The sequence below is a fragment of the Erinaceus europaeus genome, chromosome 10 (genome assembly GCF_950295315.1).
Source record: "Erinaceus europaeus chromosome 10, mEriEur2.1, whole genome shotgun sequence".
NCBI classification, from domain to species: Eukaryota; Metazoa; Chordata; class Mammalia; order Eulipotyphla; family Erinaceidae; genus Erinaceus; species Erinaceus europaeus.
Window position 1 is genome coordinate 121555085 of NC_080171.1, and position 72089 is coordinate 121627173.

The following is a 72089-nucleotide window of genomic DNA, read 5'->3' on the forward strand; positions in this document are numbered from 1 at the left end:
GGAGGGCTTCCTAAGTCCTGGCCTGCTGCCAAGTAAGGATATAAGAAATCTGGTCCAGGTGTCCTGGATTTCCTGAGATGACGTCTTTGATGGCACGGATAGTTGGCAGGTCCCAGGTTCCTTCTGGGGCCAATTGGTAGAGAAGCCTGGCCACTCATTTTGGCAATAAGTGATCATCCGGTCTTGTTTGACCTCTAGACCCAATTTATGAGCTCTGTATTTAAATTTTCTAACATGATTCAGGACCATAGTCAGAGGAGTCAAACTAGCCTGACTCCTGACTTTGGACTTAAACACAAAACTGATAGAGACAGCACACACAAAGAAAATACAGAGACAACATACTCAAAGAGAACTCCAGCGGTCCAGCCCCCAACACTCTGAACCAACAGATGGGAGGGTGGCCTCTCTCGCTGCCGCTTCCCTACAGATGGGAGAACAGCCTTTCGCTGCTTCATGGGTGCAACCCACGCTCCCCTTCCAAATTTGTGAGGGGGATCCGATCCCCTACAGCAGGGCCTGAGACATCTCCCAAGACCCTGAACCCGGAGCCGCCCAGCGTGTCCACCTTCGACTCCATGAGTCTCGCGCTACAGATAAGTGAAATTTGACCAGTCCTGAAGGCTCAGTGAGGCTGGCATTCTTTTAGTGAGATGGGGATCCAGGGCGAGGCCCCATATGTTCTGCCCAGAAGTTCGAGTCCCGATCTCACGCAAAGAAGACCAGAATCACTTGCAATAGCAAGAGCCTTTATTATCAAGCTTAAACTTGGGCCGCCTACACCCTTCCAAGCAAGGGGAGAGTCTGCGACCCAGATCACTTCTCATTCCACCTTTTTAGTTATCACAGGATGGGCACAGGTGGAAACATCCACACGGAACAAGAAAAATTGGCTTCAAGCCAACAGCTGCTCTCAATATTTGAGGCCCCCCTCCAACCCCACAAGAGTATGTTTCAGAAAATGGGCCGGGCAGATAGAAGAGCCCTGCGTCAACCAGTATGTCTTAGAAAGAGAGGAAGCGGGGGCTCCGTGGGAGCATTGGGAGGTAGCAAAGCCACAGATACTGGAATTAGTTGCATGTTTTTGCTTTCATACCGGTGGCCAATTCCTCTTTCAAAGAAATATTCGAAAAGGAAAGAAAAATCAGTGGCACCCACAAACAGAGCTTTCACAACTGTAGTGCAGTGTCAAGGTGCTCACCAACCCACAGTGCTACGGTGTTTGAATGTTTTGCAGACTGGGGCATTGGTATCCTAGTGACCACCCACATTTGTGTGATAATGTACAAGTACTTCCTCTCCGAACCTCAGAATTCTCACCATAATTGTCCAGATCTGTGGACCTTTATTGCTAATGACTGTCTTCCTCTGAGTCTTCTTACACTCCTACGGGCTTCTTAGTGACATTATAGGTCTGTTGGAAAGTCCTTCACCTCTACATCACTGCTGCTGGGATCAAAAATCAATGATGAACAGACCTTTACCCTATGCTAATGGGTTGATGGGTTGTATTTTACTTTTGACCTTCTGACAAACAAGGTCCCACATGTGTGAGTGAGTGGTCCATCAGTCTTGTTAATGGAGGCCCATACCTTAGGTAGGGACTGTGATAACATAGGAAGCCATAACTCCACCCCTGCCTCTTTATAAGTAAACATTACAAGATAGTACATGTATGTCATTTCCAAGAACTGGTAAGGGCTGATTCTGTTGCTGCAGGTTATCCAAAACCATTTCAAGAGAAGGGAATCCTTGACTTGGTTTTCTCAGGATGACAGACAGAATCATTGAAATCTTTAGAAAGTAGGCCTTTGCATTCTTTCCTGACCTTTTCTACAAGAAAGCAAGTCATCCCAAACTGTTTTTTTTTTTTTTAAGGAAGTCACACTGGAAGTCTTCAAACTCCTGGATTCCTCTGTGTTGAGTGTCTGCTTCTGAGTGTCAGGAGTTGCCTGAGACCCTTCAGTCATCTGAAATCCCTACTCCCCCTTCAGAATGAATCTGGAACCATACTGTGGGAGCTTGCTTTCCCTCTCAATTTGCAACTGTCATTCATTCTTAATATGTTTTTATTTTTATTTTCCCTTTTGTTGCCCTTTTATTGTTGTTGTTGTAGTTATTATTGTTGTTGTTACTGTGTCATCATTGTTGGATAGAACAGAGAGAAATGGAGAGAGGAGGGGAAGACAGAGAGGGGGAAAGAAAGGTAGACACCTGCAGACCTGCTTCATCACCTGTGAAGCGACTCCCCTGGGGAGCCAGAGGCTCGAACCAGGATCGTTATACCGGTCCTTGTGCTTTGTGCCAAGTGCGCTTAACCCGCTACACTACCACCTGACTCTCCCCTCTTAATATGTTTTAACTGTTCTTAATTTGAATTACTGTGTCCAGATACTTTGTGTCACAGAAGTGCATAGTTACAGATGTGATTTTTTGAGAAAGACACATAGTGGGGGCTGAGCAGTGGCATACATAATACTAAGTGCATGAACCCACACAAGGATCCAGGTTTCAACCCCCAGCTCCCTACCTGCATCAGGGGACATTTCACAAGCTGTGAAGCAGGTCTGCAGGTGTCTATCTTTTTCTGTCCTTCTCTATCTCCCTTCCTCTCTCAATTTCTCTCTGTCTTATCTAATAAAATGGTAGAAATAGCCTCCAGGAGCAATGGATTCATAGTGCAGGCACCAAGCCCTAGCAATCCCAGAAGCAATGAAAGAGAGAGAAAGAGAATGTGACAGGTGCCTGAAAATCACTCTGGCCCCTAAGTTTGCATCATGCATAAAGAAGGAAGTGGAGTGACATTCACAGTAATTAAAAAATAAGAATTTCCAGCCATAAATACCCTGTCCTGCCAAATTATTCTTCAAGTATGAAGGAGAAATTAAAATCTTCCCAACATACAGAAACTGAAGGGATTCACTACCACCAACCCTGCCTTGCAAGAATTACCAAAAAAGAGTCCCACATGACAAGAATCAAAGGAACTCCAGCTCTAAATAAGGTGATCTACTTATAATCTTCTGAGATTTCCCTTACATTTTACTCTTTGCTTTTTTCTCTCACTGCCTTTAATATTCTCTCTTTATCTTTGATCATTTACCAGTTCTAACAGTTCATGTTTGAAAATCACATGCATGTTACCAGATGTGTAATCTGGTGAACAATGTTTCAGTTCGTGACGATGTAGGTACAGTTGAAGTACAGTGTCCTAAGATTAAAGTTTACTAGCTCTGGAGGTATGGTAAGTAAAATTGAGCCTATTTTTGATGAAAATATTTTTTTACTATAACTGTTTTTTCAGTTTGAATTGATATCCTTAAGAAACTACATTTCAGAAATGACCCTTTCTCTTATTTCTGGGAACATGGATCTAACTAAAGTGAAATGTGCACATATACACACAAAAGACCAAAACGGTGATGGTATTCAATCTTAATTAAATTGATATTAAGTCTTAAAATAAATTTAAGAACTACTACAGGGCGGTTGTATAAATGCATAGGAACTAAATAGAATGGTTTGTAGAGGCAGTGGCACACATGGTTACGTGCACATGTTACCATGTATAAGGATCTAGGTAAAGCATCCAGTCTCCATGTAGCAGGGAGTAGCATCACAAGTTGTGGAGCAGTGCTGCAGGTCTCTGTCTCTCTGTCTCTCTCTCTTTTTCTGTAAATATTTTATTCATGAAGAAAATAGAAGGAAAGATAAAGAACAAGACATCTCTCTGGCATATGTGCTGTCAGAGATTGAACTCAGGACCTTACGCTTAAGAGTCCCGTGCTTTATCCACTGCACCACCTCCTAGACCACTCTATTTCTCTCTATCTCCCCCTCCTCTCTCAACATGTTTCTCTCCCAACAACAACAACAAAAAGTTCATAGAAGTCCAAAGAATGAAGGAATCGATTTTTGTAGAAGTCTTTTTGCTTTCTATATAGATAGTGGGAAAGGACCTAGGCTGAGGGTGAGAGTATTTTACAAATACATATCACTGGACAATGAGAAATTGTATCCATCTGTCAGAATTGTACTGTAAGCCACTAACTGCCCCCCCAACAAGGTAACTTAAAAAAGAGATGATATGTTAATCATAAATAGAATGTGGCAATCAGAAAAAAAGGGGAAAATGAACATTACAGACCACTTGTGTTTGCTGAGAATGAACCATTCTGAATGCTTAAATGTGACAAGATATTAAGTGGCGAAATAAGAAAAATTTCATGCGAAGCAGAGAACAGGGAAAGTAAAGGCTCAGGAAAGAATGTTATGTGGCTGAGAAAGGAACATGGCGATCTGACTGGAGCAGAAGTGGGTTTTTCTGTCTGCCTCGTTCGTCCCAATGACTGTGAATTCATACAGAATTTAGACAGGATCCCAGAGGAGTGCATTGGAACAACTCATTCAAAATCTGGTTATCAGAGCACACCTGGCAGGCAGTGGGTCTAGAGTGTTCGTGATAAGTTCCTTCCCTGGACCCAGTTTATTCAGCCATCAGAATTAAGAGTAGAATATTCCCTGAAGAGATATGGTCTGCAGCACAGTGCATGAGGCCAAGTCTATTTCATTGAGCAGCTCCTGGTTTAAACTGATCCAGTCACTGAATCCAGGTTTTAATCTAATCACATGCCTCCCATTATTCTTCCATAGTTGATGCAAATTGAATACAATCTGCCCATAGGAGATATGAGGCAATATGTATTTTTTATTATTCCCCCCGGGCATCATTATTCCAGGCTGATTTTACAAATAGAAAGGGAGAGACAGACACACAGAGAAAAAGAGATATCACAGTGCCAAAGCATTTCTAAATGTCCTGGAGGCCAAGAGCTCAAAGCTGGGTCATGAAAACACAGCAAAGCTTTCCAGGTGAGCCATCTCACTGCTCCACCTTAAATCTCCTATCCTGGGACATTTATGGGTATTTCTGAAATCTACTAAGTAACCATGACTGCTTAAAGAAACTTATTAATTTAATACAAAATAAAAACTTCTTTTGTGTCCTATCCAACTCAACCATCATAATATAAAGGAGCCCTTATCTTTAAATGACATCCAAGAGGTCATTTAAAATTATCTGGAGACCTAGAATATTTTATAATCTATAAGTAAGATAAGCAGTCAAAAAAAAAAAACCCTAGAAATATAGTAGCAAGTCTTCCAAGTAAGTTACACTGAAACTACTACATAACAGTGAGAAGCCTTCACACTGTGCTTTAAGAAGATACAGCTAGGGAGTCAGGTGGTAGCACAGTGGGTTAAGCACATGTGGCAAAAAGCGCAAGGACTGGCTGAAGGGTCCCGGTTCAAGGCCCCAACTCCCCACCTACCGGGGGATCACTTCACAGGCAGTGAAGCAGGTCTGAAGGTGTCTTTCTTTCTTTCTTTCTGTTTAAATTTTCTTATATTTATTTATTTTCCCTTTTGTTGCCCTTGTTTTTCATAGCTGTTGTAGCTATTATTGTTATTGATGTCGTCAATAGTATTTCTGCATTTCTGACACAGATTTATACATTCTGCTAAAAGAATCCTGTTAGGAGCTGGGTGGTGGCGTACCTGGTTGAGCGCACATGTTACAGTGCACAAGGTCCTGGGTTCAAGCACCCAGCCCCCACCTGCAGGGGGAAAGTTTCACAAGTGGTGAAGCAGTGCTGCAGGTGTCTCTCTGTTTCTCTCCCTCTCTATCACCCCTTCCCTCTCAACTTCTGGCTATCTCTATCCAAATAAATAAATAAAAATTTTAAAAAGAATATATGTCCAATATGTATTTAAAAAAAGATTAAAAAAATAAAGAATACTATGTTATTCTCGGCAAGCATATAGCAATTCCAAGTGAAATAGTGGTCAATACTTAATAGTAAAAATTGTAGTCACACGATAATACAACATTGTCTTTTCCAGAGGTCAAGAATATTCAGATGAGGACTGGATAATGACTCATTGACTTGAGCACACATATTACCATGCACAAGGATTGGGGTTCAAACCTCTATCCTGCAGGAGGGAGCTTCACAAGTGGTAAACAGAGCTGCAGGTGTTTCTCTCTGCTCTCAATTTCTGTCTGTCCTATCAAATTAGAAATAATAAATGAAAGGGTTTTTTTTTAAGATTTTATTTATTTATTAATGAGAAATGTAGGAGGAGAGAGAAAGAGCCAGACATCACTCGGGTACATGTGCTTCCGAGGATCGAACTCAGGACCTCATGCTTGAGAGTCCGATGCTTTATCCACTGTGCCACCTCCCAGACCACAATATAGAAGGTTTTAAAAGAATATTTTCAGGCAGTCGGGTGGTAGACCAGTGGGTTGAGCACAGGTGGTGCAAAGTGCAATGACCAGTGTAAGGATCCTGGTTCCCCTGGCTCCCCACCTGCAGGGGAGTCGCTTCACAGGTGGTGAAGCAGGTCTGCAGGTGTCTGTCTTTATCTCCCCTTCTCTGTCTTCCCCTCCTCTCTCCATTTCTCTCTGTCCTATCTAACAACAATAATAATAACCACAACAACAATAAAAACAAGGGCAACAAAAGAGAATAAGTATTTTCTTAAAAAATAATATTTCAAATGTCAGAGACCTCATACAGTTCAACTTATTATTTGAGGAGGTGTCTTTCTGAGAGGCTGGCATTGAGCTCATGGGGCAACAGCAACAAGATTCAGGAGGCATGAAAACACTGAGAGGAACTCTCCAAGGGAGGGAATAAGTACGAATTCACAAAGGCATTCACACATGGGCTGAGAGACATACCAGCCAAATGCTGAATCACAGAGAATCAGAGACCAAGTCAGAGGTATGGCTGAAGAGATGGACATAGGCCAAGGAAAGGAAGTTATTGTCTTGGGTAAGGAGAATGGATTTTCTTTTAGTTTCATGGGAGACCTGTGACGAGAATTCAAATGATCTAATACAAGTGAAGTTTACAAGAGTTCTCTGACTTATGTACAGGGAAATATATATATGTGTGTGTATATATATTAGGAGACAGATCAGATCACAGTACTGCTATAGTCCAGGTGAAATGGCTTAAACTAGAACAGCATGGAGGGAGGTGACCACGACTTGATTCCAGGGACACACTAAAGGTAGAGCTGACAGGCCTCATGACAGTTACAACAGTAATAGTCACAAATGAAATCTATCAATAATCAATATTTGTAGAGTATATGCTATGTGCTAAGTCTATTGCTAAGCATTTTTGCCCACATTCTTTATTTTAATCCACACAAAAATATCTAGAAAGTAAATACTGTTATTATCTGTTTGGATATTGTACAGATGTGGTTGAGTTAGGCAGGACCCACAAACCACCATATTTCCATGCAAGTATTATTTACATATCAATCTTTTGCCTTGTTTTAAAAATGACTCCTCCACCACCACATTACCCCCTCAGGGTATTGCCAATTCCCATGAGCTAAAAAACTATAGCAACCATTGCTACAGAATCTTTCTACCTTCCCAGAGTGCTTTGTTTTCTCCACCCCCTTTCCTAGCCAATTCTGTCCCGACTTGCTACTTCTGGAATTCTCCTATAAAAGTCACTCCTGTTTCTGCTCTCTCTCTTTCTCTTCTGCATCCCAACCTGGAGAAGGGCTGGTGTGCCATTTGGCTAGCTCCACTTGGCCTAAACCCACTGTGCTCACACTCGACTCTGAGGCATTCGCATCAATAAGGAATTGTGTTACCCCGCCACCATGAGTTCCTCATCTCTTCTCTCTCCAGCAACACTAGTCCAGCAATTATCCTTTCTCTGCAGATGAGAAAAACAGCTCAGAAAAATTAAGTAAATTGTCTTTGAACATATGGTCACAAAATGGTGAAACTGGGGTTCAGAATGTTTAGTTCTCACTGTCAAGACAAAGTTCTTCGCTCAGGCCTTGTACAGGGAGTCTGAAGTTCACAGAATATGAAATGGTGTAATGAACTCAGAAGTAGGGACACTGAGGTCAGAGTAACTTCCATATCAGGCTTTCCAAGAGAAAAGGGGAGAGAGAAAAGGCTAGAGGTGGGAAACAAAATAAAGCCAGAGCTTGAGTCAGTTTTATCTACACACCAAGACGTTCCTTTTCTTAACCCGCCTTTTCTCACTCTGCACAGATGTGCTAGTGAAGAAAGACTAGTTTCTCAACCCTTTTCCAACTAACCCATTTCCTAGAAGCCCAGAGAACTGAAACTTATCCAAGCATGATATTATTTTGCTTGTTTTATGAAACCTTAAGGGAAACCACATTAAAAGTAAAGTCAAGACAACAATTTCCAACAGTGACATCCTGGACTGTAATTGTCTTCTGTAACCCTCCATAACCCCAAAGGATAGAAATTAGAATCCTTCTGGGTGAGTGTGTTCCTTCTTTCAATATAAGGAATATGCGATGTCTACATGAGCTTTCAGTGAGAAGGATAGTCAGGAAGAATAGACCACCTGAAATGGGTAGTATAGCTTCAAAGCTAGTGGAACCAAGTTACCAAAATGGATAGTTTATTCTGCATCCAAAAAAGAGGAGGAGGAAAAGGAGGTGGGGGGGGCAAGCAAAGTTCTTTTTCTTTTTTTTAATGAGGACAAATTTATTGTTTATTTTATTTTACTTTTTAATTTTATTTTATTTATAAAAAGGAAACACTGACAAAACCATAGGATAAGAGGGGTACAACTCCACACAATTCCCACCACCAGAACTCCGTATCCCATCCCCTCCCCTGATAGCTTTTCTATTCCTTAACCCTTTGGGAGTATGGGCCCACGGTCATTGTGGGATGCAGAAGGTGGAAGGTCTGGCCTCTGTAATTGCTTCCCTGCTGAATATGGGTGTTGGCAGGTGGATCCATACTCCCAGCCTGTCTCTCTCTTTCCCTAGTGGGGCAGGGCTCTGGGGAATCGGAGCTCCAGGACATATTGGTGAGGTTGTCTGTCCAGGGAAGTCTGTTAGGCATCATGCTCACATCTGGAACCTGGTGGCTGAAAAGAGAGTTAGCATATAAAGCCAAACAAGTTGTTGACTAATCATCAACCATAAAGGCTGGAGTAGTACTGATGAAGAATTGGGGGCATCTCTGTTTTGTAGATAGCTAGTAGGCATATTTTAGTTATATTCCAAAGGGCCTGTGGCTATACTAGTTTTTTTTTTTTTCCCCTCAGCCTGAATTCTGATATGCAAGTGGATCCAAGTTATTGTCTGGGGAGGTGATGTCACAGCTGGCAGAAGGACCAGAAAGCTGGACCAGGGAAAATAGTAGCTTCCAAATATGGGAAAGGTGTATAAATATTGTTGACTGTAAATCCCAGCGCTTTAATGTGATCTGAAACCCATATTCAGCTTAGGAGCCCATGTGACCTCTGCATCCCTGTAGATCTGAGCTCACATTCTGTGGTCATGAGTAGGAACGTTTCAAGCTGCCCCAATATCAGGACCCATTTTCCTCAGGTATAGCATAGAGTATGTTGTCCATCCTCCCTTCAGAAAATGGAACATTCTCTACCATCATTGATCCACAATGTTCTTTTTTAATATTTAATTTACTAATCTGGTAGAGATAGAGATAAATTAAGAAGATGGGAAGGGAGAGAGAGAAGGAGAAGGAGGAGAGGGAGAGGGAGAAGGAGAGAGATAGAGAGAGAGAGAGAAATGCAGCACTACTTAATCACTCAGGAAGTTTCCGCTCTGTAAGTAGGGAGCAGGAATTGAACTCAAGTCTTTGTGCATTGCAGCTTGTGTGCTCAACCAATTGTGCCACCACCAGGCCCAACAAGGTTCTTTTTCATCAGAGATCTTAGGCCTGGGGAGAAAGGGCTATGCAGGAATTCTGCCTGCACACAGACAGGACTGGAAAGTGCGCTCTTACTGGCTTCAAAGTTGCTTTGTTGAATTCAAAAAATGGATTCAGTTTGCACTTCATAGCCCATCATTCATTTCCCCCAGTGCCGAATTTCTCAATGTCACTCAGTGTTGTCTCACTCTCAGGAGCTGAGAGTGAGACAAAGGTCAGAATGTATACTGAGTGAAAAGTTGGGTCAGTACCTGGTCATATGCACTTGGCTGTGTCTTATAGTCAATGAGATCATGTTTTAGGTGCTTTCTCTCCTTTGAAAAAGTAGTATCTTTTTCCTTCAGTTTGAATGGTACTTAAAGGTTACAGTATTCATGTATAACTAAACATAACACGTGTCAACATTTGTAAGTCTCGTGCCTGTTAGAATTTTGTTAAGCTGTTTCATTAAGTTGCTTTTCTTTTGTGGTTTCATATTTAATATTAAAAATACCGTGATTCTCAAACACTGTCTTCCTATGAAGACTCCAGGTTCCATGCTTTACATGTTCACATTAGAGAGCAAAATTAATTAACTCACAGCATTCAGAGGTCTGAGAACTTCATGAGTCGAGGGTCATAGAGAACCTAGGGAAACCTTTATTGTAATGAAATGCTAGCAGCTAATTATACATCCAAACAGGAAAGATCAATATAAGACTGCAGAGTCTCATTCTCTAATTGCCTAGAAGAGCAGTAAAATGCTTCAGAAATGGAAAAAGTGGCCCACAAATGCAGTTCTGGGATTATTGCTCAAAAGCAACCAGGAGGTAACAGCCACAGAGGCTGGTGTGTGTGTGTGTGTGTGTGTGTGTGTGTGTGTGTGTGTGTGTGTGTGTGTGTGTGTGTGTGTCTCCAACTTGAGCAGAACATCCACTCAGTGTCACCTTCCTCATTTCTGGATCCAAAGAGACATTTAGGTGGTCCACAGCTATCAATTACATCCAACAACCAGACACTCACCTTTTATTTTCTAGCTATAGGAGCTTGCTAACACACCAAGACTCCTCTTTTTCTATTTATTTACTTATTTATTTATTATTTTTATAAAAAGGAAACACTGACAAAACCATAGGAGGGGTACAACTCCACACAATTCCCGCCACCAGAACTCCATATCCCATCCCCTCCCCTGATACCTTTCCTATTCTTTATCCCTCTGGGAGTATGGACCCAAGGCAAGACTTCTCTTTTATAGTCTTTGATGTTTATGACAATTATCAAACCCAAACAAACATTTTAAGTCCGAATTTATAGAAAGACATGTCTCCCATTATTTGAGAAAGTATTAAAGAAGTTCATCTCAAATACAACCTCTTCCACAGGTATGAGGCCAACTTGCCTGATAGCTTTCAAAGACTACGCATACAAATTACAGAGAAATCTGACGCAATATTTATAACTCTTTAAGAACCATAGGCTTCAGACTTCTATCCTAAATTCTGCTCTGATGTATAGTGACAGAAATGTGTGAGTCCATGGTAAATGTCTACAATCTATAATTGAGAGTCCTTTCTTCCTTCCTTCCTTCCTTCCTTCCTTCCTTCCTTCCTTCCTTTTTTCTTTTCTTCCTTCCTTTGTTTCTTTCTTTCTTCCTTTCTTTTTTTCTTACTTACTTCTTCCTTTTTATCTTCCTTACCTCCTTCTTTCCTTCCTCCCTCCCTCCTTTCCTTCTTTCCTTCCGTTCCACAGCACAGTTTAGTGCTTGACTTAACAGTGGTAGTGGAAGGGATTGTACTAGGACTTCAAAGCTTCCAGTATGAAAGTTTGTTGCATCACCATTAAGCTACGTCTTTGAGCGTCCCGCAGTGTGTCAGGGTGCTTCAGGAGAGGCCCAGTCTCATTTAGTGGCTCCACCAGCCACTAGCACAGCTCTTCTCAAACTCAGGATGACTAGTATTTTGGTGTAGACGAATGTACTGTGCATTATGGCATGTTTGACATGCCCTGGGTTTGACCATCACCCACTATAGGCCAGCAGCAGCCTTTAGACATGACCATCTGAGCTGTCTGCAGATGTCACCGGGTGTCCCTAGAGTGACAAAGCTACTTCCTACTCCCCTAGTCCTGCCTCTTCCCAAACTTAGTTAAAAAGCACAGTCCTAGGTCATAGGAGCCCTCCACTTGACCCCCCCCCCTCTAGTTTTCTAGTTGATGAAACTCAGAACATTAATCCTTCAGAATGGCCTTATCTGAGATGACACCCATACTTGAACTGGTATTTTGCTGCTGACAAGAAATCATGTCTCCCCTGAAAATAGAAGAGGCTAGGAAATGGATTTCTGCTGAATTCTTAGGGAGAAAAAGATATCTGAAATCTACAGAGCATTAGCTCTCTCTGTAAAAAACTTTTTTTTTGGTTTTTAAAATATTTATTTATTCTTTTTTGTTGCCCTTGTTGTTTTATTGTTGTAGTTATTATTGTTGCTATTGATGTCATTGTTGTTGGATAGCACAGAGAGAAATGGAGAGAGGAGGGGAAGACAGAGAGGGGGAGAGAAAGACAGACACCTGCAGACCTGCTTCACTGTGAAGCGACTCCCCTGCAGGTGGGGAGCCGGGGGCTCAAACCGGGATCCTTATGCCAGTCCTTGTGCTTTGCACCATGTGCACTTAACCCACTTTGCTACTGCCGGACTATAAAAATCTTCTAAGGGAGAATACAGACATGGCAGGGCACATAGACCAGGAGGTGTTAAAGACAGGCTTCCCCAAGCTCTCTCAGCTCTGAGATACTTGTCCTTTCAGTTCTTTTTCCTTTCATCACCTTGAAGACATATTCCATTAAGGTCAAGAGGCTTCTTGACCTTCCTGTTGATTACATGCAAATAACAGGAGAAGAAGAAATGGACAGTCTAGGGTTGTGAGGAGAGTTTCAATTTGAGCTTTTTAGGAAGAACAAGGAGAAAGGGGTGGGAGGATTATGACGTATAAAGAGAAGAAATATCAGCCGGAGAGATGGCATAATGGTCCTGCAAAAGACTTTCATATCCTCGGCTCTGAGGTCCCAAATGCAATCCCCAGCACCATCATAAGCCAGAGTTAAGCAGTGCTCTGGTCTCTCTTTCTCACTGCATCTCTTTCATTAAAATAAAGAGAGAAAATATTAAAGTAAGAAATTGTGAGAAGGGAATTGTAAACTTCACTCTTTGTAGTATTTGAGAATTGCAGTTACTATTTCTGTTTAAATTACTCTAATTGCTCTTTGGGTGACATGTCATGAAGTACGCTTTCAATAGGGTCACACAACATTGGGGTTCAGATGTATATTGATGGTGGAGAGGTCTGTTAGTCAGATAGAGAGGAATAAAACGTGGGTGTCTGGCTTCATGATTATAAACAAATATGCATCTCATTATAGCTACTGTTTGAAAAGACAGCATGTGACCATGTGAAGATAGATTGGAGTTCATACGACCAACTCTGACTTGATCTCAGAGCACTGCGCATGCTCTCAACCAGGAGCTCGCCACGCAGCCCCAGTAAGTGTACAGAACATGAAAGGGAGCTAACGTTTCTCAAACTTCAATGCAACAAACATTGTTGAAATGGAAGATTTTAATTCAGTGTTACTGAGATGAAGCCTGAATTTCAGCTCTTTTTTCTATTTTTTCCTGTGTCTAATTTATTTTATGAAGACTAGAGCTCAGAGCTTCAGTTCACTGTTTGTGATGTTCTCCATTTGTTCTTATAATTGTTTTGTTATCAAGTTCGGGGATGGCTTGGAGGGGAGGTGGAGATCTAGGGCCTCATACGTGCTGATCATGAGTTCTGTCATTGAATCACCTTCCAGAACTGGTTCTGCATTTCAGATGAGCTCCTGATGGTACCGGGCCATGACTCCAGCTTGGGTGGCGAGAGAAGTGACAAAACAGTGCGATTATAAATATATGCGTGAGGCTGACCCTGGTGAAACACAGAATTTGCCAGGTAGACTCAGAAACTCATATGGCTTTTAAAAGTAAACGAAATCTTTGATTTGAATAGTTTTTGTCTGTGTTAGTTAGAGGTGATCCCATGGTTTATCAGCATCTCAACTAGGAAGCACTAAGGGTGAGAAGGGGAAGGAGAGAAAACACAGTTCCTAAGGTGACTCTAGGAGTGTCACATGACAGCAATTTTGTGAATGAATCCAGAGTGTTGGTTTCTCAGTTCCCTTTATCCGCAGGAGATAGGTGCCGGTGAGCTAGTGGTGCTCTGAACACGTGCACCTGCTCTCAGAATCCTTGGCTGACACTTAGTAAGCCGTGTACCATCCCAGTGCTGTAACTAGGAGCTGAGGTTGCTAGGCCTCTCGATTCAAATTCCTGCATCATTTTGAGGTGAACCTTTGAAAATGTGCCATTGGAGGGGCAAGGGTGGGGTGGGGTAGGTGTGTACTTCATTTCTGATGTCTTTAACCACTGGAAAGAATTTCAGATAGCTGGAGTTTGTAACAGTGATGACTATTTCCCTGGGTTCATCTATTTTTTATTTTTTATTATTATTGTTTTATTTTATTTTATTTTTTAATGTATCTGTTTTCTTTCTTTTTTAATATTTATTTATTATCTTTTGTTGCCTTTGTTGTTTTATTGCTGTAGTTATTACTGTTGTCATCGTTGTTGGATAGGACAGAGAGAAATGGAGAAAGGAGGGGAAGACAGAGAGGGGGAGAGAAAGACAGACACCTGCAGACCTGCTTCACCACCTGTGAAGCGACTCCCCTGCAGGTGGGGAGTCAAGGACCTGAACCAGGATCCTTCTGCCAGTCCTCGCACTTTGCACCACCTGTGCTTAACCCACTGCGCTACCGCCTGACTCCCATTTTATGTTATTTATTTATTTATTTATTACTAGATAGACACAGAGAGAAATTGAGAGGGGAGAGAGACAGAGAGACACTTACAGCACTACTTCACCACTTGTGAAGCTTTCCCCCTGCAGGTGGGGACCAGGGGCTTGAACCTGGGTCCTGGTGCCTTGTAATGTGTGTGCTTAACCAGGTGTGCCACCACCTGGCCCCAATCTATTTTTTATTAATAAAGTCCTTAACACCAAATTCAATTTAGTTCCAAAACTATTATAAAATAAATATTGATACCCCAGGGTTTTTTTTCTCTAAATGTAGATTAAAATCTCTAAATCTGAGATCTTCCATATTCAGAACGACTAAGAGAACTTAAGTCTCCTATCTTACACTTTACAATATGTGAGTCTTATTTGTTTTTCTGTATCAAGGATGGTGGTTCCTATTTTTTCATCCCATGCTAATAACTGATTCATTTGCAGCAATGATGAACTGCAATTATTTTTGCCAACCTGCCCTTCTTGTTATGCAAATTTCCCTATTTATTTTCAGACAGTGACAATTGCCTAGACTGTTTAGACGGGGTTGTATCATTGTTACTTACCTCCATTAAATAATGTTTACAATGTCTTGTGAAATCAACTGGATAATGAAAATAAAATCTTGTAAGATGCTATTAAAAATAAGAATTTAGCTCAAAAGTGCTTTAAAAAGAAAGGTGTCCACAATATCTGCAATCAGAAACTGTGACCACACATCAGTGTCTCCTTATGTTCCCACTCTGTTCCTTCCATTTGTATGACAGACAAAATGAAGTAAAGATTGACTTGTGTATATTTTAAAGACTCAGAAGGCCACAGAAGTGGCAGAGTGGCATTTATGTTCAGTCATTCAACTTCTTACTGATCTTTTGATCGTTTGAGAAATACACATTTGAGGTGGTTCCAGACCTTATACCTTGGTGTGGTAGAAAAAGTTTGGTGGAACTAGGGAAAGATAGAAGCAGGCTGGAGGAAGCAGACTAAGTTTTCACCTTCAGAAGAATCTTCCCAAATGGAGTTCTTTGCCTTTTCCTCTTTGGTCAGAAAACCACACAAACCCCCGTGGGTCTTAGCTACAGTGTCTTTGGAGCAAGGAGGGGTTATATCAGACAGCTCCTTCAGACTGACCTGAATAGCTGTGACCAAGCCAGAGACCATTTGAATGGCAAAAGCTTGGAGCGTGTGAGCCTAGACTACCCGAAAGTTCAGTTAGATGACGTTTGTGTTTATAAGCTATGACCTGGGGGTTTATTTTTAATATTCTGCAGTTTTGTAGGGAGGAAGATAATATGGCCGATCAGTGATTTGCCTCAGGGTTTTTCTAGATTAAAGTTAAAATATGTATTTTCTGAGATAGTTCAGAAAGAGAAGGATGAATATGGAATATGAATATGGAATATTTCACTCACAGGCAGAAGCTGAAAACCAAGATCAGAAGGGAAAATACTAAGCAGAAACTGGACTGGAGTTAGTGTCCTGCACCAAAGTAAAAGACTCTGGGGTCGGGGGGTGGTGAGGTTCAGGTCCTGGAACGTGATGGCAGAGGAGGACCTAGTGGGGGTTGTATTGTTATGTGGAAAACTGAGAACTATTACACATGTACAAACTATTGTATTTTACTGTCAACTGTAAATCATTAATCTTTAATAAAGAAAATTAAAAAAAAAATGAAACAGGCTGGGGGTATGGATCCACCTGTCAACGCCCATATCTAGTGGAGAAGCAATTACAGAAGCCAGAACTCCCACCCTTCTGCTCCCCATATAGAATTTTGGTCCATGCTGCCAGAGGTGTGAATGGTAGAAGTAAACCAGAAGCCTCTGTACTTCCACTGCACTAGGACCCAAAGCATTTGTCACCAGGGATTTTTTTTTTTATACCATCAATGAAAGGAAAGTGAATCTGGAAAACACCAGGAAATCCAGGCACAGGTTCGCTTATCTGAGAGCGAAGAGGAAAAATGGAAAGACACTTGGAAGTAGTAATACATGTAGGGGTAAACTAGAAAGGAAGTTAAGTCAGGTTCATGGAAATGAAAGGGAGAAAAAATATAGATAGATAGATAGATAGATAGATAGATAGATAGATAGATAGATAGATAGATAGAGAGATATAAAATATCATAGATATAAATAAATAGTTACGTGAGTCGGGCGGTAGCGCAGCGGGTTAAGCGCACGTGGCTCAAAGCGCAAGGACCAGCAAAAGGATCCTAGTTCAAGCCCCCGGCTCCCCACCTGCAGGGGAGTCGATTCACAAGTGGTGAAGCAGGTCTGCAGGTGTCTGTCTTTCTCTCCCCCTCTCTGTCTTCCCCTCCTCTCTCCATTTCTCTCTGTCCTATCCAACAACAACGACATCATCAACAACAACAATAACTGCAACAATAAAAACAATAAAAAAGGAAAATAAATAAATACAGAAAAAAAATTTTTTTTTAATAAATAAAATAAATAGTTACAGAACCAGCCCATATCAGTGACCTTGGGAGAACTACTGCAGTTTCTAATAGAGGGGATGGGACACGGAACCCTGGTGGTGGGAACTGTATGAGATTATACTTTTATTATCTTATAATTTTGTAAATTGACATTAAATCCCTAATAAAACTTTTTTAAAGTAGTAATGAAAATAAATATTCATAAGCCTAAAAAAAAAACGGTTTGGGAGAATCACAAACTCAAACTCATGTTGGCTTAACCAAAACTTAAAGAACCTTGTATTTTTTGAGGCTTTATTACATACTTTAAAATTTATTTACTTATTAACATAAGAAAGGAAGAGAGAAAAGAGACGGGGAGAAAGAAACAAAAGGAAACCAGAGCATCTCTCTGGCCTGTGTCATGCTGGCAGTCAAATTGGAGATCTCATGCGTTCAAGTCCCACTCTCCAGCTGTGGAAACACCCTCTGGACCGCTATTCAATACATCTTAATGATGGTTCCTTCTAGTGGTTACTGTGTATCACAATCCATAGTCCTACTATTATGTCCCAGAAATAATAATAACACCCAATAATCCTCAATAACAATAACTAAAAGATCTCTTAACATTTTAATGCTTTTCCTCTTTGTCTAATTCTGAGTCTGCCTTCACTATAAAGGTAGGAACTGATGATTTTTTTAAAGAATTTTTGTCTATTATCTTTATTGGATAAAGACAGACTGAAAATCATAAAGGAAAGGGAAGATAGAGAGGGAGAGACCCGGAAGGACACCTGCAGTCCTGCTTCACCACTTCCTCTCTGCAGATGGAGACTGGGGGTTTGAACCTGGGTCCTTGTGGACTGTAATGTTGCAGTCAATCAGATGCACCGCCACCCAGCTGCCCCCTGATGATCTCAACAAAGGTAAACCTTGAATGTTATGTAAGTTTGAAGCTATGGATAGGGAGGAGAAAAAAATATATAACATACCTATTTAAAATGCCTATGATTTAAAGTGCAGAATAACTTGGCCTTTCAGTGTTCTGGGAGGGAGGGCTGAAGAGAAAGACCTGCTCCTGGCTCTCTCTGATAAGCACCCAGCCTTCTTTTTATGGGGAACCGGTTTCAAGTGTTGACATCCTAATAGAGAACATTATGAAAGATTTATAGAGCACTTAGGGTGTGTTCTGGGCGGCGAGGGAGGAACCTCAAGGAGTAGACAATATGTGAAGTGTATCATCCACACATAAAATATAAAGCATTATTTTTAGAAACAACCAACATTAAGATTTTAACCATAATAGAAAAAAAATCTAATGGATTTTTTTTTTCTCTAACACCCATCTTGGCTCTCATGTCTACTGGCTGAAATCAAGTTATTTTCTCATCTTATAATTTCATGGGGTTGGGTGGTGGTGCATCCGGCTAAGCACACAGAGTTCTAAGCACAAGGACCCACACAAGGATCTGGGTTCAAGCCCCCAACTCCCCACTTGCAAGGGGGAGGATGCTTCACAAATAGTGAAGCAGATGTGCAGGTGTCTTTCTCTCTCCCTATCTCCCCTTCTCAAATTCTCTCAGACTTATCCAATAAAATGGGAAAAATTAAAAAATAAAAAAAAAAAGCCGCCAGGAGCCCTGGATTCATAGTGCAGGCAGCAAGTCCCAGTGATAACCCTGGAGGCAAAAAAAAAAAAAAAAGAAAGATAAGAAAAAGCAATTTCTTAAATGTCCATATTGTGCAGAGCTACACATGGATGTGCATTGACAGCTGGAGTTAGTTTCCATCCTGTCCAAGCCGTCCCTTCTACCTGTGGGACAAATCCTTACTCTGTTCCTAACCTTCTCTAAGAAGCCTACTTGGTAGAGCGGTGTCACTCCACCAGACCCCATTAACAGCCCAGATTCTCCCCCTGAACAACCCCGTACTGTCTTTTCTGTGTCTGAGTTCTAGTCTCAGCTCGAAAGGCTCTCTCTTCCTCCATCCGCCTTTCCTGACCACACACTCTCACTTGCAGTATCAGATGCCACCCTCTGTTCCTGGGAACTGTCAGCCTGCTTGATTGTCCTCCTCCAAGCAGGGCATCCCTCCATGGTGGTATACTGGTTGCCTCTGTGGAGTAGAGCCCTTTATCCCCAAACAGAACTGACACACAGTCTGCTCCTGGCAAGCACTTGCTGACACGCACAGAGTTCATTTTCTTGCACGTCTTCCCTCTGGTAATGGGTATTACCAGGCAGTGACAAGAGGCCCGAGGTCTGAAATCAGAAAACTGAAGTAAGGACCAACTTTTCCTGCTCACTTGTCTGTGATTAACTTACAGGCGTCAAGTTCCCTACTTTCTTTGGTTAAAATATTTTATTGATTTATTAATTAATGAGAGGGATAGGAGGAGAGAGAGAATTAGACATCACTCTGGTACACTTCTGGGGAACTGAACTCGGGACCTCATGGTTGAGAGTCCAGCACCTTGTCCTCTGCGCCACCTCCTGGACCATGCTCCCTACTTCCCATTTCCTAGTTTTTTTTTTTCCTAATCATGACAACAGGGATACTCAGAACAGAGTAAATCTGAAAACACTTTAAATTTGTGGCAGATTGTAGGTACATAATCTTCACAGAGGATAACACCATAAGGTCAAAGAATCTCTGTGCAACGTAAGTCCAGGGGGCTGTTGTGTTCAGTGTGCTGGTTCCTGATGTCAATAAGAAGGATGACGTTCTTGCATCGCTGAAATTCCTGGTAGAGCACACAAGAACAGAAGGCTAAATTGTAGTTTGTTGAAAAGGCACACGCAGTATTCGTCATCTGGAAGACAAGCACATCAGAACATCAAGTCCTAGTCATCCATCCATCCATACCTCTCGGGTCAGCAAATTGGGAGCTTTGGAGCAGAAACTCCTCTGAGTTTGGTCTAAGCAAGGCACTACTTGTACAGTGTGTTATTCCTTATTCAGACAGAAATCATATGTACCTAGCCAATAAAAAACTTACTGGCACATTAAAAAATGAGTGAACTGAGTGAATAAGGAGTCTGGCGGTAGCACAGCGGGTTAAGTTCAGGTGGCGCAAAGCGCAAGGACTGGCGTAAGGATCCCAGTTCGGGGCCCTGGCTCCCCACCTGCAGGGGAGTCGCTTCACAGGCAGTGAAGCAGGTCTGCAGGTGTCTGTCTTTCTCTCCCCCTCTCTGTCTTCCCCTCCTCTCTCCATTTCTCTCTGTCCTATCCAACAATGACAACATCAACAACAGTAATAACTACAACAATAAAACAAAAAGGGCAACAAAAAGGAATAAATAAATATTTTTTAAAATGAGTGAACTGAAAAAATAATCTTTAGCTTATGAAATTATTCGCGGTTACCAGAAAGACAGGGGAAAGAGGATAGAGTAAATTGGGGGAAAGTGATCAAAGGTTTAATGAAGACTTACAATGAACTTTTAGTAGTTTTAGGATGCAAACAAAATCACATTGTACTTCCATGTGCTTTTTCAAAAGTTAGACACATAATCAAACAGGCACCAGACAGTCTGATGAGAGAGAAATTAAGGAAGAATTTTTGTTACAAGCATATATGCCTACTGTATAAATGGGAAATATCCAGAAGAAAAGATTAGTAATTTATCCACAGACTCCAGAAGGCATTTTTAAGTCAATTTAGCTAATACAAAGAGCAGTGGGTAGGTGGAGAAAGTCTGTGAGTTTACCAAGAAGACATTGTATGCAGATTTAAATTCTGATAAGGAAGTTAGACCTTGATGATGCCCTTCAGAAGATGTTTGTGTGTAAACATCTGTCTTTCAAAGGTAATCTCCATCCTGTCTCTAGGGATGCTTTCATGAAATTAACCTTTTGCCAAGGATATGTTTTGAGTGTGGTCATTTTTTTCCCTCCTCTCTGGTGGTGGACATAACATGTTATACACATGTGTCTATAATGATGCTCACCTGCAACCAATATGGTGTTATAAGCCAAAACTATCAGAATACATTAAAAAAAACAACTTATCCTATGGTTTCTGTCAGTGTTTCCTTTTTATAAATAAAAATAAAAACCATCATGAAGGTCTGAAAGCCCTTTAAGAATGTGAGTGGGTGGTCTGGCAAAGACAGTTCACCTAGGAGGGCTTTCCCATATAGTTGACCCAGATCCAAGCTGGTCTCAAGCATACTGGGGGAATTTCAGTGCTGTGGACTTTCTCCTCTCTCTCTCTATCTGTATCTCTCTCTCTTTCCATCTGACAAAGTCAGTCCAGAATGAATGGAATTCAAAGTGAAAGAGTAAGAGATACCTTTCCTTGAATATTGTCTTTTGTTGTTGTTAATTTTATTTTCTTTATTTTCATTTTTTATTGGTGATTTAATAATGATTAACAAGATTGTAAGGTAACAGGAGTACATTTCCATACAGTTCCCAACACCAGAGTTCTGTGTCCCATCCCCTCCACTGGAAGCTTCCTTATTTTTTTCCTCTCTGAAAGTAGGGACCAAATTCTTAATGGGTTGCAGAAGGTGGGAAGTGAGGCTTCTATAATTGCTTCTCCACTGGACATTGATGTTGGCAGGTTGATTCACACCCCCAGCCTGTTTCTGTCTTTCCCTAGTGGGGCAGGGCTCTGGGGAGGTGGGATTCCAGGACACATTGGTGGGGTCGTCTGCCCAGGGAGGTCAGGATGGTGTCATGGTAGCATCTGCAACTTGGAGGCTGAAAGGCAGTAAGATACAAAGTAGGCAAGTTGTTCAATAAACAGGATCCCAAAGGTAGGAACAGAGCACATGAAACCAGGGGTCTTCGTGTGGGAAGAAGCTAGGAAGTCTGTTTCAGGCATGTTCCATGTGGCCCATGAGTTTAGTAATGTTTGCTGGAGCTCAGCCTTTGAGTATTATTTTGAAATATAAATTTGGGGAAACACACCAAAGTCATGGTCACACTATATTTCTCCAGAAGAAAACAAATTCTCAAAGACAGGGGAAAAAATATCAATAAGAAATCATCTGTCTTTGGGTGAAACTAGGAAGAAAAAAAAATCACTCCTCTCGTTCTCTACTTTGAATGAGTGTACATCATGATTAGCACAATCAGCGCGCACCACTGGGACTCTCTTGGCTGTGACCTCACAGTCAAATCAGCCAATTAAAGAAGTAAATCTACTCTTTACTAATCCAGCTTGAGTGCAGGAAGTGAGTGATCGGTTGAGTCTCAGTGGGAAAGGGGCAGCCTCCACAGACTTTGAATTTGGTGTGGGTCCCGGCAGGTCCCTCCCCGTGTTGAGAGAACAGAATGAGTCTGAAGCTGCTCCGTCTGTCCAAGGGAGTTCCCAGCGTCAGCTGACTTTGACTGTTATGCAAATCCCTTCTTCAGCAGGGACAGAACAGGCTGCAGAGCACCCATCAGCCCAAGCTTGGGGACAGATAATCCTTCTTTTTGATCCTGAAGCCCTCCTTTATGCAAATCCCTTACAAAAGGCAATCACTGTCACTCTTTAGCCTAAGGGGAAACCTTGAAGCCTCTCCCCCCCACCCCCAGTATACTTAAATCTTCACAATATCCATATGCCAAATATAATTTTTTTCCCTTCAACCTGGGTTTTGTTTGCTTTTTATGAGCTACTCTTCTGGTATTCCAGTAAGAGTTATCTCAAACCTCTTCATAAGGAGAGGCCAGTAGAGGCTCAGGACTCAGACGAGGCTGGCGTGAAGAGACTCAGAGAGAAAACCCAGAGGCCCCAATGAGAAGATTTCTGGTCCCCTTGTAAGAACCAGCCCTGTGCAGCTGACCACAGCCCAGGTGCCCATGGGATGATAATCTGGGTGTGGACGCACTTAGGAACACATGGAATAGGAGCGTTTTATCCCTCTACAAGCTGGAAAGCATAATACTTGGTAACAAATTCCGAGGGGGCAGGTAATGGCGATTTATCTGAAAGCAGAAAATGAGACGAAAATCCTTTGCTCTTTCCCTACAAAACTAATTATCATATTCAGGCACGGCTGGTACCAGACTGGGAGTTTGGCAACTGAGGTGAGGTTTCCAGCACCAAGCTACAAAAAAAAAAAAAAAAAAAAAAACACGACTATTTAAAAAGAGAAAAAAGCCCCACCTGCAGGGGAGTCACTTCACAGGCGGTGAAGCAGGTCTGCAGGTGTCTGTCTTTCTCTCCCCCTCTCTGTCTTCCCCTCCTCTCTCCATTTCTCTCTGTCCTATCCAACAACAACAACATCAATAGCAACAACAATAATAACTACTACAACAATGAAAAACAAGGGCAACAAAGGGGAAAAATAAATAAACAAATATTTTAAAATTGAAAAAAAAGGGAAAAAAGAAAATAACTTAAGTCACAGGGGAGCACAGTCACATGAGGACATACGGACAGAAAGGCATGAGTGATTCTCCAGAACTAAAAGCCAGTGCTGAGACAGCAGGCACGAAATTACACTGGCCGCTGAGACATATACCACTTCCAGTCAGGTTTAGCAACAAAAAGAATATATATATTTTTTAAAAAAGTAAATCACCTAAAAAAAATTTTTTTTTTAAATCACCACTTTACAACTCCGACTTGTCGAGTCTCCACTGCTGTGGCCTTACAGAGGCTGGAGCAGCAGCAGGGAGACTCTAGATTGGCATCAAGGTCACAGAGCCCCTGGCCCAGTGACTCAGGATAAACTCTCCCATCCCCCACCTTCTTCTTCTAGCGTTTGCCCTTCTTCCATAGCCAGTCAACAGCGTCAGGTTGAGCCTGATGTAAAGTTTCGAGACCTCCTTTGAATCTGGAGAGGTGGCAGTCGTTGACTATGTGGGTCATAGTCTGTCTGGAGCCGCAGGGGCAGTTCGGGTCGTCTCTGACTCCCCAGCGATGGAACATAGCGGCGCACCGGCCATGGCCTGTTCGATAGCGATTGAGGAGGGCCCGATCATAACGTGCTAGGTCAAAGCCGGGTTGACGCTCGCAGGGGTCTGTGATGAGGTGTTTGTTCTTGACCTCAGCTGACTGCCAACTCTGTTTCCAAGAGTCTGGAACAGAGAAGTTCAGTGTAGGCGTAGGGGACCAGATTGGGTGAGGAGACGTCAAGCGTTGGACAGGGTGGGCGAAGATATCCGCGTATATTGGCAGGTCCCGTTGAGCGTAGACGTGGGAAATGAACTTAGATGATGCGGCATCCCGACGAATATCTGGCGGGGCAATGTTGCTAAGAACTGGCAGCCATGGAACCGGGGTGGAACGGATGGTTCCAGAAATGATCCTCATGGAGGAATATAGTTTGGAATCGACCAAGTGGACATGGGGGCTACGGAACCATCCTGGGGCACAGTATTCTGCAGTGGAATAGCATAATGCCAGAGATGATGATCGTAGATTATCACCAAGATACACAAACAGGGAAACACCGCAGCCACAGCGCCTCCTGCTGACACAACACGAAAGCCACACTAAATGAGGACACTGAGAACTCAATACACAGGCAACAAAGACAGAAACCCCAAATGAGGAAGAAAAAAGAAAAGACATATATACAACGGTCAACCAGTATCTGTGACCTTGGGAGAACTACCACACTTCCCAGTGGAGGGAATGGGGACACCAAACTCTGATAGCAGGAATGATGTGGAATCGCACCCTTGTTATCTCATAATTTTGTAAATCAATATGAAATCATTAATAAAACTTTATAAAAAGTGTGTGTGTGCGGAGCGAGTCAGGCGGTAGTGCAGTGGGTTAAGCGCACATGGCGCAAAGCGCAAGGACCGGCATAAGGATCCCAGTTCAGCTCCCCACCTGTAGGGGAGTCGCTTCACAGACAGTGAGGCAGGTCTGCAGGTGTCTGTCTTTCTCTCCCCCTCTCTGTCTTTCCCTCCTCTCTCCATTTCTCTCTGGCGTATCCAATTACAATAATAATAACTAAATAAAACAAGGACAACAAAAGGAAATCAATAAATTTTTTTTAAAGTGTGTGTGTGTGTGTTCCTCTTAATCTGCAGCACAACTATGCAGGGACCATTTGCTCTGCTCAGTTCTAAAATTCAGAGAATTTAGAAGTCAACTTAAATTTTTAGCTTTTAAAGGCAAATCCTATTTTTATCCACTAGGATGTGTTTTAAAACAATTTGCAGGATATGCAGAAAAGTAACCGAAGGTCATGTTTTCATTTCAGAAGAATCTGGGCACACTGGACCTGACCTAGAGAAAAGAAAGCTCTAATTGCCGTGAAGTCAAGACAAAATTGATATCAAAGACTCAGAGGCAGAAAACAGTATCTGCCAACATAATATGTGATCCCAAAGGGGCCCAGACCAAATTAGCATTGTTAATACTTCCCACATCACCAACACCTGAAGCTCCACACTACCAAAAAAAAAAAAAAAAAAAAGCAATCATCAGTCTATCCGCCCTCCCCCACCATTCTTGGTTTTAGACCGCCTAGTTCTCTTGACCCCATCCCATTGACTTGTCTAGGGGTTCTCCTTTCTGCTCACTTCTGGTGATGATGAACAGATTCTGGGCATCCTAAGGGACCCTGTGTCTGTTACACTGCAACTCACATTCCAGTCTCAGGCTGCACATCCTAATAGTAAGGAATGTGAGCTGCTGGTCCCATGGGGCGGACATAGTAAGGATTCTTCTGAAAGAACCTGTGACATGTTCTCTGAATGATGAGAGAGGGACAGAGGAAGAAAGACTTTAGGGGAAAGGTGAGTAGGCAAAGAATTAAACAGACTTTGATACAAAATGTCCTTACCATTCTCACTGCCAAGCTGACATGTAAGAGACACGATGTAAGAAATGATTACTACTTATTTGTTCATTGTAGCAAATACTTTTCAAAGGTTTGAGAAAGGATTTCATTTGAACACCAAGAGGCCTGTGCACAAAAGAACACCATACATTGGGGGAACATATTTAGAATACTCAGAGTGCAGTACATGAGAACTGTGGCAGAAAATAGACTCTAAAGTCAGAGAGGGCTTTATAATCACTGAGAAATTTGAATCTGTCATTGAAAGAAAAGGTGTGAAGACACAATATACAATTTAGAGACACAATTTCGATAACTGTATATTATAGACAAGAGCAGAAACAACTAGCGACCAGGAATGAGGACACATCTGAGGGAGATCTTGGCAGTGACAGAAAGGGTGTGGTTAAAGGCCCGAGTCAAGAGAATCTAAGAGAATCTTGGAAGGAAGAAATAAAAGATGGACATACACTGAATGACAGACTTCAGAATGAGAAGTCCAGAGTGGTAAGATGTGCAGTTGATTTTTCTTCTGTAAGTAAGTCCTGAGGAAAAGGGAATTAATGGAGGTCCCTCTACAGTCACAGAGAAGAATCACTGAGTTCTCTAAGTGAGCTCCTCTCTTCACCCTTCCACACAGAAAGACATAAAACTTTTCTAAGATGCTTAAGAACGTCACTGCTTCATTATGTTATTTCTAAGTAAGAAGCCATTTTAAATTTGAGGATTATCAGATGAAAATGACTATCTAGTGGAGTATATATTTATTGGTTCTAACTTCTTACTGTTGTTTCTTTCTTTTTTTTTTTTTTTTTTGCCTCCAGGGTTATTGCTGGGGCTCAGTGTCTACACTTGGGATGCATTGGATCGACCTTCTCGTGGTGCATCCCGTGAGTACCCATTTATTGGGGAAACTGACGATCCTTCCTAGCCGACTGAATCCACATGGGTCCCAGTGACTTTCAAAGCCAGCAACAAACAGACACCAGGCTCAACCTGACGCTGTTGACTGGCTACGGAAGAAGGGCAAACGCTAGAAGAAGAAGTGCCTACACTATGAATCCACTGCTCCTGGAGGCCAATTTTCCCCCCTTTGTTGCCCTTGTTGTCCATCATTGTTGTTAATATTATTGTTGTTGTTGGATAGGACAGAGAATTGGAGAGAGGAGGGGAAGACAGAGAGGGGGAGAGAAAGACAGACACCTGCAGACCTGCTTCACCACTTGTGAAGCGACGCCCCTGCAGATGGGGAGCCGGGGGCTCAAACCGGGGTCCCTATGCCAGCCCTTGTTCCTGTGCCACATGCGGTTAACCTGCTGCGCTACCGGCCGACCGCCCCCCCCCCCGTTGTCTCTTTTTATGAGTGCAGAAATAAGATGCTAGCAGGACTCTTCCAAATAGCTGATCAATAAGTATTTGAAGATCAAGACCTTGTTCCCATCAGCAATGCACCGTCCATAAAGCTGGCTTTCAGAAGTCCAGGGTCCTTTCTCATGTGCAGGGCTAGAAGCCGATAGCTTTCCAGTAATTCAGCCTTATGGAGTTGAGTGTGTTCATTTTTTGTTGTTTAATTGTATTTTTTTGGCTCAAGTAACGTTGCACTGTCTGGTACAGTTCTGGCTGGTCGCCCATTACTAATGGATAGTTCTGTGGCTGTGAGCCCAACAGTGGCTGGCAATACTTGGTCAAGTTTTCAAGAGTAGGCTTGCAAATAGGTAGAGAAGAGTTCTGGAATGTGGTGCATGGACCAAGTCAAATACCTTAAGCTGTTACTGCAGTGACTAATTGCTTATGAAACACCTGTTCAGGTAGTCTTAAATTTTGTTTTGTTTTTTACTAGAGCTCTGCTCAGCTCTGGCTTATGGTAGTGTGGGGAAATTGAACCTGGGACTTTGGAGCCTCAGGCATGAGAGCCTCTTTGCATAACTATTATGCTGTCTACCCTACCCGTTAACATTCTTTGAGTCATTGCTTTGTTGATATGTTATGGACATCTAATAGTCTACTCACGATAAACCTTTACCTATGATAAAATAATCTTCTCCATTGACAAATCATTCCATCTTCATTTTAGTTTGCTATATAATTCTGGGTTAACAGAACAATGACAAAAAAAAAATCTGCCTTTAGCAATTGTGTTTAGAATTAACTACACAAAAGTAGATTTCTATAAAAATCAAAGGAAATGGTTCAAGTGTTTGAGACCTTGGATTTGATCCCCAACAACAACAAACAAATATAATAGAAACAAAATCTAGAACAATTCCTACAAGTAAGTATTTATTATACTTACTTACTCAGGATAAGTTTTAGGGCTTGTGGGCACATTTTTATCTATTTGACTTTTCAGCCATTAAGATAAAGGGAGTCTTTATTTTTAAATTCAAAGAGAGGTCTTGGCCTCCTCTTGTTTTGTGTCTCCATAGGTAGAAGATAGTTTGTACTATTATTTATATTAGCCAGATAGCTTAGATAATATTCCTTTCTCTTAAGATTCCTGATGCTTTTAAAACTGAGCAAATCAAGATGTTTTACACAGCATACTAAAGCTTGCCAGATTTAGCAAATAAAAACACAGCAAATCCAGTTAACTGCATTTTTATACACATACAAATATTTAATATAAATGGGCTCTATGCACTGTTCAGAACACACACATGCTATGAGATGTATTCATACTATTTTATCTCACATATCTAAGACTTCTATCAATTAGGAATAGATATACATACCTAATATCACTGGATTCCTTGACTTTTTTTTTTTTACCACTACCTAACATAGTTTCAGCCATTGGAATATGTTATTCTGTAAGATAAAGCCACTGTGTATGTATTTGGAGTATGCATTTGACAAAATACTGTCATGTAGGTTCTTACTAAATGATCTTATGGAATATTCATAAAGGAAAAACATTAATGGAATCTGTAAAGAAAATTATGAGTGGACACATCAAAAAGGTGATTGATTCTCCCTCCATTTCATTCACAGCATGTGAAACAGAAAGAGGAGTCACCAGGGAGGTTAACTTTAGGGGATTTTAAGTCATTTAAATGTTAAGGCATTATTTAACATAAATCTTATGGGGCCATAAAGATATTAACTAGGAGTGTAATGTGCTCTAAATATGGGCTTTTCGTAGCCATTTTCACTAAAATGCATTTGACAGAGACAAAGGATTCTACCTATAACCCAGTGAAAATCGCTTGACTATTACGCAGACCTCTTGAACATGTGCCCCTTCATAAGGGGAAGCTAAGGAGAGCACTTAGCATTCTTTTCATAGGTTTCTACATAGAAAAAAAAAAAGTTTCTGTTTTTCACTTTTAAATACCTTAGGAAAGTTGCTGACTTTAATTTCCCCTTCTCTTCCACTATGAGATGATTAAGAAAGGGGAGGCAGGGGGAAAGTCCTTGAATCCATATAAAGATCTAGGAAAATCAAATTATTAAAGATAATATGTGACATCTACATAATCCAGCCCTTCCTGTGGGCAACTCTAGGCTGCCAAGGGAGTAGTGGTTAGGATGTACGCACCTTGGGGATGGGTTACAACTCTGCTTTTTTAACAATGATGACATCAATAACAGCAACAATAACAACAACAGCAACAATAATAACTGCAACAATGAAAAACAACAAGGGCAACAAAAGGGAAAATAAATATAAAAAAATTTTAAAACAACTGCTTTTTTCTTTCTTTTTTCATTTTTCTTTGTCATTTGTCTTTATTTATTGGCTAGAAACAGCTAGAAATCAAGAGGAAAGCGGGGAGATAAAGATGGAGAAAGACAGAGAGACACCCGCAGCCCTGCTTCACCACTCGCAAAGCTTTCCCCTGGCAGGTGGGGACCGGGGGCTCAATCCTTGGACCTTGCGTATTGTAACATGAGCGCTCAACCAGGTGCACCACCACCTGGCCCCTAAGCATGCCATGCTTTTCAGGTGACCAGGTAGGGCAGAGAGCTGCTGGCAGAATACCCATCCGTTCGATGTTGTTTTCTTCCAGAGACTCAATTTCTGAAGTATTTAATTTCTGAAATACAAATAACTCTAGAGTTCTTTCCTTCTTTTTAATTTTGTATTATCTTTATTTATTTGATAGCCCGAAATTGAGAGAAAAGTTGGAAGACAGAGAGGGAGAGAGACACCTGGCAGCACTACTTCACCACTCACGAAACTTTCCCCCTGCAGGTGGGGACCAGGAGGGTGAACCAGGGTCCTTAAGCATTGCAGTATGTGCACTCAACCAGGTGTGCCAGCACCCAGCCCACAGAGTTATTTTTCACACCCCTAGAGCATAGGACCTTCACAACTTCCCAGATCCATACTCTTATCTCCACTCCTAGCACCCTTACAGTTCTTATTGGCCAGTGACTAAATGAAATTTCTGAAGCAATCATTGAGTTGTTTTTTTTTCTTATAAGATGGACCAACCTACCCAGATATGCATCAACATATCATGAAGAGGAGTCCTAAAGGAAAGATGGAAAATAAATGTAAAGCTGGCATCTCCAACTTTTAAATTGGGAGTAATAACTCTCATTTTCTTATTTAAAACTTAATGGGAACTAGCATTATTTATACTAGACAGAAATAAAAACAGTTTTCTTTCAGCACTTTAACAGAATATAGTCTGTGTATGCTTGAATAAATATATGTATATTTACAAAATCCTTTTTATCCGTACTCTTAATACTCAATCTATTAGATAATCTGTTTACAGAAACATAATCCTTTGTCGAATCCCTTTTCTGGGACTACCAACTCATGTAAGTTTTCTCTGTAAAATAAATGACTAAATAAACTACAAAGACAGACATTCGGGTCATATGTATTGTGCAGTGAGTTTTAAAATTTTGCATCTATATTGTAAGTTATGGTCTTAAATTTTCAGTAAAACTTAAGACTAAATCCAGACCCACATCACGACTAAAAGCACTCTCTGCCTTCTTCCTAATAAGGATAAAGCTGGTGCTTTTATTCTTTACAAATGATTTTGCAATGACATTTTCCATTTTGTCATTTCTTTCCTATGAAAAATCAATTCTAAAGGTCTTTGTCTAAGGTTGAAAGGTTACAATGCCATTTGAAAAGTCATCAACTTGTTTTGGAAGTTGGAAAATGAGATTTTTGTAAAAAAAAAAAAAAAAAAAAGAAAGAAAGAAAGAAAGAAATCACCTTTGTGCTGGAAGATAGCATGATGATTATGTAAATTAAATTTATGCCTGAGGCACTGAGGTCTCAGGTTCAAGCCCTGGAACCAACATTAACCAGAGCTGAGCAGGTTTGCTTGGGGAGGCAGGGGGAGCAGACAGAAACAGGGAAACACTTAATTCTCTATCTTCTTCTTCTTCTTCTCTCCTCCTCATCCTCCTCGCCCTCCCTCCACAGCTTCGCTCCTGGAAGTCGTTTATTGCCTCCCCCCACCTTTTTTTCCTATTTTATATAGAGAGAAAGAGAGAGACTGTGAGACAGAGAATGTGAGAGAGACAGAGAGAGAAGAAGAGAGAGAAAGAGACAGAGAGAGAGGGAGAGGAAGGGAGAGAGAGAAGAACAGACACCTGCTTCACAGCTTGTGAAGCATCCTTGCTCCAGGACAGGACTGGGGGCTCAAACCCGGGTCCTTGTACATCGTACTATGTGCATTCACTCGAATGCGCCACCACCTGGCCCCTATTCTCTTCTTTTTTTACAGAATAAAAACTCAAGAATCTGACAGAAATGGACACGAACATAAAATTCCTCTGTAGGTGTCACCGGGTGAATCAGGATGAAAGCAATCTCCTGATTCCATGTGCAGCCCAGCACTCCAACACCGTGAGCCGAGTTCACAGATATTTCTGGCTGGAGAAAACAACACAGTGGAATTGCTTATATCCATAAGTTCTGATTAGCACTGGGGTTTTTTTGTTTGTTTTTAATTAAAATCTTTTCTAAGACCTTCAGCTACTGCCCCTTCCCATTTCTAAGTAGATGATCTCGTTCTCGGGTCTGTGATTACAATGACTCCCATAGGTTCACAGGTTTGTACAGTGAGAACAGGTGGGAACTTCTGAGGTTCTGTTTGGTACCTGTTGCCATGAACCCCTGCGTGGTAAGGCTTCCGCTCTGAATGTGTCGGAGAATAAACTTAACAAGGCCTGACCCGGGATATGACAATTTGACAGCATGCCGCCAGACTTTCTCCTATGACATACGGGGAAGGAAAGCTGACATTTGCGCCCCTTAGAGTCTCAGCTAATCCCTCTGGACTCTGTTTCCTCCTCATACATAGCTGGCTCTTACTGCTGACAGGGTATACTCCTGGCTGTGTGTAGAAGGCAGAGAGCGCTGGGTGGAGGCTAATGCTTTCCAGATGGCCACGTGCCTCCTCTCTTCTTGATGTAGCATTTTAATATTTCCTTTAGCATATTTAGGAATTTAAGTCACAGTTCTTCTGTTCTCAAATAATTTTTAAAAATTAGATTTAAACTTAAGTGCTGACACATAAGTTGAAATATGGGGACAGTAATGCAGCACATGGCATCATAACTCGTATCAAGGCGAAACACAGAACACAACCACACAAACATCTTTATGGGAGAAAGTTCTGTAATGCATTGTGGTTTTTAACATATTAAAAATAGAATCACTATGCTTATTATGCGATCCAGCATGTATATGTGTGAGCGTATTTCACAATAACCAAAAAGGGGAAACAACAGAAGTATATAGCAAAGGCTAAATGGATAAGCATAGTAGATGCACACAGTGGAATAGTATTCAGTCTAAAAAGGAGGGAAATTTTAATATATGCTGCAAGATGGGTGAATCTGAAGCTATGCTAAGAGAAACAATCCAGTCACCAAAGGACAAGTACTGTATGAATCCGCGTGATCACTGTTTGACTTTCTTGAGGAGTAGTTTCATAGACATAGATATAGATGTAATATATATAGATATATTACACACTCACATATACACCACCAATGTCCTTTTGCCATTACACTGATTAAAGCCATCCACCTATCTGCCCAGCCACCCCCACAACTTCCCTCTGAAAACCACCATCGTGTCAGTTTGGCGACTATGATGTTCGCAGTGAGCAAAGTCACTCCTACAGCCCCGCCAGCATCTGATGGCTCCAACACTCAATCGCTTAGAGAAAATTAGCCCAATTTGATCAGGACTGGCTCAGGAAATTGGTGAGCTGAGAACAACCACACCGTGGAGCTGGAGTGATAGAAACTGACCACGTTGTCTTGTTCACATGCACAAAAAGGAAATAATGGGAAGTAGGATCTTGAGAGACATCGACTTGGACCAACTTTGCAACCGCTATTAGTTTTTTTTCAGTTTTATCTCCTTTCCCACTTAACACTATCTTTTCTCTGGTTAAGAAAAGATGCTCATGGCACAAAGTGCAGTGACCGGCTTGAGGACCCCAGTTCGAGCCACTGGCTCCCCACCTGCAGGGGAGTCGCTTCACAGGCGGTGAAGCAGGTCTGCAGGTGTCTGTCTTTCTCTCCATTTCTCTGTCTTCCCTTCCTCTCTCCATTTCTCTCTGTCATATCCAACAATGATGACATCAATAGCTACAACAACAGTAAAAAGTGGCAACAAAAAGGAAATAAATAAATATTTAAAAAATCTTAAAAGAGGCAGACTGGGAGTATGGATCGACCAGTCAACACCCATGTTCAGCGGGGAAGCAATTACAGAAGCCAGACCTTCCACCTTCTGCATCCCACAATGACCCTGGGTCCATGCTCCCAGAGGGATAAAGAATAGGGAAGCTGTCAGGGGAGGGGATGGAATATGAAGATCGGGTGGTGGGAATTGTGTGGAACTGTACCCCTCTTATCCTATGGTTTCGTTAATGTCTTTCTTAAATAAATAAAAGAATGAATTATCTTTTTAAAAAGAGAGAGAGAAAAAAGAAAAGATGCTCCTTTCAGAAAGTGGATGCCATGAGGCTGGAAGTGTTACCAATTTTATTCTCAAATGGTCCAACTTTAAGTAGATATTCACTTGCCTCACTCTAGAGCATCAATCAGAATAAAAGATGCCCTGTTTTGCTTGAAGCCTGATAACATGTCTCTGGATCTAGATACTTGAAATATCAAAAATATGATCAGGCCTAAGTCATTATCATAGAACTTAAGTCAAAGGAAAAAATGAGTGACAGAGAATTCTAAAATAGACTATATTAATATTTCTTTTTTATAAATAGACTTAGTTCATATTTTTAATGCCATTTTGGTCAAGAAGGGTAACAATATCTTTCCAAGATATTGTCTATTATCTGAGTATTTCTATAAACTACAGATAGCTACTAACCATAATGCAATTAAAATCAGGCTAATGGAGTGGAAAAATATTAATTGAACTTTAAAATGCTAAAGGGAAATTTAGAAAGATGTTTATGTAATGTCTCTTCAGCATTAGTATTCTACTTCTGACAACAAATTTAAGAGATGGTCGAACACTGCAAGTGCAAAATTGTTAGGAAAATGTTGCAGGTTAGGAAAAAAGCTACAGGGTAAGTGATTTCCTGCATTAAAAATAATTCAGCTCCATTAACTTCCACCTGTGTGTTTCTGGGAATTATATTTTCAAGTCTTTCAGTAGTCTTAGCTTTAGAGTGTTTCCCCACAACTCCACCTGGAGAATGTATCCCATCCATTTCTCAAGTTCCAAGTGGATGGAAGACATTGTCTTTGCTGCCTTTGAGGAAAAACCTTTTCCAGGCAGGCTCTTTTATGCTACTTTGTTTCAGCACTCTAACATGAGCGCAATATAAGGATGAATTTTTTAAATTTAATCATAAAATGGAAATATTGACAAGACCATAGGATAAGAGGGGTACAACTCCACACAATTCCCACCACCAGAACTACGGATGGAACCCTCCCCTAACAGCTTCCCTATTCTTTATCCCTCTGGGAGTATGGACCCAGGGTCATTGTGGGATGCAGAATGTGGGAGGTCTGGCTTCTGTAACTGCTTCTCCCCTGAATGTGGGCGTTGGCAGGTGGATCCATACTCCTAGCCTGTCTCTCTCCCTGGTAGGGCTGGGTTCTGGGTAAGTGAGGTTCCAGGACACATTGGTGAGGTTGTAAAATTTTTTAATAAGGACATAATTCTCACACCAGGAACACTGTCATTTCCTGACTTTTGCTTGATTATCTACAAAGGGATAGGGGGAGCCAGATGGTGTGGTTCACCTGGTTGAACTTACATGTTATAATGTACAAGGTCCCGGGTTCAAGCCCCCCGTCCCCACCTACAAGGGGAAAGCTTCACAAATGGAGAAGCAGTGCTGCAGGAGTCTCTCTGTTTCTCTTCCTCTCCATCTCCCCTTTCCTCTCAATTTCAAGGATGTCTCCATCAAATAAATAAATAAATAAAGATAGCAAAGAAATTAGAAAAAAAGGAAGCAGTGACTAGATGTGCCAGCTCACGTAGCTGGTTGTTGTATTTAAAAACTTCCATGAAGAGCACTAGTCTGTAACTGTTTAGCTGAAAATGAGATGCTGACTCCAGATGAAAAAGGTCCTTGGAAAAATGGGTCAAGAGTTGCTGTCCACCTTTCCCTTTCGTAAGAGCCTTTTCTAGCTCTGTTGCTCTCATCTGGCGGTGGTCCAGCTCTTGAGGCTTCTATTCTAGCAACCAGCACCACGGTGAGAGCTCTTCCAGTGAGCAGAACAGCAACAGTCACAGTGGAAAGATGAGTCCAACCAGAAACCAGGGTTGCCTCCCAGGAGTGAAGGCAGCTCTGTGCCTATCAAACCTTGCATGTGGTTGAAATCTCCTTCCTATAATTTTATTTCATCTGACTTTATTCTTAAAAGAAATAAAATGCTTGTTTGGAGTTGTAGGTCCTTTGTCTGTCATAAGAGGGATATTGTTAATGAGCCTTATGTAATTCTTTAAAAGATGACACATACAGGCCAGGCAGTGGCACACCTGGTTCAGTGCACACACTGCAGTGCGCGAGGTCCCAGGTTCAAACCCCTACTCCCCACCTGCAGGGGGAGCTTCACAAGTGGTGAAGTTGGGTTGTAAGTCTTTCCTTCTCTTTTCTTTCTGTCTCTGTCTCCCCCTCCACTCTTAATTCCTCTGTCTCCAATAATAAATAAGTATATGTATATTTTTTTAAAAAATTAAAAGATGACACAAAGAGTAATCTGCAATATTTACACTTAAAAATTTGCTCAATCTCACCCAATTATAGCACATAGCATCACTGGGGAAGACAGCATCTTGCAGATACCAATCATGAGGAGACAAAAAAAATTTTTTTTAAGTTTTAGTTTTGTTTTATTTTATTCTTTTTTTCTTTTTGCTAGGACAGAGAGAAATTGAAGGGAAGGAGGATAAAGGAGAGAGAGACAGAGACAGAGAGATACCTGCAGTACTGATTCACTACTCATGAAGCTTCCTCCATGAAGGTGGGGACCGGGGTCCTTGCACTTGGTAACATGCGAATAACCAGGTGCACCACCACCCAGCCCTGAGGAGACAAGAACTTTAACCTGTGTGTCAATGACAGTCCTATAAACTATTAATGCCCCAATAAAGTGTGTGTGGGGGTGCTGATGCTAACATATACATAATCAGCTGACCTTAGATGAAGGGGCAAAGACGAAACAGTCAAGTGAAGCTAGTATTTTCAAAAATAAAATGTGCAGGAACAGCGGGGCATACATCAGCAAAAAGTCATCAAGACACTGATGTCTTCACAAATAGGAACTCAAAATATATAAAACACAAAGCTGGGAGTCAGGCGGTAGCACAGCTGGTTAAGCGCATACCTTGTAAAGCACAAGGACCGGTTAGGATCCCGGTTTGAGCCCCCAGATCCCCACCATCAGGGGAGTCGCTTCACAGGCGGTGAAGCAGGTCTGCAAGTATCTCTCTGTCTCTCTTCCTCTCTATCTCCCCCTTCTCTCTCAATTTCTCTCTGTCTCTATCCAAAAACAAATAAATAAAAAAAAAAGAGAAAAGAAATCTTTTAAAAAAAAACAAACACAAAGCTATGAAACTCCTAATAGATAGCTTAAGAGGAAACTTAGATTCTCTTGGTTATGGCTATAACATTTTAGGTATAATGTCAAAGGCATGTGACATAAAAATTCACCTTTTGCTGTTGACTTATATTCATGTTTAAGGACACTATGACACTGAAACTATATGAGTATTTATAGGTTTTGATTCTTCCAATTAATTACATCAATTGTTCTGATTTTTTAATTTATAAAATTGCATTCACTCAAGCAATTACAGAAGCCAGACTTCCCACCTTCTGCATCCCATAAGGATCCTAGGTTCATACTCCCAGAGGGATAAAGAGTAGGAAAGCTTCCAATGGAGGGGATGGGACACAGAACTCTGGTGGTGGGAATTGTCTGGAATTGTTACCCCTCTTTTCCTACAACATTGTTGATTATTATTAAATCAATATAAAAATTGTACTCACTCAATGAACAAAAACGGAAACTCTGCTAGATGTTAAAGATAAAATGATGACAAAGACTTTTTCTGCCTCAAAAATCCTGCAGTAGAGTGAGGGATATAAGGAAAAACAAAAGATGTTTTACTAGATTGTTTATGATCTTTGGAATTAATAGTTAATTTTTTATTTATTTATGAAATAGAAATATTGACAAGACCTAGGATAAGAGGGGTATAATTCCCACCACCAGAACTTCATATCCCATCCCCTCTCTTGAAAGCTTTCCTATTCTTTATCCCTCTGGGAGTATGGACCAAAACTCTTTATGCGGTGCAGAAGGTAGAAAGTCTGGCTTCTGTAATTGCTTCTCCGCTGGACATGGGCGTTGGCATGTCAATCCATACTCCCAGCCTGTTTCTTTCTTTCCCTAGTGGGGAAGGACTCTGGGGAGGCAAGGCTCCAGGCCACATTGGTGAGTTTGTCTGCCCAGGGAAGTCAGGTTAGCATCATGGTAGCATCTAGAACCTAGTGGCTGAAAAAGAGTTCAGATATAAAACAGAACAAATTGTTGACTAATCATGAACCTAAAGGCAAGACTATTGCAGATGAAGATTTGGGGTCTCCATTTTGGAAAAAGCTAGTAGGTCTATGTTAGGTATATTCCAAGGGGCCCATGACTTTACTAGTTTTTTCCTGAATCTGACAGCTAACATGCAGGTGGACCCAAGGTATTGTCTGGGGAGATGATGTCATAGATGGAAAGAAGACTAGAAAGCTAGATGAGGGAAGAGATCCAGCTTATCCAAAGAGGTGAAAAGTATAAAAATATTGTTGACTATAAACCCCATTGATTTGATCTGGGGCCCATATTCAGCACAGGAGCCTGTATAATCTCTGCATCCCTGTAGATCTGAGCTCACATTCTGTGGTCATGGCTAGGAACTTTCCAGTTTGCACTAATTTCAGGACCCATCTTCCTCGGGTGGTAGAGTATGTCGCCCAACCTCCCTTTGGAGAATGGAGCATTCCCTACCATTGTTGATCCACATTGAGGGCAAGGTCCTATGGGGGCCCACAAAGGGGTCCATTATGTTGTTCCTGATGGAGGAGTATGGGACTATGTGAAAGCTTGGTAGAGCTTAGGGGAGCTCTCCCATCCTTGGATGGAGGTCTGGAAAGACACCCACTTGTTAGCCTCTCTCCTTATAGAGAGGAGCCAAGAGGGAAAAGTCTCCCAGACTCAGTTTCTCCTTGTTAGTCTCTCAAGCTCACAGAAAGCCTACAAGCCTCTCACACTTAGTTCCCCTTGCTGGCAGGCCAAATGGTTTCCTGCTTGAGAGTTGACTCAAAGTTCACACATCCACTATAACTTCACCTTTTGATCATATAGGAGAACACACTCTATCACACACCTCACCAACACCAGGCGGTGAGACCCCATATTCTATTTCCTTGTGTCCTTTGATATCTGTGATTTACATCAAGTTTTGTTTTTCTTCTTCTCTATCTCATCTTACTGGTTTAACCCCTATGCTTCTCTCAAATACCTTTGGATAACTAACTCGCCTGCATCATGGAGACTAATTGTCTTGACCTTTATGTATCTCATCAATTCTTGTCATACCAGCCCCCTACTATAGGAGCAAGCTGACCTTTAAGAAACCTGTAATTTCTGACATATGTGAAAAATGTCCTTTGTATTCAAATTCAGTATAAAGACCTGTACTCTTCTCCCAATAAATGAATGTTCATACCAGAATGTTCTCCAACACCTCTTTCTGAATTCATGCATCCTCTAGAGCCGGTAAGGGAGTGTCGGAGGCTTACCCCCTGGTTGGAGCCACTCCACATGAGCACCAGCAGAGGAGGACCAGTGGCAATGGAGAGAGGGATCTGTTAGAGGTCTAGGCCCATCATGACTTGTGGGAATCCCAGGGCTCCCTGACTAGGGCCCCAGGTAATAGTTATTTTTAATATGGTTTTGTCACATTGAGCTATGTGATCTTGTATAAATTACTTACTCTTCCTAATATATTTCCTTGTCTTTAAAATATGAGAGACTTATGGTTCCTTGTAGAATTCTTAGGAAGCAAAAATCTGATCTCTATAACATTTCAAATTGAGGAAATTTGAGACACCTGCAACAGGAAAGCTTCTTGAGTGGCAAAGCAATGCTGCAGGTGTCTCTCTATCTCTCTCTCTCTACTTTTTTTTTTACCTCCGGGGTTATTGCTGGGGCTCAGTGCCTACACCATGAATCCACTGCTCCTGGAGGCCTTTTTCCCCCCTTTTGTTGCCCTTGTGTTGTAGCCTTGTTGTGGTTATTATTGTTGTTGTTTATGTCCTTTGTTGTTGGATAGGACAGAGAGAAATGGAGAGAGGAGGGGAAGATAGAGAAGGAGAGAGAAAGATAGACACCTGCAGACCTGCTTCACCACCTGTGAAGCGACTCCCCAGCAGGTGGGGGACTGAGGGCTCAAACTGGGATCCTTATGCCCATCATTGCACTTTGTGCCATGTGTGCTTAACCCACTGCGCTACCGCCCAACCCCCTCTCTCTCTACTTTTTAATTATCTTTATTTTGTGAAGAGAGACAGCCAGAAATCAAGAGGGAAGAGAGAGGGAGAGAGATAGAGAGACACCTACAGCCCTGCTTCACCACTCGCAAAGCTTTCCCCTTGCAGGTGGAGAACAGAGGCTTGAATTCAGGTCTTTATGCATTGTAACATGTGTGCTCAATCAGGTGTGCCACTACTTGCCCCCCTCTCTCCTTTTCTACCTCTCTCTTCCTTCTTGATTTGTTCTTTTCTCTACCCAATAAATAAATTTAAACAAACAAAAAAATTCAAATTGCTTAACCAGACATTTTAAAATATAGACACCATAATCAAGTATAAAATTAGTATATAGGGAGTCCAGCAGTAGTGCAGCGGGTTAAGCACATGTGGCACCAAGCGCAAGGACCAGCATAAGGATCCTGGTTCAAGCCCCTGGCTCCCCACCTGCAAGGGAGTCGCTTCAAAAGTGGTGAAGCAGGTCTGCAGGTGTCTATCTTTCTCTCCCCCTCTCTGTCTTCCCCTCCTCTCTACATTTCTCTCTGTCCTATCCAACAATGACAACAACAACAACAACAATAATAATAACTACAATAATTTAAAAAGAGGAAAAGAAAAAAACTAATAAAAAAAGTATTATACAATATTATAAAAGTACTGAGAAGAGACAGGAAACTGTTCTGAGACACTGTGATATTATGTGTTTCTTTGTAATTGTCTGTTCCTTTTTAGGTCAATGAACAATTCTTGTTGCTGACAATAGACTCACCTCTAAAAGTTCATTCTGGTTCTTGGGATCCCAGTGATGTAAGTCAGAACTACAAGAAGAAAAGATATTTCTTATTTTAAGTAGAGGGTGTCCTAACTAATATTGATAGGAACTTTCTTGGCTTGATTTACTTCCAAGAAACAGAAGCAACAGAGCTAAAAAATAATCACATTAATGGGCTATGTCTGCAGTATCAGTCTCTTGATAAGAATGGAGATTCAGTCTAAACTGCATTGTGTCTGGATTTGCCTAGCTCCAAGTTTTGGCAGGGCAGGGGTGGGCATGAAAATGTAATAAACACCTCATGCATGTAATCATGCATGCAGACACATAACCTTGGTTCAGATTCCTCCTCTGCATGAAGCCTCCTCTATAGAAACCTATATAAATTCACAGGTGGGATAAAGACACTAAAACTCAAACAAGGTGCATCTTGATACTCAAATGGAAAGATTAGACTTGATCCTATGGGCAAGCTACAATCGCTAAAAGTGTACAAGCAGAAGAATGTGACCAAAATGGTGTTTGGGGGAATAATCCTCCCATTTTGGTAGATGGAACAATTCACGAAGCTGTAAGTTGTGGTCTATATTCTTCTAAAATCAATATCAAAGTGCTCAAGGAAGAAATTAGTATTTTTACATTTAAAGTCAAGTCCGGGACTACTAAAAGATTTCCAACTTTGGATGAAAACACTAAGGTTAACAATAGATAATTAATCTTACAGAATATTAAATAAGCCCCTCCCCATATGGTTTTCAACAGAGATGACAAAACCATTCAGTGCAGGGAAGGGCAAGTTCTTCATAAATGATATTAAGAAAACTGGGTATAATCTTCTGCACCCCAAAAGGAATCTCCTCCATTGGTCCATCCTCCCAATGGAGGAGAAATTATAGAGGGAAGATGACTAGAGGGCTTTGAACTCCAATTCCATTAGGACCCAGAGAGAAAAGAGGGAAAGAAGGAAGGTCATTTGGAAGTAACTTAGAATGGAAGAGAAGATGGGACCATGGGGGGGGGGGGGGAATGGATAGATACATATAAACAGACAGATAGTTGTAGAAATAATCAACCTATATTTGTGACCTTGGAGAACTGCTGTAGCTCCCATTAGAGGGAATGCAGATACAGAACTCTGGTGGTGGGAATGGGTGGTGGAATTTTACCGCTGTTGACATGTAATTTTGTAAATCAATATTAAGTCATTAACAAAATTAAAGGAAAAAGAAAACTGTATACACATTTGCAAAAAAAGATATATGGTTTTACTCGATGTAGCTAAGATCAGACCCCTCCTTATCTCGTACCAAATATAAAAGTTTAACTAGATCAAGGAACTAAACAGAAGGGCTAGAATTTTTTTTTCTGTAAAACAGAAAAAAAAAATCTTCAAGACACTGATTTGGCAGTGATTTGTAATATGCAACACCAAAAACACAAGTAAAGAAAGGAAAACTAGATTAATGGGAATACACAAATACTTCAAGCTTCTATGTTTCAAAGGACAAAATTAACATAATAATAAGACATCTTATAGAATGAAAGAAAAACTTTAAAAACCGTATGGTAAAGGCTAATATCCATTGCATATAAAAACTTTTAGAATTCCACAAAAACACATATTTAAAACAATTTAAAATGTACAAAGGACTTGAATACATGGATTCCCCAGGGAAGATAGAGAAGTGGAAAGCATGCATCTGAAACAATGCTTGACCTTATTAAGCATTAAAGAAATGCAAATCAAAACCAAAATGAGGTCTGGCCTCATTCGGATGGACAGCTACCATTAAGAAAGGAAAAAACAAGTTGTAGTGAGCACGTGGGGGGAGAACTGCATACACTGTTGGTGGGACTGCAAAACGACGATAAAATCCTTTCTCCAAAGGGATGAGCCTCAGAGACACCATGTGAAGTGAAATAAACAAGTCGTGAAAGCAAAAGTGAAGTCTTCTACTTATAGACCTAGAGTGGTCACACATATGGAAATAGAGTGGAGGGAAATATAGGTTCTATAGAGGAAGCGGGAGGTTCCTGCTGTCTTAGGGTTTAGGAAGGCAATAGATAGTTATTGCTATAATCACATCATTTAGCAATTGGGCTAGCTTTGAAATATCCCTTTGTTAGGATCTGCTATATCATACACACCATCACCATAAAATTAAAATGAAGCAATGATCAGTTCAGGTGTCACCCCTCCCTGCCCCCCTGTTTTCTCTGGCAAGAAATATCTGCCTATTATTCCTTCTAATCTAAGATACATTCTCATCTCCCTAGACTGTTCACTTCCCGCAAGTCTCAGGAACATTTTTAAGGAAACCCAATCTCCATCTTTCAGATCCTGCCTTCTCCTTCGTTGCGGTAGTCTCTCCTCTCTCTTTTTCCCGCTCAAATTCCATCATCATCACATCTTAGCTTGAGCCCCCACTGCTGTCTTCCTTTCCTGCCCTATTTCAGTTCTCACTGCCTGTTGCAAAGGGCTCTCAGCTTAAGCAGGTGAAGTTCTCTTTGTAAAACCATGTTCACACAGGCATTGCTAAACCATGCATGTGTTCTCTCTTGTGTACGCTGTAAATATGTATTTTAAAGTATTGTGAACGTATATGTATGGTGGTAGTTCTCAGACTCTTCACCAAAGAGGAGATTCAGAAGACCAAATTAAAAAAAAAAAAAAAAAGCTCAAAGTTACTGACTATCAAAGAAACTCAAACCAAGGTACATGTGAGAATGTCATACATTAAAAGGTGGAGCAATGGCAGGTGATCGTAAGGGTGTGTTGATAAGGAATCCTTCTCCACTGTTGGTAGGAATGTATATTAGTCCAGCTTCTGTGGGAAACAGCCTGGAGATTCCTCAAAAGCTTCTAGCAATCTGTCCAAACAGCACGAAAACACTTATATGAAGATATCTATGCATCCCTATGCTCATAGCAATGTTATTTGTAATCACCGAATTTGGGAACAACCTATATGTCCAAGGATAAATGGGTAGCTAAGGAAGTTACAGTATATATACACAGTGGATACAATTCAGTTATCAGAAATAATGAAATATATATATTTTACAACTTTGATGGAATTTGAAGGAGTCATGTTAAGTGCAATAAGCCAGGAGGAGGAGAGCCGGGAGAGCCTGAGGGTGCTTCTTCCCAAGCAACTGCTCTCTGGGTTGGAGAGAACTCAACTGGAGTCAACCTAAGCTGCTGTGTAGGAGAGGGATCAGGAACTCGTGCTGAGCTAGCGTCGCAGGAGATAGATTCTGGAACTCTCAGAGCCAGAAGGCAATCCCCAGTGTGTTTAATCAGAAGAGTAGCTGTATATATACTCGCCAAGTAGGGTGGAAACAAGATGTGAGGTAGGGAGGGTGGAGCGAAAAGAGACTGGTGGAAATCAGGGTGACTACGAGAGGGGGCAGAGCAAAAAGACATCATGAACCAGTGGGAGGCAGGCAGGGCAGTTCCTAGGTAACTGGCTATGTAAATAGACCGCAGGGATAAACAGGGGGAAGCTGGCGTACTGCCCAACAGAGCAGAATGAACAGTGGATAACCTTATCCATAGGTGGGACTTTAGGAGAAAGACCAGGAGACCTGAGAGTGACCTCTTGCAGGAGATAAAGCAACTCTACCCGGGGAAGAAGGGAGGTGTAGGAAAGAGCACAGAGGGAGATGGTAGAGCACACCCTCTACTACACAGAAAGTCTTACCCAGTTGCAACCACATGCAAGGTGGAAGCTTATGCTGCGGAGTCTCTCATCTCATTCTCTGCCTGTCATTCTCTCTGTTCCTTCTGCTCAGTCTGGACGAAAGGGGAAAAAAAGTCCATTAGGACTGGTGGAGCTATGCAAACTCAAAGACCCAGCAAATCATTTGTGGTAAATAAATAAAAAAATACATACATACATAAATACAAGAACAGAAAAGTGGTGTGAAAGCCCTGAATTCCACGGGAAAGATGACGACAGTTTTAGTGAAGGTTCTGGAGTGCCAACACCTGTCATGAGAAGGCTGTACTGTAAAATTAATTTTTCTTGATCAAGTGATCTAAAAGAAATAAAATAAATAAAAAAACTAGTCTCAAAACTGGACACAAATATCGGTGATTTGGATATTTTCTCCCTTCATTTCCAAAGATCATTTTGAGGGCCCTACCTGAACACACATGTGGCTAAGTCATCGGATGCCTCCTGTTCATGTTGCCACGTGTCTCTATTCTGTCTTCTTTTCAGTGTGTCACTGAAAAGTCAGTGGTCATGGTCATATGACATGTATGTATGTGGTTGTGAAACTGTGCTACTCCCAGTAGGTTCTCAGTGGGAATAGACTTGTTACAGCCAAGAACACAGTAGATGCCTCATTCCTCACTGAAGACGATTCTTTGATGACACCACACCCAGTTCACATGCTAAGGCTTCAAGGGACTGGTTTTTATGGGATCTTAACTTCTAGATATTTTTTTAAAAAACAAGATGACAGCTCTCCACATTTGTGTAACTTCAAAGAAAGGCCAAGAAGGTAATGCTTCCAGTGTCACTTGAGCAAATTCTGGGGATTTTCCAAAAGAATGTTCTATCAATCTAGAAATGAAAAATATTTCACAGGGGCTGGCTGGTGGCATACCTGGTTGAGTGAACCTGTTACAATACACAAGGACCCAGGTTCGAGCCCCCTCTCCCCCTACCTGCTGAGGGAAAGCTGTGCCAGCAGTGAAGCAGAGAAACAGGTGTTATTTTTTAAGTGTTAAAAAAAAAACCTAAAAAATATTCTGCTAAATCTTTGCCAGTTGAGAAAGAAAACAGTTTTTTTGGTGTCTTATAGTTTCTACCTCTCTCTTCTAATTTTATTTTTCACCCAGCTTTGGGACATAATTAATTGACATCAGATTGTATAAGTTTAAGGTGTACGTCATGTTGAGTAGCTATGCTTTCTTACTGTAAAATGATTACCACCAAAGTTTCAGCTAACACCTGCTTCATGTCAGGTAATTAGCATTTCTTTTTAGTGCCGTGAACATTTAGGCTCCTCTCTCTTAGCAACTCTAAAATATGATTTCAGTATTACTAACTAGACACCTCATAGTATACATCAGGTCTCCAGGCCTGGTCAATCTTAAAGCTATAATATCCTATCGTTTTAAAAAAATATTTATTGGGGCCAGGTGGTGGCGCACCTGGTTGAGCACACATGTTACAGTGCGCAAGGACCCAGGTTCGAGCCCCTAGCCCCCACCTGCAGGGGGAAAGCTTTACAAGTGGTGAAGCAGTGCTACAGGCGTCTCTCTGTCTCTCACCTTCTCTGTCACCCCCTTCCCTCTCAATTTCTGACTTTCTCTATCCAGCAAATAAATAAAGATAAAAAAAAATTTTTTTAAATATATATTTATTTTAAATATTTTTAATATTTAATAATATTAAATAATTTAATAATTTAAAAAATTTAATAATAAATAAAAATATTTATTTTAAAAATATATTTATGTATTCCCTTTTGTTGACACTGTTGTTTTACTGTTGTAGTTATTATTGTTGTCGTTGTTGAATAGGACAGAGAGAAATGGAGAGAGGAGGGGAAGACAGAGAGGGGGAGAGAAGACAGACACCTGCAGACCTGCTTCACTGCCTGTGAAGCGACTCCCCTGCAGGTGGGGAGGCGGGGGCTTGAACCGGGATCCTTACGCCAGTCCTTGCGCTTTGCGCCACATGCACTTAACCCTCTGTGCTACAACCCAACTCCCAATATCCTATCTTTTGATCAACTACTCCCTATCTCCTCCACTCCACAGTTCCTGTTATTCTGTGTTTCTCTGAACTCAAAAAATTCATATTTCGTAGTTGTTATATCATATAGTATTTATTTTTACCTGAATTATTTCACTTTACATACTGTCCTCAATTTGTTGCGTTGGGCAAGATTTTTCTTTTTTGTACCTAAGTAACATTCTAATATATATATATATATATAACTTTTTTTTTGCTTCCAGGGTTATTGCTGGGGCTCAGTACCTGCACTATGAATCCACTGCTCCTGGAGGCCATTTTTTTCCATTTTGTTGCCCTTGTTGTTATTGCTGTTGTTGTTATTGTTGTTATTGCTGTTGTTGTTGGATAGGACAGAGAGAAATGGAGAAAGGAGGGGAAGACAAAGAGGAGGAGAGAAAAATAGACACCTGCAGACCAGTTTCACAGCTTGTGAAGCGACTCCCCTGCAGGTCCCAGCCCCCAGCCGGGGCTCAATCCTGGATCCTTATGCTATTCCTTACGGCTTTGCACCACGTGTACTTAACCCATTGTGCTACTGCCCAGCCCCTACACTACACTTTCCTTTATCCATTCTCTCACTGACAGGTTGTTTTCCTATTTTGTTTACAGTGAATAAACTGAACTGAATGTGAGAGTGCAGATAGCATTGTAAGCTCCTGATTCCACTTCAGTTGGAAATAAATACACAGAAATGGAGTTGATGGTTGTAATCTAGTTTTTCTGAGGAATCTCCATATTGTTTTCCATGTAACCTGTCCCACTTTGCATGTTCACCAGCAATGAGAAGACTTTCCTTTCTACATGTCCCTATGCTCCTGCTTTCCAAATGCTGCAGGGATGTTCTCAGAATGCGTGGAGTTCAGTGGGCATTTTCAAAAATCCCTAGCAAAATGGAACATGACACCATATGCGCTGACCAACATCTAATGAGCCACATATTTTAAGATCATTTCTCCTCTTTAGTAAAATTTTCACAGGGCCAGGCAGTGGCACATCCGGTGAAGCACACATCGAACTAAGCGCAAGGATCCAGGTTCGAGCCCCCGGCTCCCTACCTGCAGGGAAAACATTTGTACAAGCAGTGAAACAGGTCTGCAGGTGTCTATCTTTATTGATTTATTTTTTTGGTCAGTTATTGCTCAGAGCAATCTCCTGGGCCAGGAACCACAGAGAATTATATTACTAAGGTGTGCTTTTTCTTCTTCCTCTTCTTCTCCTTCTCCTCCTCCTCCTTCTCCTTCTCCTCCATCTCTTTCTCCTCCTCCTCCTCCTCCTCCTTCTCCTTCTCCTCCATCTCTTTCTCCTCCTCCTCCTCCTTCTCCTTCTCTTTCTCCTCCTCCTCCTTCTCCTTCTCCTCCTCCTTCTCCTTCTCCTCCTCCTTCTCCTTCTCCTCCTCCTTCTCCTTCTCCTCCTCCTCCTTCTCCTCCATCTCTTTCTCCTCCTCCTTCTCCTTCTCTTTCTCCTCCTCCTCCTTCTCCTTCTCCTCCTCCTTCTCCTCCTCCTCCTCCTCCTTCTCCTCCATCTCTTTCTCCTCCTCCTCCTTCTCCTTCTCTTTCTCCTCCTCCTTCTCTTTCTCCTCCTCCTTCTCCTCCTCCTCCTTCTCCTCCATCTCTTTCTCCTCCTCCTCCTTCTCTTTCTCCTCCTCCTTCTCCTCCTCCTCCTTCTCCTCCATCTCTTTCTCCTCCTCCTCCTCCTCCTTCTCTTTCTCCTCCTTCTCCTTCTCCTCCTCCTCCTCCTTCTCCTCCTCCTCCTCCTCCTCCTCCTTCTCCTTCTCCTCCTTCTCCTTCTCCTCCTCCTCCTCCTTCTCCTCCTTCTCTTTCTCCTCCTCCTCCTTCTCCTTCTCCTCCTCCTTCTCCTCCTCCTCCTCCTCCTTCTCCTCCTCCTCCTTCTCCTCCATCTCTTTCTCCTCCTCCTCCTTCTCCTTCTCTTTCTCCTCCTCCTTCTCTTTCTCCTCCTCCTTCTCCTCCTCCTCCTTCTCCTCCATCTCTTTCTCCTCCTCCTCCTTCTCTTTCTCCTCCTCCTTCTCCTCCTCCTCCTTCTCCTCCATCTCTTTCTCCTCCTCCTCCCCCTTCTCTTTCTCCTCTTTCTCCTCCTCCTTCTCCTCCTCCTCCTTCTCCTCCATCTCTTTCTCCTCCTCCTCCCCCTTCTCTTTCTCCTCCTTCTCCTTCTCCTCCTCCTTCTCCTTCTCCTCCTCCTCCTCCTCCTCCTCCTCCTTCTCCTTCTCCTCCTCCTCCTTCTCCTTCTCCTCCTCCTTCTCCTCCTTCTCTTTCTCCTCCTCCTCCTTCTCCTTCTCCTTCTCCTCCTCCTTCTCCTCCTCCTTCTCTTTCTCCTTCTCCTCCTTCTCCTTCTCCTCCTCCTTCTCCTTCTCCTCCTCCTCCTTCTCCTCCTCCTTCTCCTTCTCCTCCTCCTCCTTCTCCTTCTCCTCCTCCTCCTCCTCCTCCTCCTCCTCCTCCTCCTCCTCCTCCTTCTCCTCCTCCTCCTTCTCCTTCTCCTCCTCCTTCTCCTTCTCCTTCTCCTTCTCCTCCCCCTTCTCCTTCTCCTCCTCCTTCTCCTCCTTCTTCTGCTCCTTCTCCTTCTTCTCCTTCATCTCAAATGTTGTTTTCACATCTTTAAATGTAGTCTTATGTTATTAAAAACTCCTGAAACGTGCCTTGTTTCTTTCTGCTCTCCCCACTCCACCCTCTCATCCTTTACACCTTTGCTAATTATCTAAGAGATGAGGAAAGTTGCATGTAAGTGAAATTTGTCAGCGCTGATGAATTAGATCCTTGCAAAGGGTTCAAAGGAGGGAGAGAAGATAGTTAGGAAATAAAAGTCACACCATTTTTAATAAATAATGAGAAAATGTCTAGCCATCGCCATGAATGACTCACCCACCGGAGGCATTAACAGCCTAACTTAGACGCGCCATAATACTGGCAGGGAAGAGCAACTCATCAGCAAGAAGTCTTTTCCATCTTCCTGGGTGTAAAATGCCCCAGGGATTATTTTACCCCACTTCCAGTGGATGGCAATAGGTACTTTTACTGACCTCTTGATGAAAGAATTCTGCTAAGAAATATTGTGATCTTGCATAAGATTTGGGAAGACATGATCTGTCTTCCAAGAAGGATATTGACTCCTGGTCTCTGCAGAGCTGATTTGGCATGACCCTACAGCTTAAGCCTTCCCTTTTTTTAGTCTCCAGTCTGATCAGGGAACCCAAGCAGCAGGAAAGTTCTGATGTCTCTCCTGTGCTTTATTGGTCTGCAGGTCTGGAAGGCATACAATGGGCAAGCATCAGGAGCCGGGCGGTGGCACAGCGGGTGAGGCAGGTCTGCAGATGTCTGTCTTTCTCTCCTCCTCTCTGTCTTCCTCTCCTCTCTCCATTTCTCTCTGTCCTATCCAACAATGATGACATCAACAACCACAATAATAACTATGACAACAATAAAAAACAAGGGTAACAAAAGGGTAACAAAAAACAAACAAAAACCCTAATAATAATGGACAAGCATCATTGTCATGACTTGACATGTCAGTTTTTAACCTTTTTCCCTGCCACCATTCATTAAGCAACTACATATACAAAAATTATTGTTTCAGGCTGGGGGGTTATGGATCCACCTGCCAACGCCCACGTCCAAAAGAGAAGCAATTACAGAAGCCAGAACTCCCACCTACTGCATCCCCATACATTTTGGTTCATACTCTCAGCGGGAGAGATATGATGGGGGAAGATGAATAGAGGGTTCTGAACCCCAACTCCATCAGGACCAGGAGAGAGAGGAGGAACAGGGAGGAACATTTGGATATAGTAATAGGTGTGTGTGTGTGTGTGTGTGTGTGTGTTTGTCTTGAAAAGGAAGAGAGGATGGGACTAGAGTGGGGGAAAGGGGAGGAAAATATATACAAATCTATACAAATAGTTATACAAGTAATAGTTAACCCATATCTGCAACCTTGGGAGAATGGCTGTATATTGGTATGCTTCTAAATCCTGCTTATAAGACCTTCTGTTTTGATCATCACATTAGGTTCGCTTGTGTTACTTATGATGTATTCTGTTTACATAGCCACTGTTGACTGAAACCCCCCCTGCCTCTGGACATTGGTTTAATCCTCACTGGTTTGAGTTTTTCCCTTCTCCCCGCCCCCTATCCTACGTAATTCCTTGTTCCTGACTCTTCCGCCTCAGGAGAGATGCAGGAGAAAATTGTGTTGTGATTAGAAGAGATTAGATTGTCAATAAAGAGATACTGCTTCCCAGCTCAGCCATGAGTCCCTGGTCATCTCTCTGTCCCGCCCGTGAGGCTATTCCGGCAGCTGCAGCTGCCAATGGAAGGACGGAGGCTACAGAACTCTGGTGGTGGAAACAGTGCAAAGTTGTACCCCTGTGATGTTGTAATTTTGTAAATCAGTATTAAATCACTATTAATTTTTTAATTGTTTCTTCCTGGCAACCAATCCCTTGGCAATGGGTACTGAAGCACAATTCCCAGACAAGACAACATCTTCACAGGGATGAAGTCACTTGCCTAGATTCACAGTTACTAAGTAAGAGTCAAAGCAGCCTGACGCTTAGAGTGAGCCTTTCCACTTCACTAGGCTTCCTCTTGCCTGCAATGTGGAGCAGTTATTAGTTATTTATTATAAGCTCTCTGTGCATAAACATAGATCTTTGAAGACCTAGCCTCCTTAAAGCCAGCCCAAGCCTTCTAATGTCTAAATTCATGACTTTCCCTTCGAGTGGTGGTGTTCTCTCTGTTGCTGTCCAGGCTATCCGGTCTCCTGTGGCTTTTCCCCAGAATCCTAGTGTTAGGCCCCTCTAATGGCATTTCCCTGAAATGTCTACCATTGCCTCTCTCCACCATCTGTACAGAATGAGAGTCCAAGGGAGAAGCTGGTAGTCCTTCGTTAGATTCCATTTCAAACACAGGATTCAAATATTCACAGTTCATGAACCAAACTATAACATGGTGGACTTTACATACATTTTCCCTCGCTGCTTCTATGCAGAGTACTTTAACTATAAGTGAACATTCTAGTTTTGACAGAGGACTAACTTTGTCAGGTGTAGGAGGTGGGGAAAAAATAGACTTAATCTAACTATGAGAAAAGTATCATGAGAGTTTTAAAAAATCCTTTTCTAAGCACCTTTCCCACCTACATTCCCAGTCAAAAAGAATGTTACCAAATATCTTTTTCTAAAACACGTCCTTTGAGTTCTGTGAAACAGTAATTTTTCAAGAGCATACAGGAAAAAAAAAGAAAAAAGTTTTCTTCTAGAGAGTCTTGACAGAGATGTTCCTGGTAACCTGATGATATATAAGACCCCCCTCGAGGGGCTGCAAAAGTAGAACTATTTTCACAATGAAATTAAGACATTATTAGCTTCTGAAAAGTAGTAGTCTTTTTAAATTTGTTTTACACATTATTTATTATTACTGGGCTGAGACAGAGAGAGAACGAGGGGAGAGTAGAGAAGGAGAGAGACAGAGAGACACCTGCAGCCCTGCTTCACCACTAGCGAAGCTTCAGGTGGGGACCCGGGGCTTCAGCCTGAGTCTCTGAACAACACTGTAGGGTGTGTGCTTAACCAGATGCGCCATTGCCTGGCCCTTAAATTCATGTTCTTTCTTGAGTGTCCAGTGGGGCTTTCTTCAAGCCCTATAGTATCTAAAGTCATCATTCTTTGAGTAGCATATATTCTGCTATTCTCTCTTTTACATTCTTTTTTAAAATTAATTTATGTATGTATTTATTTTTCCTTTTATTGCCCTTGTTTTTTGTTGTTATTGTTATTGTTATTGGTTGCTTTTGCTATTGTCGGATAAGACAGAGAGAAATGGAGAGAGGAGGGGAAGACAGAGAGGGGGAGAGAAAGACAGACACCTGCAGACCTGCTTTACTGCCTGTGAAGCAACTCCCCTGCAGGTGGGGAGCCGGGGGCTCAAACCGGGATCCTTATGCCGGTCCTTGCGCTTCGTGCCATGTGCGCTTAACCCGCTGCGCTACCGCCTGACTCCCCTCACTTTTACATTCTGTGTCTGGTATGAACACTCACTCAAAGTTAACCATCAGCAAAAATGCATGGAACCAGATGGCATTTGGTATTTAGTGTCCAGATGGGGGATACCAAATAAGGAACCACTCTGTCCACACTCAGTGAATGAACGACAATCTGAAGCACTCAGGTTCAACCAGAGTGTCTGTCAGCAGTCTTTCAAGCATAGCAAGAAAATTAGAGACAAAAAGATAGGTCTGTTGGCCCAGGCCCTTTGCAAAGAAATGGTAGCTAGGAAGGAATTTTGGCTTCAAGAGAGACCACCTGCTCAATCTTGTCAAGGACAGCACTCCTCAAAACAGTGATGGAGTTCACTCTCAAGGCTGCCTCTTTAAGAATCATACAAAAGCAGTCTGATTACACTATTCTTAGTGTAGTCAAACAACCATGATCAGTGGTTTTGTTTGTACCGAAGTTGGTATTTGTCTGACAAAAATGACATGGACGTCCACTGACAGGTCCTTCAGAACTTTACGAATGAAGCCTCCACTGTTCAAAGTCAAGCCCTGAAAGCACCGTATCCTAGTGCTGATCAATGTAACTTAGCAGCTGTATTCACCTCTCAGGATTCCAAACATCATTCCTACAAGTGCTTAGAGACAGCATCAGAAAACATTTTATGGCACGTGAAATTTCATGTATCTAGAAAGCTCAGCTATTTCTGGCAGTTGTACGTTCTCCTTGATCACTGCTGAGCAGAGGAGGCCATTCAAAATGAGAAGGAGAGAGGGGACAGTGCACTGCTTAGGGCATTGCCTTGCCATGTAGGCAGTGAAGATTTTCACTCTAGCACCACCTGGGAATGCCAAGGCACTGGGGAATCTTCCAGTGCTGTGGTGTCTTCTCTCTACTTCTTTCTCTCCAGGTTTCTATCTGAATAAAAATGTCACCCCAGGAGCAGAGAGGTCATCCACACAAGAGTTCCCATCTTCAGGAGTAGGAGGAGGAAAAGGAAGAAGAGGAGGCACAGGAGGAGGAACAGAAGGAGAAAAGGAGAAGGAGAAGGAGGAGGAGGAGGAGGAGGAGGAGAGGAAGAGGAAGAGGAAGAGGAAGAAGAAGAAGAAATGAGTATAAATACAATTATTGTAGTCTATTTTGCTAATTAAATCAGAAGAGGACAGCAATGACTTCCTAACTATGTAAATGTACTTGATGTTACAGAGTTAAACATTTAGAAACTGTTGAGAAGTATCAACTTTTATATCATGTCTATTCCACCACAATAAAGATAGATGAGAGGCCATCTGCATGATTCAGCTTTGTGCCTGCCCCTCCTCATCACTGGGAGAAGCTGCATCTCTATGACGACTATGATCCCTTACCCTGTCTCTGTCTCTGTCTCTGTCTCTCTCCTCTCCTCTTTGCTCTCTCTCTCTCCTCTTCTTTCCTCTCCTCTCTCCTTCTTCTCCTTCTCCTTCTCCTTCTCCTTCTCCTTCTCCTTCTCCTTCTTCTTCTTCTCTCTCTCTGAAAAAGTCAGCCTGCAGCAAGGAAACCCAGAGACGACTACAGCAGTGAATGGGGGAAGTGTGTTCAAGCTAAAGCTGTAGCAAAGGAAGCCCACTATCACCTCGCTCTGAACTGCCCACATGGAAACCATCGCCAGCATTCGGCAGGTAGAAAGTGTCAGACTTGCAACAGTACAGCCCGTCTTAGCAGGCAGGGATCCACACTTGGGCAGTAAAGTGGATATGCATCTGTCCTTCACACACAAAGATTCTTTTAATCGCCATATATGTAGGTGTTATAAAAAATGATCTAATGAAATGATAGACTTTTGTACCCTGGACTGCCCTACCCTGACTGGGCAGCTATTTGCAAGATCTGACACTGTGTAATGGTAACACTTCGTGTCCATGTTTGACTTTGACATTTGTGCAGCTGCGGAGCTGTTTGAACTCATATCTAGATATTGATTTGCACAGTCAGTATCTCCAGACTTGAGCCCTGGAAAAAATATGGCCTAAAATCCAGTTATGTTTAAAAAAAAAAAAAAGTAAAAAGTGTACTGAGTGGAAAGATATTCAAAATGCTTTCCCAGCGAAAAGAATCAAGTTATCTTGCAGTCTATACAGTAAAATTTATTTATTTGTATATTAAAGTAAACAACAATATTGGCCTGGCAGAAGTTTCAAAAAAGTCAGCTTGACAGTGGACAATCTGGGGGCTGGAGGTGACAGAAAGGACGAGAAAAACTATAGAAACTTAATTTTGAGGGAGTTGAGCAGTAGCGCAGGGAGTTAAGAGCACGTGGCACAAAGCTCAAGGACCGGCGTAAGGATCCCGGTTTGAGCCCCCGGCTCCCCACCTGCAGGGGAGTCGCTTCCCAGGCGGTGAAGCAGGTCTGCAGGTGTCTGTCTTTCTCTCCCCCTCTCTGTCTTCCCCTCCTCTCTCCATTTCTCTCTGGTCTATCAAACAATGACGACAACAATAATAACTACAACAATACAACAACTAGGGCAACAAAAGGGAATAAATAAGTACTTAAAAAAAAAACTTAATTTTGAGATCCTTTTCCTGGAGGGAAATACTGATTTATAGGACAGTTGTAAGCGTTGTATGAGTACTGAGTCCAGCTGTCTTTGCTTTTCCTTATTGTCTTTTGTTTGTTTTTGCCACTGGGCTTCAAGGTGTATGTGATGACTCCCCTGCTCTCAGCCGCCATTTATTTATTTATTTTCTCTTTTCTTTTGTCTTCTCTTCTCTGCCTTTCCTTTCTTTTCTTTATTGGGAGGTTAATGGTTTACACTACAGTTGTTGGCACAGGGGTACAATTTCACATCTCCCCATGATGGGTGTCTGCAAAACACTCCCACTGTAGCCTAGGCCCTTTCCATCGCCTGCCAGGACCTGAAAGCCCCCTCCCCCCACCCTCTCCGGTCAGCCTCCTCCAGGGTCCTTGACTTCCCTGCAGTAACCCAATCAGGCCAAGTCTCACTTTGTGCTTTCCCTTCCTGTTCTTGTTCCTTTTTTTTTTTTTAAACTTATTTTCTCCCCTTTTGTTGTTCTTGTTTATCGTCATTGTAGTTATTATTGTTGTTATTGATGTCGTCATTGTTGTTGCATAGGACTGAGAGAAATGGAGAGAGGAGGGGAAGACAGAGAGGGGGAGAGAAAGACAGACACCTGCAGACCTGCTTCACCGCCTGTGAAGCGACTCCCCTGCAGGTGGGGAGCCGGGGGCTTGAACCGGAATCTTTATGCCGGTCCTTGTGCTTCTCCCCATGTGCGCTTAACCTGCTGAGCCACTGCCCAACTCCCTCTGTTCTTGTTTCTTAAATTCTGCCCAATGAGTGAGATCATCTCATATTCATCCTTCACCTCTGGCTTTTCTAGAAAGAGAAGGAGAGAGAGAGAGAGAGATACTTTCAGAACTCTTTCAGTGCTCATGAAGTTTCAGGCCCACAGGTGGGACCCTCAGCATGGTGACGACTCTTCTGGGTGGACCTCCTCCTGGGCCTAAATAGCAGTTTTGTATCTCCCTGTGAGAGGTGTTTAGTCACCACGCCCACCAGTTACAATTTCAGATTTCCTCCCACCACCTTGCGCGAGGTCTTCAACACCTTCTCTCTCTCTCTCTGCAGTTTGCTGTTGTTGTTTTTAGTGGTTTAAACTACAGCATAACAGGGATTTCGTTCCACATTACACCTGCCGCCGAAGTTCTCTCACCACCCCAGTCCTCCAAGGAGAACCATCAGAGTTCTCTTAAAGGCTTCGAGACAGGTTTTTATTGCCGTTTTTTTTTTCTTTGCAAGTTCATGGACTTCTCCCATGTCTTCTCTGTTCCTTTCTGCTTCCCTGCTTTAAAGTTCTTGGTTCTACTGCAATAGACCACAACTAGTCTAAGTTTCATTTTGCATTTTTCCATTTCTTTGTTTCTTATGTTTCACCTAACAGTAATGTCATCCAGTATTCTTCCTCCTCTATAGTGATGCCCTGAATTATGCCGGCAATAAAAATTATCCAGAAAAAAAAGAACAAAGTGTCCTATCTCTATTAGTAAACAATTCATCATACCCTTATTCTACTTTTCTGTATAGGAAGACTTCATATAACTCAGCAACAAATAATAATAGTATTAACAATGAACAGGGAAACAGAATAGGCATATCTTCAAAGAATACCTATGTATAGCTAGCATGAAAAATGTCATCAACATCACTGATCATCTAGGAAATATAAATTCTTTATCCCTCAGGGAGTATGGACCCAGGGTCATTGTGGGGTGCAGAAGGTGGAAGGTCTGGCTTCTGTAATTGCTTCCCTGCTGAACATGGGTATTGGCAGGTGGATCCACACTCCCAGCCTGTCTCTCTCTATCCCTAGTGGGGCTGGGGCTCTGGGGAAGCGGGGCTCCAGGACACATGGGTGGGGTTGTCTGTCCAGGGAAGTCAGGTTGGCATCATGCTAGCATCTGGAACTTGGTTGGTGAAAAAACATCATGCTTAACAAAGTAAATGAGGAAGTGAAGGACAACTACCAATGGTTTCACTCAGATGTTGAATATAGAGAATTGAAACACATGAGCTTGGAAGAAAAAAACAGTATTCAACCCAGCTCTAAGATCTTGGGAAAATTATGGAGGTTATTGTTGAAAGGTGAGGGGTGGCAGAGAACTTTGGTGGGAGAATGATTGGAACCATCCCCCTATTATCATATATCACTATTAAGTCACTAATAATTTTTTTAAGTAAAATAAATAAACATTACTGGTGAAGACAGGGAAATAGCATAATGGTTATGCAAAAAAAAGACTTTCCTACCTTAGACTCCAAATTCCTGGGTTTAGTCCTCTGCAACATCTTAAAAAAAGCTGATGGGAGGTTCAGATTAAAAAAAAAAAAAAAACAAGAGTCAGGCAGTAGCGCAGCAGGTTAAGCACACGTGGCGCAAAGCTCAAGGACCAGCCCTGATTCGAGCCCCGGCTCCCCACCTGCAGGGGAGTCGCTTCACAGGTGGTGAAGCAGGTCTGCAGGTGTCTGTCTTTCTCTCCCCCTCTCTGTCTTCCCCTCCTCTCTCCGTTTCTCTCTGTGTTATCTAACAATGATAACATCAATAACAACAAACAATAATTAACTGTGGGGTTGGAGGGGACCCCAAATATTGAGAGCAGCTGTTGGCCGAAGGCCAATTGTTCCTGTTCCGTGTGGATGTTTCCACCTGTGCCCACCCTATGATAACTATAAAAAGGTGGGATGAGAAGTGATGGGGGTTGCAAACTCTCCGACTCTCCCTTTGCTTGGAAGGGTGTTGGCAGCCCAAGCTTAAGCTCGGTAATAAAGGCTCTTGCTATTGCATGTGATTCTGGTCTTCTTTGCGTGAGATCGGGACTCGAACTTCTGGTCATAACAGTAACTACAACAACAGTGAAAAACAAAGGCAAGAAAAAGGAAAATAAATTTAAAAAAATAGCCAGCTAAACGTAGCTCAAGATACTGCTTCCAGATATGAATTTAGATGTCACTAGGTAGAATGGAGTTCCTGGAGACAAACAGGAAGCCTGAAAATATATATTCTGCTTCTTTTAGATTTCTGAGAGAGAATGAGTGAAAGAAACCATCGTTCCAAAGCTCCCTCCCATGCCCTGGGGGCCTATCTCAAATCTGGATTGCAGGTGCAACAAAGAAGCACAGTACTCCTGTTCCTGTTAGATGTCAATAGGGCTGGAAATTGCAAAAAATCATCTTGAAAGACCTGAGCAGCACGAAAGAGTAAGTGCTGGGATCCAGTCGGCAGTCTGCCTTCACATGGGCTAGCTGTGTGCTGGGAAGGCCGTGCTCTGCTGGAGTGTATTTCCTTCCCTGGTTTTCAGAGAAGCCAGTCCTTAACGCCTTTAGCTTTGATTCTGCACATCTATCTTGAATACAGAAGGAAGATAAGATTATTACCCATCACCTTAACAAAAACAAAAGAGGGCAGAGTGGTGGAGGCCCTGGTAGAGCAGACAGGTTGTAAATAGCAAGGACCCAGGTCTAAGCTCAGGTCCCCACCTACAGGGGTAAAACTTCACAGCTGGTAAAGAAAGCAGTGCTGCAGGTTTCACTCTTTCTCTTTCCATCTCTGTCTCCCCCTTCCCTATAGATATCTGTCTCCATGAGATACATACATACCTACATACCTTAAAATTTTTAAAAAGAAAATGTTTATACCAACAGAACTCCAAATTAACTGAGAAAGTAGTTGCCTCCTTTGGAAAATGAGTTCCTGACCTTAGTTTTTCAGCTGAACAAAAGAATTTAGTAAAAAAGAATAAAAGACATTTAGTGTTCTGTACAGTAGAAATAAAAAAAAATTCTAAAACTCAATTAACAAAAATAAGTATCACTAAATGGTATATAGGTCTCCCCTGCTATTTGAAGTCACTTTCAAATACTTATTTGATATGATATTGTAGTTATTTTGTGGCATCTGAGAATGCTTTTGCAATTAACTTATATGAGAAATATATATATAATATAAATATACATATTCCCATATATATCTGGGAATGCTAATATATATATATACATATATATATTAGCATTCCCAGATACTAAATGACACTAAGTAGAAGCATGATACTTTTGAATTGCAAAAAAAAGATACACATGGTCTTCATGGCAAAGAATATAGCTCTAGTCTTAAAAGAAAGAAAAGGTAACAATCAGATTAATACCCAGACTAGTTGTCAATATAAGTTAAATATTTATGGCAGCACCTAGCAATTCTAAGGGGGTGCATTGGATCGACCTTCTCGTGGTGCATCCCGTGAGTACCCATTTATTGGGGAAACTGACGATCCTTCCTAGCCGACTGAATCCACATGGATCCCAGTCACTTTCAAAGCCATTTAACTGGCTACGGAAGAAGGGCAAACGCTAGAAGAAGAAGAAGCAATTCTAAATGACTTAAATTTCATTTTTAAAACTTCTTGCTTTCTGAAAATTTGGCTGAGAATCTACTTTTAAGTTAATTAATTGCAACTCTTTTCTGAGTTCACATTCTTCACCTTCGATGAGAAAAATACCCTAAACAGTTTCTGCATCTAGATGGAGTTGACGTGTACCAAGCAAGGAATAAGGAAACGCCACAGTCTAAATCTTTACAATGACTTTCTGATCTGCAGTTATATGGAAGGTTTATTGATCAGTCATTGCTGTTTGATATTTTGCTGCAAAGGGCAAAGCTTATTCTGGAATTTACTGTTCTTAGTAACTTGTCTACATTTTTATTAGACTTTAGAGATACCTTTGTTGTTCTACAATAGAAATTGAATTCTGGAGTGAGATCATGCAGCTTCAAACCTAATAAGTCTGAGGCACAGATTGGTCACTGAAGCTTTAATAGTTTTAAATTCCACAGAAGGACACCATTGAGGGCAGAAATGGGGTAGGGTCATAAGAAGACTAACTGTACACAAACACACATAAATAAACAAATAAATAAATACAGCCTTTCTTTGGAAACAGAGAAATAAAGCACATTATATCACAATATAGTATGGCATAACATAATATAACATACAACAGTGTGTTAGAAACTACCATAATTTAAGGTGAGTAGCTTGAGGGGAAAAAAATAGGATAAAAACAGTGATGGTAGCACTGTCAATCTCACAACTCTTTATAGCATTCAAAGCCTTTTTCAAGATTGTAGGATTGGGGGGGGGGGGTTGGAGTGTTATACAATTCACACCACCAGAGTTCCATATCCCATTCCCTCCTTCAGAAGCTTCCCTATTCTTTATCCCTCTAGGAGTATGGACTAAAATTCTTTATGGGGTGCAGAAGGTAGAAGGTCTGGTCAAAGCCTTTTTTTTTTCTTTATTTCTTTTTCTTTTAATTTATTTATAAAATGGAAATATTGACAAGATCATAGGATAAGAGGGCTACAATTCCACACAATTCCCACCACCAGAACTCCGTATTCCATCCCCTCCCCTGATAGCTTTCCTAGTCTTTATCCCTCTGGGAGTATGGACCCAGGGTCATTGTGGGATGCAGAAGGTGGAAGGTCTGGCTTCTGTCATTGCTTCCCCACTGAACCTGGGCATTGGCAGGTCGATCCATATTCCCAACCTGTTTCTACCTTTCCCTAGAGTGAGGCAGGACTCTGGGGAGGCAGGCTCCAGGACACATTAGTGAGGTCAACTTTCCAGACAAGTCAGGTTGGCATCATGGTAGCATCTGGAACTTGGTTGGTGAAAAAACATTAAGATAGAAAGCAGAAAAAAAAATGTTAAATAATCAGGAACCTAAAGGTAAAAATATAGCAGATGAGATTTGGGGATCTGCATTTTGGAAAAAGCTAGTAAGACTATTTTAGGTATATTCCAAGGGGCCCATGATTTTACTAGTTTTTGCCTGAGCCTGATGGCTAACATGCAGGTGGGCTAAAGGTATTGTCTGGGGAGATGGTGTCAGAGTTGGAAACAGGACTAGAAAGCTGGGTCAAGGCAGTGAGCAGCTTCCGAATATGGAGAAAGTATATAAATATTGTTAACTGTAAGTCTGATCGGTTTGATCTGGGGTCCATATTCGTCGCAGGAGCCTGTGTAACCAACCAGTCTTTTTCATCAGATTCTTTCACTTAATCTTACTGATTTGATGACGTAGTTAGTATCATTCCCACTTTACTTAAAACTGAGATTCATGGACATTAAACCTGACATCACACACCTGGTAAAGCACTGTGGGAGTGGGGGTGGGGCAGCAAGGTCGGTTATGCAAAAAGACCTTCAATGCCTGAGGCTCCAGTCAATTCTGCTCAACTTTCCCAACCCTCACCCCGCAGCAGCACCTTAAACCAGAGAAGATAAGTGCCTTAGTAAGGAAAAAAACAAACAAAATGAGAACTTGGATGGCATTTGAAGAAATTATAACTTTATTTGACTTTTTGCTTAACATTTTGATTTTTTTTTTTTTCAGCAGCAGGAGAGCAGCCTCAGAAAGAAAAGCTTGAGGCAGCGAGGAAAGCCTACAGGCTACCCACTGTAAACTGAAGATGAGGACAGCCGCAATGAGTTTGCCCGTCATTGTTCCCAATGATGACTCCTTGGAGAACACGCGGAAAGGTCTTCCTTTCAAAAGATGCTTACTGCCTAAACCAAAGAGTGCTTTTTGCAGAGTCCAAAGTTCATTTGGAAACCTTCACAGTAATGAGAGAAATCTAAGAGAAATAGTCTTCTTTCCAAATATCATAGTATCCCATTATTGATATGATGAAATATTTTACAAGTTAAGATACTTAAAATTTTTAACACAGCTATTTCAGGCAACTCACTGTACTTTGTGAGGTTTTCCTCCTTATACTTTGTAAAATTTATATAAAATCAAAATAACATTTTTTTGTAACTCCAAAAATAAACCATTATATTTTATGTGATGTCTCCAAGCACAGTCATTAAATAATTGTAGCACTGGTCTTAGTGAATCTTGCTCTCTAAATAATTCTCAGATGTGTGCAAGAGTCTTGTAAAGGATACAGAATCAGGGACATTAAAATTTCCATGACTAATCAATGCTGAAGGTTTCTTCAATGTGCATGGGTTTCCATTTCATTTCTGTGGCAGTGTTTCCTAAGCTTGTAAAGGACTCGGTTAGACATGGGGCTTCATAATACGAAAGGGAATTGGTATTGCCAGTGAGATGAGTTGCCTCCTTTTAAAAAGGGGGGGGAGGGCTAAATTTGAAATACTGTGAGTCTTTTTCATGAGTTCTTCTCCAAGACTTCTTTCAAATGAGAAGAAACAAAAATTCTTCTAACAGAATACATAATTTAAAGAAATATGTTAGGATTTATTTATAGAACTTTTTATCTTAATATGTGGTGGCATATAATTGTGTTGTTTTGTCAAGTATATAGCTAGATGACGCCAAACAACATTTTATTTACAGCTTACCTACTTTAAATCATAGTAACCAAGCATATATCAGCCGCTCTTCTAATGTTAAGACATCTGGATTGCTTCCAAATTTTGGCTATTACAAATTGTGCTGCTATGAGTATGTGTATATATGGTCTTTTCTGAGAGGTGTTTTGTTTCCCTTGGGTAAACCTTACGTAGAAAAAGTGTTGTTTCTCTTCTTTGTGGTATATGGCATTCTCACAGGTGTAAAATGGTATCTGAGTGTTGTCTTTATTTGCATTTCTTTGATAATAAGTAACTTTGAGTCAAACTTTCTCATGTGTCTGTTTTGGCCCTCTGGGTCTCTCCCTCAGTGAAGTTTCCTGTCCATCTCCTCACCCCACTTTCCAATAGGGTTGTTTGTTTTTTTACTGTAAAGTTTACTGAGTTCCTTCTGTATTTTGGTTACTTATTTAGTAGTTAGTCTTCTATCAGAGGTATGCTGTATAAAGATCTTCTCTGATTCTATAGAGTATCTTTTTGTTTGGGTCATGGTGCATTTGTTGTACAAAACACTGTTCAGTTTGATGTAGTTGCTTTGGTTTATTTCTGTCTTTGTTTTATTTGTTTTTGGACTTGAGTCTTTGAAAACTTTTCTGAAACATAGATCATGAAGAATTGTGCCACTATTTTCTTCTATGTATTTGACAGTGTCTGATCTAACGTCCGTACCTTTGATCCACTTGGAGTTGACTTTTGGACATAGTGATATGTGGTGATCTAATTTCATTTACTTCATATTTTAATCCAATATTCTCAACACCACTTGTTGAAGAGATTCTTCTTTCTCCATTGAATGTCTTAGGTCCCTTTGTCAGAAATGAGCTGTCCATAGGTGTGGGGGATTATTTCTTGGCTCTTCATTCTACTTCACTGGTCTGACACATACTTTTTTCTTTTCCTCAGAGGAGATAGGACTTGAAACCTGAGCTGCTGGAGTCTCAGGGATACCTATGGGAGTGACATATCTAGCTTATACCAAGAACAGCACAGAAGCCAGTGTGCTTAGAGAACAGTAGGTGACAAGGAAAAAGAGGTCTAAGGATGGAGGGTGTGCCTGTTAGGGTTTTTCTTTTGGGGGTTGGGGGGCAAGTTGGAGGACACTAATTAAGAAAGGAAAATTCTATGACCCAGGTTTTTTGCAAGTAAAATTTAGGCTGCTGGGCTGGCAACAGTCTTTGGGAACTCTCAGGCCAACATAGGAGAGCAATTTGGAGACTGTTAGCAGAGTCAAGAGGAGAGATGATGTTGACCTGAACCAAAGTGATAATGGTGGGTGAAGTTAGTGAGAGAGGATTGGATTCTGGACCCATCTGGTCTTAGAATAAACAGAATTTTCTACAGACGACGTATGGCCTATGAGAGGAAGGAAGAAGAAGAGCATTAGGACTGAACCTAAGCAAGGTCAGAAGAATCATTTTACTGTGTGGTCACAACAGCACTGGGTGGGGACTCAGGAAGCTGAGATACAGAATGGATCTGAGGAGCCAGGGTCCAGGTGTGTGGGAAGGGGGAGCAGTCAGACAAGGGTGAGAAGCCACTGATGTGTCAGAAGATTGCTCCAGAAGGTGAGCAGAGCACATAAGTCAATGTACTAAAGGTAAGAAGACCAGCTTTCTCTCTGCCAGAAAATTTTAAATATAGAAAGGAAGAAGGCTAGAAAGAGCCCTAATGTGTTGGCTTAGAATTAAAAGATATTGGTCTGGGACGTTAGCAAAGTGGTTCTACAGAAAGACTGTCATGTCTGAGGCTCTGAGGTCCCAGGTTTAAGGCCCAGCACCACCACAAACCCAAAGCTGAGCGGGAAACTGGTGTGTTTCTATGTCTCTTCTGTCTCTGTTCCTCTCATTCTTTCTGTATCTTTCTTTATCTCTCTCATCTCTCTTAAAATAAATAAGTAAATTAGAATAAATAACCTTAAAATAAATATCTGTCTCTGTTTCTCTCATTCTTTCTGTATCTTTATCTCTCTCATCTCTCTTAAAATAAATAAGTAAATTAGAATAAATAACCTTAAAATAAATATCTGTCTCTGTTTCTCTCATTCTTTCTGTATCTTTATCTCTCTCATCTCTCTTAAAATAAATAAGTAAATTAGAATAAATAACCTTAAAATAAATATCTGTCTCTGTTTCTCTCATTCTTTCTGTATCTTTATCTCTCTCATCTCTCTTAAAATAAATAAGTAAATTAGAATAAATAACCTTAAAATAAATATCTGTCTGTTTCTCTCATTCTTTCTGTATCTTTATCTCTCTCATCTCTCTTAAAATAAATAAATAAATTAGAATAAATAACCTTAAAATAAATATCTGTCTGTTTCTCTCACTCTTTCTGTATCTTTATCTCTCTCATCTCTCTTAAAATAAATAAGTAAATTAGAATAAATAACCTTAAAATAAATATCTGTTTCTCTCATTCTTTCTGTATCTTTATCTCTCTCATCTCTTTTGAAATAAATAAGTAAATTAGAATAAATAACCTTAAAATAAATATCTGTCTCTGTTTCTCTCATTCTTTCTGTATCTTTATCTCTCTCATCTCTCTTAAAATAAATAAGTAAATTAGAATAAATAACCTTAAAATAAATATGTCTCTTCTGTCTCTGCTTCTCTCATTCTTTCTGTATCTTTCTTTATCTCTCTCATCTCTCTTAAAACAAATAAATAAATTAGAATAAATAACCTTAAATAAATCAACATCAATAAAATAAATCAATCTTAAATAAAATTAAAATCGATAAAATGAAAATAAATTAAATCAATCAATCAAAATCCATAAAATAAATCTAATAAACAAATTGAATCCAAGGTATTGTGTGACTTCACAATAGAGACAGACATAAATGAGGATGGTAGGTCCTTATACACACGGGCATACAGAAGTTGACATCAATATGTAAATACAGACTCAGGTGACATATACAAACAGACATGATTGTGTGTTTGCCTATAAACGCACGTCATTTATCTCCCTAGTCCTATCTGCTGAGGGGACTGAAAAGCTTATGACATGATAATGTCTGTGAGCTTACTGAGGGCCCAGATGTGCAGATACCGTGCCCATACGTCTCCGTAAGTGGCGTTCTTCACTAAAGGAACTGAGGCTCCTTGTGTTGATGGCTGATTAGGGGCTAAGGCACAGAGAGTACAAGGGGGTCTTGGAATACCTTGCTGTCTCAGAAACCTAGAAGTCACTCAGTGTAAAGGAGGCGATATATCAGAGGGAATTAAGAGTAATTAAAAAGAAAAAAAAAAACAACTTTGTGACCAGATCTGGGTAATCTGAAAATAAATAGTGAGAGGTAGGGAAAGACAGGAACAGGCTGGGGGGGTGGATCCACCTGCCAACACCCTTGTCCAGCAGAGAAGCAATGACAGAATTCAGATTTCCTACCTTCTGCACCTCAAAAAGTATTTTAATTCATACAACCAGTGGGAAAGAAGTGATAGGAGGAAGAGGATAAGAAAGCTCTGAACTCCAGCTCCACCAGGACCCACAGAGAGAAAAGGACAAGAGAAGGGACTTTTGGATGTAGAAATAGGGTTATGTGTGGCTTGGAGGGGAAGAGAGGAGAGGACCTGGAAGAAAAGGGGGCAGTTATGTACAAATGAAGACAGATCGTTGTAGAGATGACAGTTAACCCGTGTCTGCAACCTTGGGAGAACCATGGTGGTTTGTAATGGAGGGATCGGCGATTCAGAACTCTGGTGGTGGGAACCGTGTAGAATTATTCCCCTGTTAACATGTAATTATGTAAATCAGTATTCAACCACTAAAAACAAATGAATAGAGTAACTTAAATACCATTCCATTTACTTAATGGAATTGAAATTCATGGGCCTATAATGACATAACTAAAGACACTCAGAGAAGGCAAAGACAGAAGACTGACAATGCAAATTACAAAACAAAACAAAAAGAATGGAAGCTGGGCGGTGGCGCAGCAGGTTAAGCGCAGGTGGCGCAAAGCACAGGGACCGGCATGAGGGTCCCCACCTGCAGGGGAGTGAAGCAGGTCTGCAGGTGTCTATCTTTCTCTCCCCCTCTCTGTCTTCCCCTCCTCTCTGTCCTATCTAACAATGACAACATCAATAACAACAATAACTACAACAATAAAAAAAAAAAAGGGCAAAAAAGGGGGAAAATAAATAAAATTACAAAAAAATAAAAATACAAAACAAAACAAAAAGGATGCAAGTGGAAGACTGTCAAGTAGTGGTTGCCTCAAGTAGGTGTTGCCAGTGTTTCCTAAGACCAGATAAGTGAAGGTTCGCAAGGAACAAAATGCTAGTGTGCTTAGGAACTGACCTGGAGAACATGGAAAGACGAATTCTAAAGAATATAGGCGTCCTTTGCATAACAGTCTTACTCACAATAGCCAGAGAACCTGGACTTGGACTCCATCTAAATGCTCATGGACATATGAATGGAAGTCATGAAGTACTACATTTGGGAATAAAATGGATGGAATTCAGTGTGATTATACTAAGTGAAATAAGTCACTGAACACCAACCAAATGGATGGCTTCACTCTTCTAAGTAATATAGATAACCAAAGCAAGCAGACTGGCAAAGAAAAACTAACTCCTGGATTCAGCGGCATGCATGGTGGCGTGCGTGCACGGTGGTTACCAGAGAGGAAAGGTGGGTTTTGGGGGGGTGGGGTGGGGAGGATAGATAAATATTATGGGTGGGTGACTTCAGTGGTGGGTGTGGTGAAGTTTATACTCATAGAAGATGTAAAATTATGCTATTGAAGTTTTATAGTATGGTAAACCAATGTGGAGTCATTTTTTAAAAATATATATATGTTGATATAACTTCAACACAAAATCCTACAAAATGCTTCTCAATTTCGAATGGGAACAATGAAGACTTTATGAGGGAGAATTCTAGTGTCTTCCAATCCCTAACCTCACAAAAGTGGAACATCACATGTCTTTTTTTTTTTATAAAGAGACAGATGAACAATCTCTTTTTTTACATCTTTTTAAATTTTTTTTATTTTTATTTTTTATTTATTCCCTTTTGTTGCCCTTGTTGTTTTACTGTTGTAGTTATTATTGTTGTTGTTGTTGTTGGATAGGACAGAGAGAAATGGAGAGAGGAGGGGAAGACAGAGTGGGGGTGAGAAAGACAGACACCTGCAGACCTGCTTCACCGCCTGTGAAGCGACTCCCCTGCAGGTGGGGAGCCGGGGTTCGAACCGGGATCCTTATGCCGGTCCTTGTGCTTTGCGCCACCTGCGCTTAACTCGCTGCACTACAGCCCGACTCCCTTTTTACATCTTTTTAAATTTATTTATTTATTTTAATTTTTTATTATCTTTATTTATTTATTGGATAGAGACAGCCAGAAATCAAGAGGGAAGGGGAGGGATAGAGAGGGAGAGAGACAGAGAGACACCTGTAGCCCTGCTTCACCACTCGTGAAGCTTTCCCCCTGCAGGTGGGGACCGGGGACTGGAACCTGGGTCCTTGAGCATTGTAACATGTGTGCTCAACCAGGCGTGCCACCACCCAGCCCATCACATGATTTTTAGTGGGAATGCACTGATTGTCAACAGCATAGACTCATCCCTTTAAGATTGCCAGCAAGAATATCAGATAGATCCAGTTTGAGGTTTATGAAATCCATAGAATGAAAAACATGCTTTATTTTATTTTATTATTGGGTAGAAACAGAGAGAAATTGAGAGTGGGGGGGAAGAAAGAAAGGTAGAGAGACAGAGCCCTGCCTCACCACCACTCACAAAGCTTTTCCCCTGCAGGTGGGGACCAGGGGTTGGAACCTGGGTCTCTGTGCACTGTAGTGTGTGTGTTTAACTAGGTACACCACCACCTGGCCCCCAGAATTTCTTTTTTTTAAGTTGTCAAGGCCATAGGAGGAAGATAAAGATTGTAAATAATGTAATGTAAATATTATAATGATAAAGATTATAAATACTATAATGTGTGACCCTGAACAAAATAAAAAAGGAAAACGAGGCATTTCAGGTGAATTAGTGAAACTTGCAGGATTCTCTGGATTGCCTGTATTGAACATTGGTGAGCGACTAGTCATGATTATGAGAGAAGACCATCAGGGTCATGTCTGTATTCACTTGAAAGGAATTAAAGGGGCCGGGTGATGATGCACCTGGTTGAACACATGTTACAGTGCACAAGGACCGAGGTTCGAGCCCCCGGCCTCCACCTCCAGGAGGAAAGCTTCATGAGTGGTAAAGCAGGGCTGCATGTGTCTCTCCTACTCTCTCTCCCTCTCCATCACCCCCTTCCCTCTTAATTTCTGGCTGCCTCTATCCCATAAATAAAGATAATTAAAAAAAATAGAAAGTAATTACCTAAAAACACTAATAATTGGTATGCCATTTGGGAGACAGAGATATTAAGTGTAAATGGCTATAGTCAGGAAAGCTAGTTGAGAACATAAACGCTTTTAATACCATCTCCCCACATTTGTGTGCTCTTGAAATTATTTCAAACTAAATCATTCAAAGCCCACTGGTCGTTGAGCTCAAGCCGATCCTATTACAAAAAGGAAATATCATGGGACAAGACTGGCAGACTTCTAACGTTCTCAACAAGCAGAACCATCTGAAGATCTAGGAGTTTTACCAATCAAGTGTTAATTGTCCACTCAAAACACTGGAAGGAGGTATTCTGCTGGAAAGAATGAGTTAGAGCATTGTGTTCTGATTAGAAGGAGGTCAGAGGCTACAGCAAGGGTAAGAGATGGTGAGAGATTGTGAAACCAGGCCACGTGAGGGAAAACTGGACGAACAGGAGCATGTTTTGCTTGGACCACAGAAGTCGCACAGGGAATCTGCTATTTTTCTTACACAATTTGGAGGGCTTTCTTGAGAAATAGGGTTTAGACAAATGTGTGAATCTTAAATTAAAAAAAAAAAAGAACCAACAGTATTTTTTTAAGGTAGTATTAGGCATTTTATCTCCAAGTGCATGTTAGTGAGATTGTCATTATAGGGAATATAAGCACTAGATAGACAAAAATCTGTCAGGGGGCCATGTAGTGGCCACCTGGTTGAGCGCACATGTTACGGTGAGCAAGGACTCTGGTTCTAGCCCCAGTCCCCACCTGCAGGGGAAAAGCTTCACGAGTGGTGAAGCAGGGCTGCAGGTGTCTCTCTGTCTCTCTCCCTCTCTATCACCCCCTTCCCTCTCAATTTCTGGCTGTCTCTATCCAAATAAATAAATAAAGATAATACAAAAAATTTAAAAAAGAAAAAATTCTAGCAGCAACAAATATCCTAAATGAATTCCCTTTTAAACAACTTAGTTAAACACAAAGTTTTATTTTAAAACTTTAACAATAAAAGTCCCACACAAAAGCGCATTAAATTTAATTTTTTATAATTAAAGTCACTACTCCAGCTAGTCTGGGGTGCTCGCTAAACGGAGTGCTTTGTGCCAAGCACTGCACAGACATTATCTGGGCCCTTACCAAGCTCAACCATGTAGGCACATTTCACTATTAACGGAAATGAAGTCTAAACAAGGAGTCTCACAGAGAAATGGAACACATCAGCAACACAGTACTGGAGCTAGGATTTAGCCCTGTGTCTGCTGTTGCCATAAGCTACTTTAGGACTTTGGGTTTCTCTGCTTACTGCCTCTTCTTCTTCTAGCGTTTGCCCTTCTTCCGTAGCCAGTCAACAGCGTCAGGTTGAGCCTGATGTAAAGTTTCGAGACCTCCATTGAATCTGGAGAGGTGGCAGCAAGTCTCTTCCGTCTCTGCCTTAAAATCCCAAGCCACACAGTGTGCACTGGTTTGTCTAGCCAACCAGTGTTCATTGATATCTCTCACGGTGAACAGACTCTCCTACGTTTTTTCTTTTGTCTGCCCCCTTTTCCACAAAATGCCTTCTTGTTCAAGTAAGCCTTTAAACTCCTTTACTAGTCAAGAAATGCATCTTGACTAGTTGCCCCTACCTCTCTTGTAGCTATTAACACAGAGCATATCCGGCTTGGTGATCAAGACAACTTGTTATCTCTGTCCCCATCCCTCTCAGTTTTTATCACGGGCTCCTGCAGTGACTGAGGCAACCCACACTCAGCCTGAGCAAGCTGCGCCTTTATCCTACTTACTGTGCGATCACCTAGCTCAGGTCAAAGTGCAATTCATTCAACAAGCACTTAACCAACCTGGTGCACTGAAATATGTTGTGAATGCTTTCCTTTTTAACTGTGCTACCCAAGTCTTCTTGGGTCTTGAGAAAATGTATTAACATTAGTTTGCTTCTTTTTTTTTTTTCCTCCAGGGTTATTGATGGGCTCGGTGCCTGCACCATGCATCCATCACTCCTGGAGGCCATTTCCCCCCCCTTTGTTGCCCTTGTTGTTGTAGCCTCCTTGTGGTTATTATTATTGCCATTGCTGACGTCGTTCGTTGTTGGATAGGACAGAGAGAAATGGAGAGAGAAGGGGAAGACAGAGAGGGGGAGAGAAAGACAGACACCTGCAGACCTGCTTCACCGCCTGTGAAGTGACTTCCCTGCAGGTGGGGAGACTGGGGCTCGAACAGGGCTCCTCACGCCGGTCCTTGCGCTTTGCGCCACAGGTGCTTAACCCACTGCGCCACCGCCCGACCCCCAGTTTGCTTCTTTTGTGATAAAAGTAATCAGCTGCAGGAACAAAAAAAAAAAAAATGACATGAATTTCCAAAGGGAACCCACTATGTTCGGATCTCGGGAAATAAAATAGTCCCAGAATGCGAGGAATCAGTGTTACCAGAGAGTATTCCCGGCTACTCAGCAGCAGTTAACAGGGAGTGGCTTTTGCTAGTGCCAACTGTCCCCAGTATTCCCTTGTGAAGAGCTACCTACCTTCTGGCTCTTGTTGATAAAACTCTTTCTTCTGGCTTCCCCCTGTTGAGGAGTCTAGGAACTACAGTTAGACATGGGTTTATGTTCACACTTCATCACACTTAACAGTGCCACACCTGCACTCACAAAACATAGATGCTTCCCTAATGGGCTGTAAAACTGCTATTTGGGAAGTTAATTTTGAGATGTTATTAAACTAATAGGCACTTGGCAGTGCATCTCTTTCACACAGATGTGCCCAGAAGTAAGATGCTTTTGGTGGATAAGATGGCTTTCTAGACTGGAATTTTCCAAATTTTTATAGTCCTTCTACTCCAGAAGACTTCCTTACATCAGGTTTTCAGGAAGCAAGACTTCAGGAGCCAGGAGGCAGAGTGGGCAGTGTGCTTGGAAGCTGCTGCAGTCATCGGGATGGGGGACAGGAGCAAAAGAAAAGCGATGTTCCCTTTGTGTACATAAAGGGGTCAAGAATTGTGCCAACTACAGACCCTCAGACATGTGCAGATGCGTGTTTTCACCGCCGGGGTTTGTGTACCACAGTCAAGCAAGGGTGCGAGTGACTCCCTGAATCCTCAGGCCTGGAAGCCGGGTGGCAGCAGCGGGATGAGCGACTTCAAGGATGTTGAACCCGAAGCTCTTGCAGGACCAGCTGAGAAAACATGGGAATTCCAAGACTCCTTTTCCCACATGTAAGTGTGAACTTGTGACACTTACGTGAAAACAACTCCCAAACCGCTCACCAGGCTGGCTTCCCTGCTCTGCATCCCATTCAGCTGCTAACTCTTGGCAGAAACTGAACAGATTTAATAGCAGCAGAAGAAAGCAAGTTCCTAGATCCCGTTAAGGCATATGCAAGGCGTTTTCCTTACATCTCCTCTTTTTCTCCTCTCTCTCGTCTTCACAAAATAGCCCGGTTCTCCCCAACTTGCAAACAAAACTCGCTTCTCCCCAACTTGCAAAAAAAAAAAATTAAAATAACCCGATTCTCCCCA

At 41.6% G+C, this 72089-nt stretch overlaps 1 protein-coding gene across 1 annotated transcript; it reads left to right on the forward strand.

The window, feature by feature from the left end:
* Nucleotides 1-22964: 22964 nt before the first annotated feature.
* LOC132540969 (basic proline-rich protein-like) lies at nt 22965-48843 on the forward strand (the record flags this gene model as incomplete). Its single annotated transcript, XM_060200808.1, has 9 exons — nt 22965-23078; nt 25516-25669; nt 25871-25886; nt 26125-26302; nt 30508-30568; nt 30694-30770; nt 40525-40599; nt 42842-42925; nt 47545-48843. Coding segments are annotated over exons 1-9 (2058 nt in total), but the record flags the coding sequence as incomplete, so codon positions are not given.
* Between the last annotated feature and the right edge of the window lie 23246 nt (nt 48844-72089).